The sequence below is a fragment of the Phoenix dactylifera genome, unplaced genomic scaffold, assembly GCF_009389715.1.
Source record: "Phoenix dactylifera cultivar Barhee BC4 unplaced genomic scaffold, palm_55x_up_171113_PBpolish2nd_filt_p 000630F, whole genome shotgun sequence".
In the NCBI taxonomy this organism is placed as follows: Eukaryota; Viridiplantae; Streptophyta; class Magnoliopsida; order Arecales; family Arecaceae; genus Phoenix; species Phoenix dactylifera.
Window position 1 is genome coordinate 107,639 of NW_024068023.1, and position 72,089 is coordinate 179,727.

General features: G+C 41.6%; 2 protein-coding genes across 9 annotated transcripts; one reads left to right on the forward strand and one right to left on the reverse strand.

Moving 5' to 3' along the window:
• The first annotated feature begins 13,969 nt into the window (after positions 1-13,969).
• Positions 13,970-15,262, forward strand: LOC120106773 (pyruvate decarboxylase 1-like). The gene is made up of 4 exons (XM_039119826.1): positions 13,970-14,307; positions 14,593-14,681; positions 14,789-14,906; positions 15,038-15,262. Exons 1-4 carry the CDS (start codon positions 14,155-14,157, stop codon positions 15,260-15,262), a joined length of 585 nt encoding a protein of 194 aa, XP_038975754.1. The 5' UTR covers positions 13,970-14,154.
• A 3,640-nt stretch (positions 15,263-18,902) lies between these two features.
• Positions 18,903-33,407, reverse strand: LOC120106775 (putative disease resistance protein RGA4). Of its 8 annotated transcripts, none has more exons than XR_005508808.1 (4): positions 29,893-33,407; positions 28,483-28,585; positions 21,206-21,308; positions 18,903-19,428 (listed from the first exon to the last, which is right to left on the reverse strand). XR_005508808.1 is itself a non-coding variant. In XM_039119828.1 (2 exons), exon 1 carries the CDS (start codon positions 33,339-33,341, stop codon positions 29,931-29,933), a length of 3,411 nt encoding a protein of 1,136 aa, XP_038975756.1. In that variant the 5' UTR covers positions 33,342-33,407; the 3' UTR covers positions 18,903-19,428; positions 29,893-29,930. The 8 variants fall into 8 exon arrangements, 1 of the variants encoding a protein (XP_038975756.1); XR_005508809.1 differs by lacking the exon at positions 18,903-19,428 and adding an exon at positions 20,057-20,093; XR_005508807.1 differs by lacking the exons at positions 21,206-21,308; positions 28,483-28,585 and adding an exon at positions 29,530-29,675.
• Positions 33,408-72,089: the final 38,682 nt, after the last annotated feature.

The following is a 72,089-nucleotide window of genomic DNA, read 5'->3' on the forward strand; positions in this document are numbered from 1 at the left end:
GGGCTTAAAGTGGCATAGCTCTGATACATCTGGACACTTCGGTATCAGTGAGACGAAAGTGGCCTTCTAGTCATCAGGCATCCCTGCCTGACTGAAAAAACACTGGACCGCTTCTACCACAACAATCCAGATGATACCCCAGTATCACAGAAAGAAGAAAGGTGGGAACCCATCTGGACCAAGGGCCTTATCCTCTCCCAAGGCCCAGACCGCCTCCCGCACCTCCCACTCTGTCATAAGTCACACCAATATCTCGTTCGCCGTGCCACTGATACGCGTGTCAGCCCTCAGGAGCTGGCTGACATCGTCAACCTCACTACCCTCCGTTCATCTAGACCGAAAGAAATCAAGTAGAGCCTATTTGACTGCCAGATCCCCCTCCACACGCTGACCCGTCCCATTCTGCAGTGATCGGATTATATTCCTCTGCCTTCTGATGATCGTGGAACGATGGAAAAACCTAGTGTTCTGATCACCCTCGCGGACTCACTAGATCCTGAATTTTTGTCTCCAGAATATCTCGTGCTGTCGTAAGATCAAGTGATGAGTGGCAAGCAAACCTTGAAGGCCTGCCATATCGGCCTCGGGGAGCGCACCCACTTGATCTTCTTTTCTTCGGAGGTCGGCTATTGCGGCCTCCATTTTCTCCAACTTTCTAAAAATATCGCCCACAACCTCACGATTCCAACAGCGAAGCCGTCTCTTGGTCAGCTCTAATTTATGGGATACCCTCTGCATGGCATCGCCTCACACCGGTAGGCTCCACGCTCCTTGGACAATATCCCAGGACTGAGGGTAAGATAACCAAACCTTCTCGAAGCGGAAGGGGCCATGATGACTTGAGTCGGAAGCCGTAGAGATCAGCAATGGATAATGATCCGAGGCAATCCAGGATAAGTGTCTAACCCGGAAAGAAGGGAACCAAGTAATCCAATCAGCAGATGCCACAGCCCTGTCCAACCGTTCCAAAACCCTAGCTCTACCGAACTGGTTGTTACACCAGGTAAAATGCGGTCCAAAGAAGCCCAGGTCCACTAGGCTGTTCCGCTATATGAAATCACGGAACTCCCTCCTATCCATAGTGTTAGTGAACGCCCTTCCCTCTTCTCACTCACGTCCTGGATACAGTTGAAGTCGCCTACCACTAATGTCGGGAATCCCTGGGCAACTAAATGTGTTATTTCCTCCCAAAGGACTCTCCTAGTTCTGTGATCAGTGCTCGCATACACACCACTTACACGGTGCTGAATTGGGTTTCGAAACAACCAAAATAACCTGTTGAGAGCAGTTGTGGCCCATGTCAACCGTCACCGCACCTTGCTTCCACAATGCCAAAATGCCGCCAGACAGCCCTTGGGATTCTACTGCATAGAGCTCCCAGTCTGCCTCTAAGCGTCGCTGTACTCGACAGTGCCCACTACTAGACAATGCGTTTCATAGAGGAAGTAGATCTCAGGATCGTGGACCTGAACTAGCCTCCTGAAGGACGACATGAAGGACGGCTTAGCCGCCCCCTACAATTCCAAGCTAGGATCCTTATGGAGAGAAGTCCGAGAGGTCGGCCACAGGCTCGTCAACCCCCTGGGCCTCAGGGTCCATCTCCACCTCATGGTAAGTGCTACCACCCTGATCGTCATCCGCACTAGCCCTGGAGATGACCTGCAACACAGCCGCTCTAACCCGTTGAACGACCGACGGGTGGTCCCCAACCGACCTACCATATTCCCCCTCGCATCCCATGTGGTCTCTAGCCCCAACCGTCACAGGTCCCTGCTGCGTCACCCATGGGGCAACCTACCAAAGCTGAGCCCCAGCCGAGCGGGCCTCGCCATCCGATCCAGACCTGCCCGATACTGCCTCCCCTTGTCCTGCAAGCACCCTCGTAGGACCTAGGGTGGAGAGAGACTCAGGAACTGGGTCCACAACAGGGGCACCCCCAGCGGTAGGGCTTGGGAGCCAAATTGGAAGATTGCGGTCGCTCCACCGACTGAGCCTTCTGGGGGCCCGCACCGCCATCCCGGCCCCGGCCCGCAACGCCAAGGCCCAGTTCCAGAAGTGGCCCAAGGTTCCTGCGCTGCTTATTTGATTGGCCCGTAGGCCGGCCTCGCTTGAACAGAGCTTGGGCTGGCCTGCAGCTCTGACAGGCCGTCCAGCACCCCTGCCGGCCCAGCCCCACCAACCAGGGGCTCCGAGTCCCCCAACCTGGCAAAAGAGCCGAAGGCCGGGTCGACTCGGATGCCCTCGGTTGGGGTCTTGGACACCTGGAGGCCCGCCACCGTCGCCAGCTGCTCCTTCGACGGAGATCGACGCTGGGCCACCTTTTCTGCCAACCCTCCAGATCCAGCGGGGACCCAGGAGGGCCGGCCCAAGCCATTGAGGAGGGCGGCCGAGTTGAAGATGACCCGACTGAGGGCTCGGTCGTCTTCCTCGACTGCGGTGGCCCCTGATCCCGCGGGATCCGGGTGCGAGTCGCCACCAACCACAGGTCGTAGATCGGACCGGAGTCCCCCTCTCTGGAGCCAAGCTCTGATGCTCCGAGGGCATCCCCGATGTCCACCGGGGCACCCTCCCCGGTCTGGGTCGATTCCGGGAACTGACACTCGATCGCTGAGTGCCCAATCTGACGACACTGGACATAAAAGTCTGGGATACTTTCGAAGACGAAGGGCTGCCAGAGCATCTTCATCTTCCCATACATCCAGACCTCCGGGAGGAGGGGCTCGGTGGCATCGATCGCCACCTTCACCCAGGTGAAGCCCATGGCTCGCCGCTCCTCGGTCACCCCGTCCACTGCCACCGGCCGTCCTACCCGAGCGGCAATGTCGAGGATGGTGGAGGTCGACTAATACTCCGGTGGAAGCCCTAGAAGCCGGAGCCAGACCACCACAGTCTTCACCGGGTCCTCCCGTGGTAGGAAGTCTGGAACCCAGGGCTCCATGGCGAGGAGTTGCCCCGCCACCACCCACGGCCCCTCTAACAGTGCGCGGTCCCGATCTGCGGTCGACCGGAACCATAGGGCGAAGTGGGCGAAGTGGTCTTCGGCTAGAGTCACCGCCGCCACCTCTCCTGTTTTCTTCAATCGGGCAGCCACATTCTTGTTCACCCACTCGGCCGGCACCCATCGGCCGAGGCTTCGTCCCACCACTGACAGTCCCTCCCACTCCCGATGGGCCACTGCGATGGGCTCCTCCGCGAGCTCCAGGACAGCCGAGAAGCGGCGGCCTCGGCTTCCGTGGGCCAGTGGGTCACCCAGGGCCTTGGTCTTACCCGAGCCTCGGCTTTCTCCCCTTGGTGCCCCGGGACCGTACTTATGCCTTGAGCCGCCACCTCCGCCTTCTTCCCCGCCGACGCCTCAACTGCTGGACCCGCCGCCTGCTCCATCAAGCCACCAGACCCCTAGGATAAACCACCTAGTAACACCTGGCACACACGAGAGAAGGTTAGAGTACCAAGAAAAACACAAACCGAAACACCCTTGATGGCCGAGGTGATGCTGTGGCCGCAAGCGAGCACGCGAGCCCACAGGAGCCACACCACCTCCCACGGTTCACCAAAAGCGCCCACTAGCTTCCCCGACGACCACCATGCCGGCCGGCCCACCGCCATGCCCTGCACCACCGGCGAGGAAGAAGCCATGCAGCACGAAGACCCGCGTTCCTTCTCCTCGGTTCAATCCTGCACACAGAATGTTAGAAGAGAAAACCCAAATAGAAACAGAGTGTGAATCAGAGGGAAGCCGGAGCTACGCCCACGCTTCCGCCGCACACTGCAGGCGAGGCTGGCCTCTGGTCTCTCCCCTTCTCCCCGGAGGGTACGTGTGGCTGACGATAGAAACCGTCGGAGCCAATGCCCTCCTCGGGTCGCCGTAGAACCTCCTTACCCCACACAGATACTCCACCGCGGATGGAGAAGACGCTCGCCAAGCACCGCCGGCGACGAGCTAGCTGTTAGGGCACGATCAGAGGGGAGCCGGAGATACGCCCACGCTTCCACCGCATACCGTCGGTGACGCCGGCCACCGGGCTCTCCCCTGCTCCCCGGAGGGTACGCGTGGCTGATGAACGAAACAGCCGGCGCAAATGCCCTCCTCGGGTCGCCGTAGAACCCCCTAGCCCCACACGGAAACTCCACTGCGGACGGAGAAGACGCTCACCAAGCACCGCCGCCGACGAGCTAGCCGTTAGGGCACGATCCGAACCTTCTCTCTCTTCGGAGGTTTCTCGCTCCTTGGAGCTTCTCAGTCTAGAAACTAGCTTTCTACGATCAGTTTTAACACGTCCATTTGTGAGACGTCCCTACTTGGTTGATTGCCCAAAAGAGAGCACAAAGCAACAACACCTCTCGTATAGTCGTATGTCCCAAAAAATTCTTGAAATTATCAAAATTTTAGTATGAACAATCGTCGTTGTTTATCAGTATAATGAAATAAAACTATTTTTATCCCTAAAGCCGATGTGAACATGATAGTTGATTATTATTTAATTACTTTTAAATAAAAATGCATATAATCTAATACAAGATGATATTGATAATGGCGTTAGAACTTGGGTCTCACATAGAAAACCTGGTTCCGCCCCTTACCAAGTGGTGCTTTAATAGCTCATGTTATCGACCAATCTCGTATTTTTCTGCAAGAAGAATAAGTGCCATATATTCTCAAAAGCTGAACTCTTAATTATATGATAGTGTTTGCACACTTTAAATACTTCCTCTTTGAGATTGATCAGGGCTTAGACGGATCGGAGTGCCTGGACTTCCTCGAGACGTCAAGGAGGGCCGCAGGAGAGGAGATCGACGCCACATTAATTGGGGCGACAGCACAAAAGAGGAATGGAGAGAGGAAAAGATGTGGCAGAGGACTGGTGGTGCTAGTCTTCCATGACCGGAAGGCCATATATCGATTGACCACAGCAATGTCGGCAACCAAACGATGCTCGAAAAGGAGGAAGAACAAAGACAAAATTCCAAAACAAAACTGAGAAGCGAGCGAGCGATTAGATTTAGGAATGGGCTGTTCCGGGCCATGCCCCAGCACAAGCTACAAGCCAAAGGTCAGGCCACATCCAAAACTGATGCAGGAAACCTACCAACGCAACCTACTATGATTTCAGAGATCAGTAAGCTTTCACAAAAGTAACTTAAAATTTAAATGTTGCTGATTTTTACTTCGGTTATGTTAGAGTTAAGGTATGAGATTAATCAATTTAAGAAATTAGGTTGCAATCAAGTATTACGGTTTATTCTGATCCTAAAGAAACGTCTCGTTGCTAGGGTGTGCTAATTTAATATCAAGATTTCTTTTCGGTGTGCGTTGCGAACACTTTCATTTTTAGGACGCTGATCTATGAAGAGAGGGAGTTGGACAGGCTTGGATTTGAACGTCGAACTAAGACTGTGCCATCACCTTAATAGAAGTAACTAGCCAAAAAGGAAGTACGGCGGGTCCAAGTAGGAATAAATTCACTAAGAAGTATGGGCATTTAAAAGGCGAATAGGATGGGTTTGGTAGTAGATGTCCTAGGTTCTGAATTTTTGACAGCAAAGTAAATTTTTAGGTGTCTGGCTATCATGCAAGAGAACTTAGAACACAATTAGATTAACAAGCCTAAGAGAAAGAAGAACCTATCACCTGTCGTGGATCAGAAGTTCTGATTCTTACGTTTGTGGATCTGAAAGCAACGAAGAACGCAACCCCGCAGCGCATAAATTTCAGCAAGGCTGAATGTTGAATCCTGTTGAAGGTGAAAGTCGTATGTCACGCCCCGAACCCATCAATCGGGTCCGGTACGCGACCGGCCGCATGAGCCCTAGAGCAGTGCCCTAAAGATCATGCAAGGCCTAAGATAAACAACAATTCGATAATTCCACAGTTAATCACTTAAATCAAATATATAAATCCAACTTGACCAGATAATCAAATTGGTTCATTTACAAAAGCTTTCAATATTCATTGATATCAAGATAGACTAAGCAACTAATGACTCTCATACTCGCACTCTGCGCTCATCCCATCCATGTCTATGCATCCTGCAACTCTGAAAAAAAGAAAGAAGAAGGGGTATGAGCTTTTCCAGCCCAGTAAGAATCCCAACAGCCACATACCGTAATAATAATAAAATAATCAAAACATCAAATAAATGCCATTTCATCTTTTCAAAAGCTCAACAAACAACAAGTGTATATAATCAGTACATATATACAAATCCTTTTTCACATTATATGATCCATTCCCGTATTACTCTGATACCCAAGTTTTCAGACTTTTCACTTCTGGCTTTGGACTAACCAAGATCATGACCCAGTCCAAGACTGCACAAATCCCACGCATAAGCTTGTGGCAGCTATCCCACGCGTAAGCCCGTGGAGGCTATCCTACGCATAAGCTCGTAGAGGCTATCCCACGCGTAAGCCCGTGGAGGCTATCCTACGCATAAGCTCGTAGAGGCTATCCCACGTATAAGCTCGTGGCAGCTATCCTACGCATAAGCTCGTAGAGGCTATCTCATGACAAGATTAGTCCAACCCATTTTACATGTCTAGTTTTACATGTTTAATCACATTTCAATCACGTCACATATTTTCATAAGTTCTCAAAAATATGTTATTCCTTCCCAATTTAATTATTTCAATACTTTCATAATAAACAAAATGCACACCTCATAGTGTCATACAAGTTCAAAAACAAATAGCAACATACTGATAAAATATATCCAATGATAAATCCAATATATGCATAAATAAAAGTGCTCAGATGTAGGGATTCTTACAGAAATTTGTGGACTGACTCAAATACGGATCCGGATTACAACCTACGAGCTGGGGTGCTGAGTCCCCTAATCAAAACCTCCTGGCTCCGCTGACTCCTCCCCTACAACATCAGTTACCAATCACAAACTAAATTATTTAATATTTAAATATTCTAAACCATAATTCACATCTATTATGGGGTCCATCACCAGGTCCCCAAACATCTCAATCCCTCCAAATCTAGGGCAGTCGAGGTGGCCCAATTTCCACCCTTGTACCACCGGTCTATGTCGTCGCCAGCCGTGGCCGCTGCCATGCCGGCGATGATGGCCGGTCCCGGTGAAGAGACCAAAAGAAAGGAATGATCCGTCCCTCTTCATGGTTGGGAATACATCTCCCTCCCCCAAATCCTTTTTGATCCAAGGGCAACAACCATGGTGGCTGTGCCCTCTCCTTCCCCAACCCGACAACACCACTGACTGAACCATCGTCGGCCGCCTTTGCTGCAGTCGCCGGCGATGGTGGCTGGCCAAAGAAAGAGAGGAGAGAAGATCCCTCTTCTTCTCCTTCCCTTAGAACCGAAAGGGTCCTCCCCCTTTTCCTGCATTATTGACAGAAGGCAAGCATCCTCACAGCCACCGTGATGGTGGCTCGGCTCCCACCCCACCCGACAGCAGCCACGGTGGCCCACGACCGCCGCCGCCGCCACCGTCGCCGTCGGTGGCCATCCGACGAGGGGAAGAGGAGGAGAGGATGGGATCCCGAGGAAGAGGACCTCAGATCCACCCTCCCTCATCACATACACAGCCTAGAAAACCCTCTCCGACCTTCATACGAACCCGACCAGCCCCACCGCCATGCATCTCGGCCATCCCGGCGGCCGGCGGCGGCCAAAAACTGGAAAGAAGAGGCCGAAACAGGGGTACCCTGTTTGGGGCTCTTCTCCGACGATCACCGGCCAAAAACCCCTCCCACACGACCCAAAAATGAAACGTAAGGAAGAAGCCATGCTTACCTCGGTCCGATGAGGGTGCTCCGGCGGCCTTTCCGGCGACGAAATCAGAGAGGAAGCTCGGGTTTCCACGCGCGGGTCCAAGGCTTCTTCTCCCGATTTGTGGGGGATCTTCACCGAGGGAGGGAAAAGCTTCCGGCTTCCTCCGCGGCCGGCAGGTTCTCGGCTCCGGCGCTGGATCTCCTCCGGCGATAGACCCCACGCCGCCGCCCCTGCTGCAATCCTCCTCCTCTTCCACGATCGTGCCTAGGGCACGATCATAAAAGGGAGACGGGCCCGGTCTTTTCGTGCCGGCCCGTTATCCCTTTCCCTTTTTTTTTTCTGGGTTTTTACATTCTCCCCTCCAAAAAAAAAATTTCGTCCGCGAAATTAACGTACCTGTAATACCAAAGAGTTGAGGATGTTTGGCTTTATTTCTTCCTCGAGCTCCCAAGTGGCCTCTCTTTTTGAGTGATTGCTCCATTGCACCTTTACATAAGGAATGATCCATTGTCGCAACACTAGATCCTTTCTATTCACAATCCGTACCGGGTACTCTTCATAAGTTAGGTCCTCATGCAGACTTATAGGCTCAAAATTTACATATGGTTCGGGTCCGGAATATGTTTTCTCAGCATTGAAACATGGAATACATTATGTACACCTGATAAGCTGGTGGTAGAGCCAAGCGATATGCTACTTCTCCAACTCTGTCCAAGATCTCGAATGGACCAACATACCTAGGGCTCAATTTGCCACGAACCTCGAACCTCATCACACCTTTAGTAGGAGATACTTTCAAGAAAACATAATTACCAACCTGAAACTCTAGTTCTCTTCTCATATTGTCAGTATAACTCTTTTGTCTACTCTGAGCTATAAGGAGCCGTTCTCTAATCACCTTTATCTTATCCACAGTTTGCTGTACTATCTCTGGTCCCAGTACCTTTCTTTCTCCCACATCATTCCTGAGATCTCAAATAGTCTCCCTCTCGGAGTACCTACTCACAAGATTTTGACATACAAAAATCACAGCATCTCAAAACTTGATCCTTTCCATTTACCACACATAGTAAGTTCTTTTGATCTCCTTCAAAAGAATTCCAAACTTCCAACCTTGGATTAAAATGCCATAATTATATCCCAAAGAAATTAATTTCTCTTGATTCTACACAGAGATCATAATTGGCTTGACAGAAATAGGAGAAATCTTTAGTATCAAATGCTCTTAATATTCTATAATCATTTTTCTTTTCTTTCTCCCATATCATTCCAACAAATAAGAGATCCATGTTAAAACATTCCAAGTCTAAGACCAACCAAGAAATCATCAACCGTAAATGCTAAATTTAACATACCCAAGATTCTCCCAAAAGTTGTCAACAATAGAAGAATCCACTGGTGAAAATTACATAGCTACCTTTAGATCATCTATAGAATCAACAACATTCTCCTGAAACTAACTCAAGTATTCCATCATAATGCCTTTTAGATCAAATATTAATAATCTTAACCAGTTTCAAAATAAGTCGGACCACCACACTTCAGCTGCACACTCTGATTTAATTCATTTAATTCTCTAAAGTCACAAAATGATTTCTGACTAAAGTATCACTTTGCATCGAAACTAAGAAAATTTAAATTTTAAATTTTCAAGTAGAAATAGAGCAAAATTTCTAGATCTTTTTGTCCTCGGTTTATATAGAGTATACTTACCATAACTAACCCCCAATCCTTTAGTCAAGTTTAAGGTCACTACGTGATCTCCACAACCTTCTTAGAATCCAAAAATATCTAGGTTTAATTTAAAGGGGGTAATTCTTGTATTCCCTTAGCAATTTAATAAGAAAATCTACATTAATTTTCCTTCCAACAGAATTTACTTCAAACTCAATGGGTTAGAACTGTTGAGCCAATATCACTATGAGTAGGAATTAACTCTATCAACCTCCAAATCCTTCTTCACCAAAATCCTTAATGTCTATGATCAATGCTACATATAATAACTCACAGAAGCATCTCAAAATCGAAATCTCTACTCAATATTATATTTTACAATGACAAAGATTTCTGGTTAGATCATAAACCTAGACTTGAGTTCAAGTTAACACATCCAATGGTCTCCAACAATTATAAGAAAAATTCAGGAGCCCAATCCAAATATACAAATTCAAATAATTAAAATACTCCACCAATTTGCATACTATATGGCCTTAAGAATTTAATCCACTAATAGAAATACGCCAATTTACAATATTCAAACATGTCAATTCCAAATATAATCCACATACAGATTTAACCTCGAAAAACATTCTGCACTAATACTACGAAAAATCTTTCTTAGCCCACTCCAATAATACGGAAGATGTATGTATAAATCACACTCTAATAATTAGTAGCAAAACCAAAAGTACGATCATATCACAACCCATATCAAGTTTGAACTTCCAAGTCATCTAAATAATATCTGAACATGGTATAACCGGTATGCCATTGTTAATCTTCCTACACTTATCTTAGGTCAAACCTCTCTTATCATAATCAAAAACAATTTATACTTTCCTTCCACACTCATCAAAAACCAAACCCGATGCATACATTTTATCACAATGCCCAGTGATCTTACACCTTAAGCACTGAATTTAATGGTCATATCCCAAGTGATCATAACCTTAAGCTATGATATATTTCTGTCACGATCCTTAGTGATCTTAAACATATGCTCAGATTCCAATTTGTCACAATTTCCAATAATCTTAAACCTCAAACTCTAATGCCACTAAGGTCACAGTCCCTAGTGGTCTTAAACCTTAGATTATAATATCATTCTGGTAACAATCTCAAGTGATTATAAACCAAATCTCTGATAGTTTTTCTATCATAATTCTCCACTGATACTCACCTGAACATAAACCCTAGGATACCTTAATTTTAAGCTCTGATACCACTCTGTCACGCCCCGAACCCATCAATCGGGTCCGGTACGCGACCGGCCGCATGAGCCCTAGAGTAGTGCCCTAAAGATCATGCAAGGCCTAAGATAAACAACAATTCGATAATTCCACAGTTAATCACTTAAATCAAATATATAAATCCAACTTGACCAGATAATCAAATTGGTTCATTTACAAAAGCTTTCAATATTCATTGATATCAAGATAGACTAAGCAACTAATGACTCTCATACTTGCACTCTGCGCTCATCCCATCCATGTCTATGCATCCTGCAACTCTGAAAAAAAAGAAAGAAGAAGGGGTATGAGCTTTTCCAGCCCAGTAAGAATCCCAACAGCCACACACAGTAATAATAATAAAATAATCAAAACATCAAATAAATGCCATTTCATCTTTTCAAAAGCTCAACAAACAACAAGTGTATATAATCAGTACATATACACAAATCCTTTTTCACATTATGTGATCCATTCCCGTATTACTCTGATTCCCAAGTTTTCAGACTTTTCACTTCTGGCTTTGGACTAACCAAGATCATGACCCAGTCCAAGACTGCACAAATCCCACGCATAAGCTCGTGGCAGCTATCCCACGCGTAAGCCCGTGGAGGCTATCCTACGTATAAGCTCGTAGAGGCTATCCCACGCGTAAGCCCGTGGAGGCTATCCTACGCATAAGCTCGTAGAGGCTATCCCACGCATAAGCTCGTGTCAGCTATCCTACGCATAAGCTCGTAGAGGCTATCTCATGACAAGGTTAGTCCAACCCATTTTACATGTCTAGTTTTACATGTTTAATCACATTTCAATCACGTCACATATTTTCATAATTTCTCAAAAATATGTTATTCCTTTCCAATTTAATTATTTCAATACTTTCATAATAAACAAAATGCACACCTCATAGTGTCATACAAGCTCAAAAATAAATAGCAACATACTGATAAAATATATCCAACGATAAATCCAATATATGCATAAATAAAAGTGCTCAGATGTAGGGATTCTTACAGAAATTTGTGGACTGACTCAAATACGGATCCGGATCACAACCTACGAGCTGGGGTGCTGAGTCCCCTAATCAAAACCTCCTGGCTCCGCTGACTCCTCCCCTACAACATCAGTTACCAATCACAAACTAAATTATTTAATATTTAAATATTCTAAACCATAATTCACATCTATTATGGGGTCCATCACCAGATCCCCAAACATCTCAATTCCTCTAAATCTAGGGCAGTCGGGGTGGCCCGACTCCCACCCTTGTACCACCAGTCTATGTCGTCGCCAGCCGTGGCCGCTGCCATGCCGGCGATGATGGCCGGTCCCGGTGAAGAGACCAAAAGAAAGGGATGATCCGTCCCTCTTCATGGTTGAGAATACATCTCTCTCCCCCAAATCCTTTTTGATCCAAAGGCAACAACCATGGTGGCTGTGCCCTCTCCTTCCCCAACTCGACAACACCACTGGCCGAACCATCGTCGGCCGCCTTTGCTGCAGTCGCCGGCGATGGTGGCTGGCCAAAGAAAGAGAGGAGAGAAGATCCCTCTTCTTCTCCTTCCCTTAGAACCGAAAGGGTCCTCCCCCTTTTTCTGCATTATTGACAGAAGGCAAGCATCCTCACAGCCACCATGATGGTGGCTCGGCTCCCCCCCCCCACCCCAGCAGCCACGGTGGCCCACGACCGCCGCCGCCGTCGCCACCGGTGGCCATCCGACGAGGGGAAGAGGAGGAGAGGATGGGATCCCGAGGAAGAGGACCTCGGATCCACCCTCCCTCATCACATACACAGCCTAGAAAATCCTCTCCGACCTTCATACGAACCCGACCAGCCCCACCGCCATGCATCTCGGCGGCCGGCGGCCGGCGGCGGCCAAAAACTGGAAAGAAGAGGCTGAAATAGGGGTACCCTGTTTCGGGCTCTTCTCCGACGATTCATCGGCCAAAAACCCCTCCCACACGACTCAAAAATGAAACGCAAGGAAGAAGCCACGCTTACCTCTGTCCGATGGGGGTGCTCCGGCGGCCTTTCCGGCGACAAAATCGGAGAGGAAGCTCGGGTTTCCACGTGCGGGTCCAAGGCTTCTTCTCCCGATTTGTGGGGGATCTTCACCGAGGGAGGGAAAAGCTTCCGGCTTCCTCCGCAGCCGGCCGGTTCTCGGCTCCGACGCTAGATCTCCTCCGGCGATAGACCCCACGCCGCCGCCCCTGCTGCAATCCTCCTCCTCTTCCACGATCGTGCCTAGGGCACGATCATAAAAGGGAGACGGGCCCAGTCTTTTCGGGCCGGCCCGTTATCCCTTTCTCTTTTTTTTTTTCTGGGTTTTTACACCGTAGAGGAGCGTCGGGATGGCTGTTGCAGATGGCAAACGGTGGAAAGAAGCCTCTGAGGATGGCGGATCAGATATGCAAATATGGAGAAAAACACCACAGTGGGCCACATGAAGGCACTACAGAAAAAAGAGATTTTAACGACATGTTTTTGCCGACGCTTGCTGCAAGCATCGGCAATGTTCCGCAGAGCGCCAAAAATAGCCGACGCATTTTAAAAGCGTCGGCAATATACGACGCTTGTTAGCGTCGTCGTAGAGTTGGCCTAAAACGACGCTTATTAGCGTTGTTGAAAACCAAACCCGCGTCCGCCCCCCTCCTCCATCCTCGATCGACATATCAAGCCCTCCTCTGCCTCCTCCTCCCTCCTCTGCCTCCTCCTTCTTCTGCCTCCTCCTCCCTCCCCTCCGGCCTTCTTCTGTTGCAAGAAACCGGTTCTTCCTCTCCCTCCGCCCGCACCCATCTCGCCTCCTCTCTCTCTCTCTCTCTCTCTCTCGCTCTCTCGCCCTCTCTCGTTTCTTCTTCGCCCCGATTCTTCTCCCTTCCCCCCTCCCGTCGCCTCGATTCTTCTTCATCCTCTCCCTCCGAACCCCGCATCGCCTCCCATAAAAAATGACCGACGCCGAGCCCTCCTCCCCCTCCTCCGCCGCCTCCGCCGACTTTTCATGCGCCGCCGTCTGCTCCACCTCCGCCACCGCGGCCGAGGCCAGCCCGCCGCCGTCGTCGGTGTGCTCCGCCTGTGGCGGCCCCACCGCCTCCATCTCCTCTGCCGCCAGCCGCCACTTCCTTGGCTTCGTCGCCGATCTCTCCCACTCTGTCCGCGGCCGCAAGATCTCCGACCCCGTTCCCCCCCTCCCCCAAACCGTCACCTCCCTCCTCTCCCTCCTCCAAGCCTAGAAGGGGCTAGTGCCAGAGCACCACCCCCATTTCATTGGGACCTACTGGGGTGCGGTCAGCACCAATTTCTGTGATGAGATTGTGGAGTCAGCTGATGCATATGTCTTTGTTGGCCCAATCTTCAACGATTACAGCTCTGTGGGTTATTCTTTGCTGATCAAGAAAGAGAAATCGGTGATTGTGCAGCCCAACCGGGTGACTGTTGGTAATGGCCCTTCCTTCGGTTGGGTTTTCATGGCTGATTTCTTAACTGCACTTGCACAGAAGCTCAAGAAGAATACCACAGCCTTGGACAATTATCGACGGATCTTTGTACCACCCTGCCTTCCTCTCAAACGCGAGAGCAATGAGCCTTTGAGGGTCAACATCCTTTTTAAGCATATCCAGGCAAGCCTTCGACAAGTTTTGTTATTATCTATCGTTCTCTTATTAACCAATTCTTTTCTTCAAATAATTTTCGTTAAGGTTGCCTTCTGTTCTAGACTTCCCGTTGTTATTTTGGCTGCAAATTTGTCTAAAATTTAAATTTAGTGGCACTATTTTCTTATGCATTTAGCCTATATACGGGTTTACTCCGTGAGCCTCAGTTTGCCAGAAGCTTGTGAGATTGAATTTGTTCTGCTTTTTTCTTTCGACTTTTAATCTTCTCTATCTCCCTCACTCTTTGAGCAGAACATGTTGAGTGGAGATACGGCGGTTATCTCAGAGACTGGTGACTCTTGGTTCAACTGCCAAAAGCTTAGATTGCCGGAGAATTGTGGGTAAGTAATCTTCTTGTAAGTTCTATGTCAAATTGTTGACTATGATTTGATCTTCTAATTCTAGAACCTTTAGCTGCCTCTTGTGCTCATACTATAACATTATGCATATATGAGTTCCAGATGCAGTATGGGTCTATTGGATGGTCAGTTGGTGCCACTCTTGGATATGCGCAAGCTGCCAAGGATAAACGTGCAATTGCTTGCATAGGAGATGGGAGCTTCCAGGTATACTTAATGCACCGAGTTAGTGTTTCCAGTTTGGTTAGGATGAGATGGGAGCTTCTGTTTTCTATGTTTACCCACCATTTAATAACTCTTCTGCATCATTGCTCAACTGTTCTTTCTTCTTCCTTTAGGTGACGGCGCAGGATATTTCCACAATGATCCGTTGTGGGCACCGAAGCATTATATTTCTGCATATTACAGTATCAATACATGATACATTGCGATCTTTGTGCCCTGCTGATCATCTGATTGCTGTAGCCTGGTTATTTTTGTGCAGCTATACTGCTAGAGAGAGAGATGTTAGTGCTGATAAAACATCTGAACAACGTGCTCTGCTTGTGGAATCTAGAAGGTGAGAAGTCTTTCTATTTTAATCCTTTGATGCATAATGATTATATAGTTGAGTCCGTTTGTGAAATTGCCATGCTTGGCACAAAAGACTGTAGTACTGATATTTAAACACTTCTAGATGCTGGGCCAGGTATTATCTTTTTGACAAGATTCTCTTTAAGTTAATTGTTCATATCAATCATTATATAATTCATTTTACTACATTTCGCTTCTAATTAGATGAAGAGTTAGGTCTCTCAACTACATTTAATATTTATTAAATGGATTTTAATTCTTTCTGCTGATCCTGAAAAGTTGGGTTAGGTCTTGTATGGCTATGAATGCTCCATCTTTTTGACCCCTGTTCCTACTCCCCTTTTCACTCGAACCTGAAGGAGAAACTCAAGCACAATCCCCTTGTCACTCACAGAGCGCACCAAACGAGCTGGACAAAATGGAAGAGCAGAGATTTGATAGAGCGAGCTGCTCAGGTATCTTCTGGAATAGAAGAAGTTGCCATAGAGAACACCAATGCAATTCAGAGATAAATGCTTGATTTGGCTTTTGCTTGTGAATAATCCAGTTCATAGAATCGCAATGAGAGAGATGACTGGCTATTGTTTTTTTAGTGGCTTGCCCCATTATACATCTTCTGTGCTTCAGCTATGTATATGTTATTTGCTTTCTCTTGGTATTTCAGTAGTCAGCTGCAGCCTCCAAATCTTTCAGGTAATTTGAAGGTTAGGATTGATGGTCTTGTAGTTTGTTGTAAATTATTGTATCAGGTCCATGCCTTTATTTGTTGGCAAATCATTGGATTTCTGATTACATTCAGTAATCAAACCAGCAATAGTTTCTTATCACTTAATGTAGCAAGTTTGAGTTGCCTATGATTTGCTATTTTATTTGGAGTGGGCTTATTATGGTGATGTGTTTTCCCTTACAGTTAATCTGTTTTCTTCGACTGTGATTATATATACTTCTGCATGTTTGATTCACACCTATGATCAATGGTGAATACACATGAGTAGTGTTTCTATTGATGCGGTAGATATTATGTTGCTGGAGAAATGCACTCGAAGCTGAAACGAAATTGCTATATGCTATATGCAACCTCTCTTCTAGCAGAAAAACCTATATGCAACCTCTCTTCTAGCAGTTTTATTTAGCAACCTCTCTTCAAGAATAACAGGGGCCAGGTACCAGGCGACCTCTTGTTTCTTCTGTGTCTAATGGAATAGTTCTCCTCCATCGTACCCAGTTTCGTGATCTAACGCATCCAAGGCTCGTCAGCATTTAAGGAATGTAGGCTTATTATTACTACATTTGGTATTGGCTAATTGTCAGGGGTTTATATAATGCTGTGTGTTTATAATTTACATTCGTATTTTTATTTTTTTTAAAAAAATAGCAATTCCGACGCTTTAAAGTGTTGGTAAATAAAAGTTGTGGCACGCCTACGCCGATGCTAGAAAAGCGTCGGCAAAAATACATTTACCGACGCAATAAAGCGTCGGCAAAAACAAAGATTTTCCGACGCAAATGAGAGCGTCGGCAAAAATGATATTTACCGACGCTTTAAAGCGTCGGCAAAAACACAGAATTGGGCATCCGGATGCTTTAAAGCGCCGGCGAATGTCATTTTTGCCGACGCTTTCCTTAGCGTCGGGAAAGCCTTGTTTTTGCCGACGCTTTCTCTTAGCGTCGGCAAAAACTTTTGCCACTCTAGTATCGCCAACGCTTTTGCGACGCTTCTGTTTGCGTTGCGGGAACTTTAGCCGACGCTTATAAGCGTCGGTAAAGATTATAAAAAGCGCCGGGAAAGATGAATTTTCTTGTAGTGAGGGGAGGACTCCTAGTTGGACTAGGAATCCTAGTGCGGTTTGGAAAGGGGGTGGCTGATTTGGTTGGCGTGTGTGGATTCCTAGCCGAAATAGAAATCCTATTGCGTTGGCATAAAAGCGAGAGATAAGGGGGCAAGTGGCATGGTGGATGAAGAAGTCCTTAACGGCCAAGGACTTGTTGAGGGTGGGGTTCACGCGTGGGAAGAGATGGTTGTGGTATGGCCGGTGGCTAGCACTAGGATCTCCTCGTTTGTCAAGTTTGTCAAGGAGTTCTTGCTGAAGATGGCATTCTTGGAGAAGATGAAAGCATGCCGATGACGAGGTCCCACTGATGAAGAAGATCTCTGGAAAAGGTAGGAAAGGATAGGATTGAGATGAAGGAGTTTTGGAGACACAAGAAGAAGAGATTATGGAGACGCAGGAGGAAGAAGAAGATGGCTTCACGCCAAAGGAGAAGAAAGAGGTGTCGGCCAAAGCCAAGAAGGGATTATTTCATTCAATGCTTGATGCCCTAATTCATGGGGTGTGGCCTTTAAATAGGCCTTACATCATGACTCAAACGTGGCCCTCAAGTCAAGTTAATCAATTGACCAACTCAATCAATTAACAACTAACCAAACTTGGACCCTTACATCAAATAATCCCTTACCAAAATTGATCCAATCAATTGACCCAATTACATTACTTAACAGCTAACCCAATTGACTTGTTTAATAACAAAACAATTGACCAAATTAACTTGACTAAAACAAAAGCAAATGACCAAATTGACTGGATTAAACAAAAGCAAAATGCAGCAAAATAAAAATGTAGCAGACTCAAATGGACCCAATCTGGGGGCCCTGATGTCAAACTTTGGTGCGGTGTGAGTAAATGGCTCTGATGGCTCCCTCATCTGAAGGAACGACTCTGATGTCCCTATTAAAAACCCTTCAAGTCGTCATTAGACTAGGACTATTGTTAGCTCAGAAGGCCTATGGTTGGGGCCTCAAGGGTTTCTTCTTGAATAATGACATGAAATTAGCTGCTGAGAAAATTTTTGCAAAGTGGATGGATGCATTGCAATATGGAGAACCAATAGATGGATTCTCCTTTGGGTGACGCCAAGCTATAAATTCATGCTTACAAGAAACACTAGCTCTCGTAAAAAAGGTAGTTAAGTAATTGTTCATTTTACAAAATTTCAAAGAAATAAGCATGCATTTAAAAGAAATGGCAATATGAAAGTGCATGCATAGAAACTAGTAATTCTCAAAAACAACTTCTCAGAGTCATACTGCAAGAACAAGGAACTTATCTCACAGTTCTCTCTCATGACTGGATTACTAGATTGTTTCTTCTAGAATCATTTTACCCATTGAAAGATTCCATTTTGCCAGACTTCGTGAAATCTGAACATGTTTTCACAGGAAAGATTTCCCAGAAGAATGTTCAATTCGAAATTCCAAGCAAAATGTTCAATTCAAAATACAAGTCATGGAAATGCATTCCAGCATATCATTTCTCTCTGTAGGAAACCAAGCAAGTGTTCAGTGGACCATTCTTGGGGCCAAGGTAACTTTGATATCCTGCATCCCACAAACCCTGCACCTGAATACATATCTAGAGAGGGAAAAACTGCAAAAGGTAAGGGTGGACCAAAGCCAACAGAACTTTGATCTGCTTGTTGGCATCACACTGCTCTCGGCATGCACTGGAGAGAGGTTCCAGGTTCAAAGGCAGAAAATGGCATTGCCACAGTTTTTCTCAAAATGAGTACAATCTAATTTCAACACTGAAAAACATAAATAACCAAAGTGAAAAAACAATTAGAAAAATGATATTTTTAGCAGCAGGTTCCTACTTATTCTGGATGGTAATTTGCAAATAAAACATGAACCTATTCTAGTTTGAATGCCATACTCTGGGTTTATCATCTACAAACAGATCCAGATATTTGGTTTCAACAGATTGTGAAAAAGCTCTCTCGGAAGCAACTTCAGAAATTGGCTTTCATACAACATACAAAAGGCTAAACTTCATAGCAGCAGAAATTAACAAGATAGAGGATGCTACAGCAGCTCCAAATAAACGATGCGAAATTGAATATGCTGCACTCAGCTGTGGCTTCTTCAGAGGCAGATGAGGTGATAATGGATGGTTTGAAACAACTTCGGTGGATTCAGATAAGGCTCGACTTGCATGGAGGGCTCGGCTTCCATGTGAAGAATTCATTGGCTGTGAACTTCCCAAATAGAAGAAGATCGATCCGCAAGGGGACCTAGTGAAAGTTCTGTAGACCCCAAGTTGCTCAAGGATTGGAAGTGACTGACGAAGCGAACCTGTATTACAATATCCAGATCTGGTGCCTGTGAAAGGATTTGAAAAAATTGAATGCAGCATGAAGTTAGCACCATAATGAAGCAACTATAAACACATAGTACCATCAGAACTCAAGAAATCTAGTAAATATTAATAGCATAAGCTCAGATGCAAAACATAGGCGGCTAGCTGAGATCAATAGGAATAGCTGAACTAGCTAACCACTTAATTAAAACAAGCTTGCTACAGATGCATGACCAGCAACCATAAGACTTTATTTTACGTCTGTGTGGAGGAATACAAGGTGAGTTGCTTCCTCGCAGAGATTGCACCAACAAAGATATTTCAAGGAACAATTGAAACCAGAGTTATAGACCGAAACATTAAATGCGTGCTTAAACAACATGTTAATAATTAAGTTGTCACGCCCCGAACCCAGCACCCGGGTCCGGTACGCGACCGGCCGCATGAGCCCTAGAGCAGTGCCCTAAAGATCATGCAAGGCCTATGATTAACCAAAAATTTCAATAAATCCACAATTAATCTAGTAATTCAAATAGAGCAGTCCGACATGTCCAAATAAACAAATTAGTTCAATTACAAGATCTTCAAATGTTTATCGACATCAAAGAAGGATAAACAACTAACTAACTAATGACTCTGGTGCTCGCACTCTGCGCCCATCCCATCCAAAACTATGCATCCTGCAACTCTGGTAAAGAAAAAGAAGAAAAAGGGGGGTGAGCTTTACAGCCCAGTAAGAATCCCTACACATCCATGCCAACACAATAATAATATGAATTCGAAAACCACGACAAATCGATGCACATTTCATGAAATCTTAAACAGTTTCCATAAGACTCAAATAATCAATATAATTATGAACATCAAGCATCAATAAAAGTCCATAATTATACATCAAACATCAATGAAAATCTGGCCACATAAGAATGATATAGTATATATATAGCTTATAAATCACTATGACTATTTTCAATGCTTTTTCTTCCCATTCCATGTTAACTTGATCCGGATCAATTATCTTTCCGACTTTGGGTCAAATCTTAGTCACATTTCTCAGCCTGTGGTGGGGCAACCAAAGTATCACATTTTCAGCCTGTGGCGGGGCCTGCACATTATAGTTCCACATTTCTAGCCTGTGAGGGGGCCTACCAAAGTAACACATTTTCAGCCTGTGGCGGGGCCTGCACATTATAGTTCCACATTTCTAGCCTGTGAGGGGGCCTACCAAAGTATCACATTTTCAGCCTGTGGTGGGGCCTGCACATTATAGTTCCACATTTCTAGCCTGTGAGGGGGCCTACCAAAGTACCACATTTTCAGCCTGTGGCGGGGCCTGCACATTATAGTTCCACATTTCTAGCCTGTGAGGGGGCCTACCAAAGTACCACATTTTTAGCCTGTGACGGGGCCTGCCATAATAACAAGATAAACCCAAAGTCCCTTTTCATGCAATCCAGTTTACATCCACACATCAATTTCTTTTTATTTATTTCCGGCTTTAAACTAACCACGATCACGTTTCCAGCCCATGACGAGGCAACCAATATCACATGATTAGTTTAGAGCACCACATCCATCAGTCCAATTATGTAGGTGTAGGTTATGCGCATGCATGCATCCATCATGATACCAACCACAAGCGAATACGATCATAATATCAACCACAAGCCAACACGATCAAAATATAATTTAATAAAACTATTTTTGATTTGTCTGGATCATAGCATATCATATATATCTAAGTATATATATATATAAAAAAAATTATATCATGCAGGATTGGTGTACAAGGATCCTTACCTTTGTTGAAAATTTAGACAACCAATCACCCGCCCTCACGGCGATAAAGAACCGGAATGCACAGAATCCTGCTCAACGTCCTCTCGTCCAACAGATTGTTCCCCTACAGAACCAAATCATCATTAAAATTTACTCAAGATATATGATAATCCAGGACCCCTGTTTAATCCTCTAAAGGGTCCTCTAAAATCTAGTATTCCAAGACTATTCAACAATCCATGATCTCCCTGATCCAAGAGTAAAAGGAAACCCAACAACAATAAACAGATAATATAATAAAAGGGTTATATAATAAGAGAAAGAGAGGGAAAAGACCCTTTCTCTTCCTCTCTTCTTCCTTCTTCCCGACGGAAAGGGGAGAAGGAGGTTCGGCCGCCGGTGGCCCACGGCTGGCGACGCCCCTGGTCGTCGGCCTGTGGCAGGGCCGGTGTGCCGGCGGTGTGTCCCCGACCGGTGACGACCGGCCGGAACAAGAGAGGAGAAGGCCGAACAAGGCGTCGGCTTCTCCATCAACCCGGCAGCTTTCCGGCCTCATTCCCCAAGGAGATAAGGGCCAAAGATGATGGAGGAGAGGGAGAAGATGCTCACCTTGCCTCCGGCAAGGTCCTCCCGACCGGATCGATGGCGAAAGCTCCGATCCTCCCCACGGCAAGGTAGAAACCCGATCTCTTCCTCTCTTTTTTTTTTTTTTTCTTCTGTGTGTAGAAGCCCTCGGTTGATGCCCTAGGGAAAGAGAGAGAGGAGATCTTCCTGATTCGGTAGGTTTTTATCGCCCTAAGATCCTCCTTCCCGGTGGATTCGGGAGGAGGGGAAGGCTTCCGAAAAACAGGGGAGGGAGCTTTTCGATTCGGGAGACTCCCTCCCCCATTTTCACGAGTTGGGCCGCCCTTCTCAGAGGCCGGCCCAACTCAAACGTGGGTCTCTACATTCTCCCCTCCTAAAAAAAAATTTCGTCCTCGAAATTGACATACCTGAGGTTTCAAAAAGCTGCGGATACTTGACTTTCATCTCTTCTTCGAGCTCCCAAGTAGCCTCCTTCTCCATATGATTATTCCATTGTACCTTCACAAAAGGAATGGTTCGATGTCGTAGTACCTGATCTTTTCTGTCCACAATTCGTACCGGGAACTCCTCATAGGTCAGATCCTCCTGAAGATGTAATGGCTCATATGCTACCACATGACTCGGATCTGGAACATATTTCTTCAACATTGACACATGAAAAACATTGTGCACACCGGATAAAGCCGGTGGTAAAGCCAGTCGATACGCCACCTTCCCAACCTTGTCCAAAATCTCAAACGGACCAACATATCTAGGGCTTAATTTGCCACGAACCCCAAATCTCATCACACCTTTTGTAGGTGACACTCTCAAGAAAACATGATCTCCAATTTGAAATTCCAATTCTCTCCTTCTATTATCAGCATAACTCTTCTGGCGACTCTGAGCTGTACGAAGTCGTTCTCTGATCACTTGCACCTTATCAACAGTCTGTTGTACTATCTCTGGACCTAACAATTTCCTCTCACCCACGTCATCCCAACAAATAGGAGATCGGCACTTCCGGCCGTACAACGCCTCAAAAGGAGCCATTTGTATACTTGCTTGATAGCTATTATTGTAAGCAAACTCTATTAGTGATAAGTGGCCATCCCATGCTCCTCCTAGATCCATAACACAGGATCTCAACATGTCTTCCAAGATCTGGATGGTTCTTTCTGACTGTCCATCGGTTTGGGGGTGGAAAGCTGTGCTAAAGCTCAATTTGGTTCCAAGAGCCTTATGAAGACTCTTCCAAAACTGTGATACAAATCTACTGTCTCTGTCTGACACAATGGTAACTGGGACCCCATGCAACTTCACAATATGCTCTATATATAAGCCTGCCAATCTCTCTGAGGAGAAACCAACTCTGAAAGGCAAAAAGTGTGCTGATTTGGTTAGTCGGTCAACAATTACCCACACGGCATCATTACCTCGTAGGGTTTTTGGCAAGCTAGTCACAAAGTCCATGGTGATATGCTCCCACTTCCATTGAGGAATAAGTAAAGATTGTAATGGTCCCGCAGGTCTCTGATGTTCTGCTTTTACCTGCTGACATACTAGACACTGGGCTACAAATTGAGCAATATCCTTTTTCATACCACTCCACCAAAAATGTTTCTTTAAATTCTGATACATCTTTGTGCCTCCTGGATGCATTGTATAAGCCGAGCTATGAGCCTCCTCTAAAATTTCATTCCTTAATTCTGGAACTTTAGGGACGCACAATCTGCTACCGAATCTTAAGGAACCATTCTCATGCACATGGAATTCGCTTTGAACACCAGACTCTCCTGTTCCCCTTACCCTCTGTAATTCTGAATCCTCTTTTTGAGATGACTTAATCCTTTCAATCAAGGTAGGCTGCACTATAAGATTACCAAGTCGTACTTGAGGATCATGCAGTCGTACTTCAATTTCATATCTCTCCAAGTCTAACAAAATGTTTCTTTGTATAGTGATCAGAGCCGCTAATTTACTTGAAGATTTCCTGCTTAGAGCATCGGCCACAACATTTGCTTTTCCCGGATGGTAATTGATAGTTAGATCATAATCTTTTAATAGCTCTAACCATCTTCTTTGCCTCAAATTCAGCTCCTTTTGAGTATAGATATACTTCAAACTTTTGTGGTCCGTAAAAATTTCACAATGTTCACCATATAAATAGTGCCTCCATATTTTTAAAGCAAAGATCACAGCTGCTAACTCCAAATCATGTGTAGGGTAATTCAGCTCATATGGTTTCAACTGTTTAGAAGCATAGGCTATCACCTTCTCATTCTGCATAAGAACACAACCGAGGCCCTTGCGTGATGCATCACTATAGATGCTGAAGCCTCCTGTTCCAGATGGAAGGGCCAATATCGGAGCTGTCACCAATCGTCTTTTCAACTCCTGAAAACTCTGCTCACAATCCTCCTTCCATTCAAATTTTACTTGCTTTTGGGTTAGGCGAGATAGAGGCATGGCAATACGAGAGAATCCCTCAACAAATCTCCGATAGTATCCCGCCATTCCCAAAAAACTGCGCACCTCGGACACATTAGTAGGTCTACTCTAATCAACTACTGCCTCTACTTTCTTTGGGTCGACAGAGATGCCATCCTTGGAGATCACGTGCCCGAGAAAGGTGATACTGTTTAACCAGAACTCACATTTCTGCAACTTGCCATAAAGCTTGTTTTCTCTAAGAGTTTGTAATACTATCCTCAAATGCTCCTCATGCTCTTGTGGACTTTTTGAATAGACTAGAATGTCATCAATAAATACTACCACAAATTGATCCAGATAGGGTTTGAACACCCGATTCATAAGATCCATAAAGGTTGCTGGTGCATTTGTTAACCCGAAGGGCATAACCAAAAACTCATAGTGTCCATATCTAGTTCTGAATGCTGTCTTTGGTATGTCTTCAGCCTTTATTCTCAACTGGTGATATCCGGAGCGTAGATCAAGTTTTGAGAAGATTTGTGCCCCTTGCAGTTGATCGAACAAATCATCAATTCTCGGTAAAGGGTATTTGTTCCGCACTGTCACTCCATTTATTTCTCGATAATCTATGCAAAGCCGAAAACTGCCATCTTTCTTTTTCACAAATAGTACAGGAGCACCCCAAGGAGAAACACTAGGCCTGATGAAACCCTTGTCCAACAGCTCCTGTAGTTGTTCCTTTAGCACTTTTAATTCAGCTGGAGCCATCCGGTATGGGGCCTTAGAAAATCGGTCCAGTGCCAGGAATCAAATCAATGGAGAATTCAACCTCTCTATCAGGAGGTAATCCTGGCAAATCCTCTGGAAAGACATCTGGATATTCCCTCACAATGGGAATGTCTTCTAGCTTGAGTTCTTCCAGTTGGGTGCCCATTATCACGGCTAAGAATCCTTCATCACCTTTCCGAAGGAGTCGCTTGGCCTGTATGTCTGAGATTACTTTTGGCGGAGGTAACACTCTGTTGCCACTAAAAGTAAACTCTGGCTGACCAGAGATTTAAAATTTTACTGTTTTCTCGAAGCAGTCAACAATGGCATGATATGCTGCTAACCAGTCCATCCCAAGGATCATGTCGAAATCCTTCATCCCTAGGACTAGTAAATCTGCTTTCATTTCCCTGCCTTCAATATTCAGATACAATCTTTGCAGACAGAGTTAACTAAGATTACATCTCCATTAGGGATGGAGACACACAGTTCAGTCTCTAGTGGCAAAGAAATCAATGTACTATTTCTTCCAACAAAATCAGCAGATACAAAAGAATGAGTAGCTCCAGGATCAATCAAAATATAGGCATTCATGGATGAGATTTCAATTGTACCTGTCACCACGGTGTTAGAGGCGTCGGCATCGTGTTGTGTGAGAGCATAGACTCGACCCTGAGTTCTAGGCCTCTGCTGTCCTCCTCGTTGTTGTTCATTCTGAGATACTTGATTTGCTGGAGCTCCTGGAATAGGCTGAGACATTTGTTGAGCCTGTTGCTCACTGCGATTAGGACATGTATTTGCCCTGTGGCCCTGCTGGCCACACGAAAAGCAATTCCCATTGAACCAGTTGCACTCGCTCTGATAGTGGGGTCCACCACATCTATAGCATTTCACAGTATCCTTGCGCTGAGCCTTATCATTCACAGTAGTTTGTTTCTTGGGCCTGAATTCAGTATTTTTGCCATGCTTATTTTGTAACTCAGCTTGTCTGTTTCTCTTTTTCAAAATTCTTTTCCTCTCTTCTTGAGTGTCATTCAAGCCCCTTTCAACTACCAAAGCCTTGTTAACCACATCCTTGTAGGAAGAAAGCTCGAAGGTAGACACCTGTTGTCTGATTCGGGCTCTAAGTCCACTTTCAAACTTTTCAGCTCGTTCTCTTTCATTCTCCACCTGTCCTGGGGCATACCTAGCCAGTTCCTCAAACTTTGCAGCATACTCTGCGACCGTCATATTCTCCTGCTCTAACCGGGTAAACTCTCGGAATTTCTGCCGTCTCACGCTTTGGGGAATATACTTATCACGGAAAAGCTCCTTAAATCCTTTCCAAGTCAAAGATGTAGCATTCTGTCCCATCTTTCCTCTTTCCACATTCCACCAAATATCCGCTTCTCCCAGCAGCATAAATGTAGCAAAAGTGACCCTATCCTCATCAGGGCATCTCAGGGCATTGAAAACTTTTTCCATTTCATTCAGCCAAGTCTCAGCCTCTAAAGGGTCAGAAGTGCCTTTAAAAGCTGAAGGTGCAAACTTTTTGAATTCTGCCAAACTGACATGATGCTCTTGCCGACTTGTAGCCCCCTGTAGATACTGAGGAGTCACCTGCTGCTGCTGATGTTGTAACTGTTGCTGCATGAATTGTTGCTGCTGTTCCATGAAGCGTTGTTGCATCTCCATCATTCTCATCATGTCTGAATGGGAAGTAGCTTGTTGTTGCATCATTGTTTGCATCATCTGAGAAGCACTCAGTGGTTCGTTAGGCTGAATTCCAAGCTCACCCGAGGTTCCTGTCCTTGGAGTTTCCGGGGTTCCCATTTCCAGAGCACTACCAACAGGGTTGACGTGGTGTTCCTGCGGGTGCATACTCCTGGCTGGCGAGGGTGGAGCACCTTCTTGTTGTTCGGAGGGCGTCCAAGCAGCGGAGCCATCGGCAAAGTGAGTCGGCCTCCTATTACGCCCACGTCCACTCCCTCGTGCCATATCAACCTACACAAGTTACTTTTAACATTTTAAGATTGCAAAGAAAATGTATCTATGGAGTACTTTAGTAAGTCATTTAATATTCTTCTCCCCATTCACTCTCATCTGAACCTAAACCCTAGAATACCTTAACCTGGCTCTGATACCACTCTGTCACGCCCCGAACCCAGCACCCGGGTTCGGTACGCGACCGGCCGCATGAGCCCTAGAGCAGTGCCCTAAAGATCATGCAAGGCCTATGATTAACCAAAAATTTCAATAAATCCACAATTAATCTAGTAATTCAAATAGAGCAGTCTGACATGTCCAAATAAACAAATTAGTTCAATTACAAGATCTTCAAATGTTCATCGACATCAAAGAAGGATAAACAACTAACTAACTAATGACTCTGGTGCTCGCACTCTGCGCCCATCCCATCCAAAACTATGCATCCTGCAACTCTGGTAAAGAAAAAGAAGAAAAAGGGGGGTGAGCTTTACAGCCCAGTAAGAATCCCTACACATCCATACCAACACAATAATAATATGAATTCGAAAACCACGACAACTCGATGCACATTTCATGAAATCTTAAACAGTTTCCATAAGACTCAAATAATCAATATAATTATGAACATCAAGCATCAATAAAAGTCCATAATTATACATCAAACATCAATGAAAATCTGGCCACATAAGAATGATATAGTATATATATAGCTTATAAATAACTATGACTATTTTCAATGCTTTTTCTTCCCATTCCATGTTAACTTGATCCGGATCAATTATCTTTCTGACTTTGGGTCAAATCTTAGTCACATTTCTCAGCCTGTGGTGGGGCAACCAAATTATCACATTTTCAGCCTGTGGCGGGGCCTGCACACTATAGTTCCACATTTCTAGCCTGTGATGGGGCCTATCAAAGTATCACATTTTCAGCCTGTGGCGGGGCCTGCACATTATAGTTCCACATTTCTAGCCTGTGAGGGGGCCTACCAAAGTATCACATTTTCAGCCTGTGGCGGGGCCTGCACATTATAGTTCCACATTTCTAGCCTGTGAGGGGGCCTACCAAAGTATCACATTTTCAGCCTGTGGCGGGGCCTGCATATTATAGTTCCACATTTCTAGCCTGTGAGGGGGCCTACCAAAGTACCACATTTTTAGCCTGTGACGGGGCCTGCCATAATAACAAGATAAACCCAAAGTCCCTTTTCATGCAATCCAGTTTACATCCACACATCAATTTCTTTTTATTTATTTTCGGCTTTAAACTAACCACGATCACGTTTCCAGCCCGTGACGAGGCAACCAATATCACATGATTAGTTTAGAGCACCACATCCATCAGTCCAATTATGTAGGTGTAGGTTATGCGCATGCATGCATCCATCATGATACCAACCACAAGCGAATACGATCATAATATCAACCACAAGCCAACACGATCAAAATATAATTTAATAAAACTATTTTTTGATTTGTCTGGATCATAGCATATCATATATATCTAAGTATATATATATATATAAAAAATTATATCATGCAGGATTGGTGTACAAGGATCCTTACCTTTGTTGAAAATTTAGACAACCAATCACCCGCCCTCACGGCGATAAAGAACCGGAATGCACAGAATCCTGCTCAACGTCCTCTCGTCCAACAGATTGTTCCCCTACAGAACCAAATCATCATTAAAATTTACTCAAGATATATGATAATCCAGGACCCCTGTTTAATCCTCTAAAGGGTCCTCTAAAATCTAGTATTCCAAGACTATTCAACAATCCATGATCTCCCTGATCCAAGAGTAAAAGGAAACCCAACAACAATAAACAGATAATATAATAAAAGGGTTATATAATAAGAGAAAGAGAGGGAAAAGACCCTTTCTCTTCCTCTCTTCTTCCTTCTTCCCGACGGAAAGGGGAGAAGGAGGTTCGGCCGCCGGTGGCCCACGGCTGGCGACGCCCCTGGTCGTCGGCCTGTGGCAGGGCCGGTGTGCCGGCGGTGTGTCCCCGACCGGTGACGACCGGCCGGAACGAGAGAGGAGAAGGCTGAACAAGGCGTCGGCTTCTCCATCAACCTGGCAGCTTTCCGGCCTCATTCCCCAAGGAGATAAGGGCCAAAGATGATGGAGGAGAGGGAGAAGATGCTCACCTTGCCTCCGGCAAGGTCCTCCCGACCGGATCGATGGCGAAAGCTCCGATCCTCCCCACGGCAAGGTAGAAACCCGATCTCTTCCTCTCTTTTTTTTTTTTTTTCCTTCTGTGTGTAGAAGCCCTCGGTTGATGCCCTAGGGGAAGAGAGAGAGGAGATCTTCCTGATTCGGTAGGTTTTTATCGCCCTAAGATCCTCCTTCCCGGTGGATTCGGGAGGAGGGGAAGGCTTCCGAAAAACAGGGGAGGGAGCTTTTCGATTCGGGAGACTCCCTCCCCCATTTTCACGAGTTGGGCCGCCCTTCTCAGAGGCCGGCCCAACTCAAACGTGGGTCTCTACATAAGTAACAGGTGGTATAGATGACATGAAGATCCCTTGATTGCATCATCCAGTGCTGTAAAAGGAAATTACATCTTCATGTTTTACTCAGCCGAATTTCAGAGGCTGGTATACTTTTACCTTGCAAGAGCATTTTCAGATCCTCTGTTTTGTTATTCTGATCCTAGTGTTTCCAGATCCTGCAAACCTCTAATCTTCCACCTCCCCCCTCTTCCTATAACTTCCCTGTATTTTTACTTTCTTAATAAATCTGGGTGGCTGTTTCGCTGCTCGATCAAAAAAAGATAATGAGGATATTTCTTAAAGCCGTGGAAATATGAACCGACTAAACAAAACGAAGAAAAAATCTAGAAAATAAGGACTTTGTGAAGCTATTATCCTTGTATATAGTCGTAATCTGGAGTCACTAATACATAAAGAATGCAAAAATGTAACTAGGATATATACGTGCACATGTATCTATATACTGAACTTGAAGGTTACCTGAAGAATGGATGTAGGAGCGGCATCGAATTCTCTTTTCACAGCATTTGTATGGTTTCGGAATCAATACGTATTAAAGGTATGCGAGCAATCTTTGGCCAATCAGCTCCTCCTCTTTGGCATCGATCCTTCAACAAAGGGCATCCATCGATGTGTAATTCTTTGAGCGAAGTAGACAGGCCATTCCCTGGGAGTGAGCTAACCTTAGGGCAGCTGGATATATCTAACTTCCTGATAGAGGGAAAATTTGCCAAAGAAGTAGGTAGGCTTTCAAGGTTCTCGCAGTATTGAATATTCAGCTCTTGAAGGGATGTCAGTTGCTGGAACCATAGCTCCTGTTCCCTTGTAAAGTTGGCCATAACATTACACAAAGTAATAGACATCCGCTGCAGTGAGGGAACGCTTCCCAACAGAATCCACAGATTTTGACCAAGGTTCGTGTCGTCTATGTTGAGAGAATTGAGAGTTCGCAGTCCCTGCTCCTCGTGGAGCTGCACAGGTTCTGATGACTCGATGAGCTTAGGACATGCTGAGAGTTCTAGGCTTTCAAGAGTAGTAAGGAACCGTAACCCACCCCCAACTAACCTCATCTCCCGGCAATTCCAAAGTTCCATATGTTTGAGAGCACTCAAATGTGATAAACAAAGAGATACTTGGGCGTGGTAATCCTTAATCCGTAGGTTGGTGAGAGAGGTGAGACTCTGCAAACATCCGGGCAGTGCATTGCCGAAGTCACCACAGGATTCGATTCGGAGCTCTACAAGCGATGAGGACAGGAAGAGGAGGGGAACTTTCCTTAGCTTGTAGCAACCTTGGAGGTGGAATATACGGAGGCGGGGTAAAAATTGTGCGCCATCTGCTTCCAACCACTCCTCCCATTCCTTCAAGTTATCAAATGTCAGTACCTCGAGGGATGGAAATGCCACGCCAGTGTCACCATAAATTTCACGACCAATTCGTTTTACGGCAGGCATGTTATTAATAGAAAGATCCTTGAGGAAAGGCAGCTGCCCTAGTGGCGGCAGACTCTCCAACCTGCCACAAGAATCTAGAGAAATAAATTCTAGATTGGTGAGAAACTTGCTTTCCACCAACCAAGTTGGAAATCTGGTACCTACATAGCCCCTGATCCTCAGCTCTTTAAGACTGGGATGTGGTTGGAGGCCTTCAAATATCTCCTTCTCCGCATCAGGAAGTCTTCTTGGATCTAAATTCTTTACTAAATGCAATGCAGTTAGGTGTTCTTTGTCTTTCAACATCGCCTCCATGGCCTCCTCCTTACTATTGACATTCTCAAGATTCTTGATCGCAAGCCGTCTCCGAAGATTTCTCAAGCCCTTCAACTCTCCAATCTCATGTCGCCTCTTCTTTGTGACTTGGAATTCCTCTAATTCTTGAAGGTTGATAAGATCTCCAATCCCAGTAATTAGAGAAATTGTGTCCGCTTCTCCATATAAATGCCGCAAGTTGATTAATTTGTTCATGTCTTCGGGCAACCTTTTAAGGTGGCAGGATCGCATCCTCAGAACTTGAAGATGGCAAAGCCTACCAAATGATTTGGGCAGCTGTTTGATCTTAGTGTAGGAGACATCTAAGTACCTTAGATGTGATAACCCACTGATAGCATCCGGTAGCTTCTTCAGCTTTACCTGACTGTAAGATAAATCCAAGACACGCAGGCTTTTTGATTGTTTTAACATGCCGTCAAGAAAAATGGAAAATCTTTTAGAATCACAATCACCAAAGAATAAAATGGACCGTAGATTTTGAAGTCTACATGTGTCCATAATTGCATCCATTTTTTTATCAATCCTCAGAGCCAGGTGGCGAATTGTCTCCGGAATTTCTCCTTTCTCATCACTGATGACCAAACACTCATCCAACGAAACATAAACTGCCAATTCTCTTATCAGACCATGCATCACATACTTGTCTGTCGGAGTTGGTAGAAAAAAGTACCTGCGAGTTAATTCGTCAAATATCTGACCCCCGATGTCTTCCATTCTCATTCTTACCCGACTCCTGTTCTGGATAAAACCTTGAGCCATCCACATCTGGACTAACCGGTCTTTTTCGAAAACATAGCTCCTGGGAAATATGGAACAGTAAGCGAAGCATTGCTTTAGATTTGCATTCAAGTGTTCGTAACTTAAAGCCAGAGATGGAAGGATATTGTCTAAAACATATTCATGTTCCCACCACTCACTTTCTAAGATCATCTTCCAGTAATCCTCATCCAGTTTCGAGTTCAATAAACTTCCCAGTACCTTTCCAGCTAGAGGTAAACCATGTAGTTTTTCAGATATTTTCCTTCCTATTGTTTGCAATTTTTCCCTTCGCTCTTCCTCAAGAATTTTTTCACCGAACGCGCAATGTTCGAAAAGTATCCAGTAGTCATCTTCCGGTAGGCTCTTCAATTCTATCGGGTCCATCGTGCCCATAACTTCTGCTACTACTGGACTCTGTGTTGTCACCAGAACCATGCTTCCTTTCGCTCCAGATGTTAAGACACCTCGGAGTTCTCTCCACTTGCTACCTATCTCATCCCACACATCATCAAGGACAAACAAAAACCTCTTGTTCCTTGTAGCATCTCCAACTTTCCCTAGAATGCCATCCAAACTAATATCGTCCGGGATTCGGTCGTGCACCGAGTCATATGTCAGCTCTTTAGAAATTCGCTTGACATCAAAATTGTCAGACACATAGACCCACTTCCTCAGCTCAAAATGCCTTGCTACTCTTTCATCATTATAAATAAGTTGAGCCAGAGCAGTCTTGCCAACACCCCCAATGCCTACTATAGGAAGAACACCAAGACTCGGGTAGCTACTACTCCCAGCCCCACTTTTGATGCTAGAATCCGGTTCATCAGCTAAATGCAACAACACATCTAATATCATGTCTCTCTCTCTGTCTCTCCCAACCACAATGTCCTGGATAATCGAGCTGGTCTCTCTGGTCACACTCCTCTGCTGTGAGTTGTAGTCCTTTAATTGTTCTTCCATACAATTGATATCAAGATAAATCTTTTCAAGATTTCCCGCAAGATTCTTCAAGTTTTTCAGGTCATCATCGGACATTATAAAATGCTTGAGAAGCTTAACAGCGGGGGATACGAAGTCGCTCACCTTGCTCTTGCCGTGCAGCTTATCATGAAGCTCCTTGAATTCAAGCTCATCCAGCACGTCGTCAGCCTCGTAGGCAGCATCTTTGAGTTGCCTCAGCCATGTGGCCAGAGCTGGGTCCCTGATCGGCCTCCCCTCCGCTGCCTGGATCACGGCTCGGATACGAGGAAGCCTGGCCTTTACATCCTCCGCCATAGCCTTCGCACCCGTGAGCAGATCATATTGGTCGTCTAAATGCAGCGAAACCTTCTCAGCCAGTTTATTTACGACGCAGGTTGCAAACCATCCTCCGACTATCATTCCGATCATCCCCATATCCATATTGGAGGACACTCCGGGTGCACAGTGGTAGTCTTGCTCTCCGTGACCTGAAGACGGGAAGCTTGCAATTTTAGGCGGTGTGATTAAACCTACCGACAAGGTGCATCAATTGAAGACCGCGTGCTCGTCTACCAATGCATCAATTGAATAAAATATAGCATTTTTAGCAAAATGAAATACAATAAAATAAAATACAGCATGTTAGGTACGTACAATATTGCAACTGGACAAATGCAGATTTTGAAAATGACGCTAGACTCCAAGTCGCAAGTTTATAATGTGAATCTAATGACGGTGCGAGCAATTATTTCACATTGCTTGTCCTTGATGTTGACCACGTAGAAATTAAAAGGGCTAGTTTTCTTCAGAACAACACTATTACCAAGAAAGGCTACCATGAGAGGAATCAGTTATGCTATGGACGGCACAAAGCAGCGGATCCGAACTCACCATCATCATGGGTTAGTGATTTATAAATAGAGGTTGTACCTTATGTGGAGAAAGAATTCATTTTTCTTTACGCAAATCCACCGATAGATCATGCACTAGCTGCTTTGGACCCATACAAACATATGAATAAAAGAATTTGGAGTGCTTTGAGAACTATAGAGAGTGCAAAGTTACTGCAAGTATTGGCTTTCATACATCATACACAAGGCTAAACTTAATAGCGAGAGCTAAGAGAATTAGAGATGCCATAAACGCTCTAAAAATACGATAGGAAATAGAATATGCCGCTAAGGCTGCAAATGGGTCGACGGGTCGACCCGACCCGATCCGATCCGACTTAAATTTTAGAACCCGCGGTCCCCCGACTAAGATCGGGATGCCCCGCTGAGTCGACAGCGAGCCCAAGCTCCCTCGACCTCGGAAAGCATCGCGGGGTCGGCAGTGAGCCCTCGGCCTCGTGCACGATCCTCCGACTAAGGTCGGGATGCTCCGCTGAGTCGACAGCGAGCCCAAACTCCCTCGACCTTGGAAAGCGTCGCGGGGTCGACAGCGAGCCCAAGCTCCCTCGGCCTCGTGCACGATCCCCCGACTAAGGTCGGGATACCCCGCTGAGTCGACAGCGAGCCCAAGCTCCCTCAACCTCGGGAAGCGTCACGGGGTCGACAGCGAGCCCAAGCTCCCTCGGCCTCGTGCACGATCCTCCGTGTTGCCCAGTAGATACGACCCAAGAGGGGGGGTGAATTGGGTCTTTTAAATACTTTTATACTACTTCTGAAACTTTTTAATTAAATATGCTAAGTTGTATAGATGCACAGTGAAATTTAAACTTAGCAACAGTTTGATGTATTGAATGAGAATTGATTAAGTAAATTGAATATGCTTGCAACTAAAGGATGCGCGGATAAGAGTTAAGCAAGCAATTTATCTAAGTAAGTAAGTGAGTAAGTTAGACAATGACAAGAAGCATCACAAACACAACAAACATATAGTGGTTCGGTGCACCCCAGCACCTACATCCACTCCCCAAAATCTCTTGGAAATTTCACTATAATCCTACAGATTACAGCCGGTTGTTTTACAAGCTCACAACCCAACTTGTTGTTTTGCGAGATTACAACGAACTCGGTCGGTTTTCACTGGCTCACCGACTAGAACCAACCGATTGTTTTTCCGGGTTCACAATCAAACCCAGTTGGTTTTCCCAAAGGCTCACCAACCACAACCTTACAACGATTGTTTTCCGGGTTCACAATCAACCCAGTTGGTTTTCCCAAATGCTCACTAACCACAACCTTACAACGTTGGTTTTTCCTTCGGCTCACCAACAAACCTTAACCCCTTGATTCAATCCCTTGATTGAATCAAGTTACAAGATATTAGAACAAAAGTTTAAAACAAATCAAAGCTTCTTAAACAAGCAAATATAACAATATAAATAAATAGAGTAAAGAGAAGCCCTCAAACAAGTTGTGTAGATGAGGAAACTCGGCTTCTTCTTTACTTGACCCTCTTCTGATTTCGCACGAGGTAGAGGATCACTAAGGCAGCACACAGTTGGAGAGGAAGCTTTGGGATTCACTCGGATGCTCTTCTTCTCTCTATTTTGCTTTGAATGGCCCTTTTGTGCTCTTGGGAGATTTTTCTTTGAGATCTCTTTCCTAAGTGTTCTCTCCCACTTCCATTCCTTCTCCCCTAGCTCTCCTCTTGATTTTATAGCTTTAGATGTCGTGGAAACAAAAATCTAGCCGTTAGAGACAAAAATAGAGCCGTTGTGCACAGTCTGCAACTCCTGACAATGTTTCCGTTGGGATCGGAGTCGACTCGCGCGATCTGGAGTCGACTCGCCTGTTGCAGGAGTCGACTCATGCTTTTCTGGAGACGGCTCGGCAACTATTCCGGATTTGAATTAAAGTGTTGTCTCGACTTGGAGTCGACTCGACTCAACCTGGAGTCGACTCCCCAATGTCCGGAGCTGACCTGGCATTTTTGGAGACGACTCGTTCCAAGGAATCCTGAGATGTATTTTTCAAGTTTGCTCACTCGAGTCGACTCGGAAATTCTGGGAGTCGACTCGGCGCTCAGACCTAGAAATTCTGATCTTCTGTCTGTTGACTTGTGCCGTCTCGGAGTCGACTCAAACTGTCTCGGAGTCGACTTGGCTCTCAGTATCCGAAAAAACAGTCTTCTGTCTTTTGGGGTCGCGCTGCCTTGGAGTGGACTCGAACTGTCTTGGAGTCGACTCGCCTCTCAGAGACGAAAATACCGTCTTCTGTCTTTGGGGTTGCGCTGTCTTGGAGACGACTCGGACTTTGCGGGAGTCGACTCGGCTCACAGTGTCCGAAATTTGCTCTCTGACTTTTGCCTTGTTTTCCTCTGGGAGTCGACTCTCGCTTCCTTAGGAGTTGACTTGCCAGCCATCGGAGTCGACTCGAGTTTTTCAGGAGTCGACTCGGCTCTCAGGGTCCAAAATAGCTTCTCTGTCTTTCTGTCTGTTACTCCCTGGAGTCGACTCGTACTACCCTAGAGTCAACTCGGCAAGCATTGGAGTCGACTCGAATTCTTCAGGAGTCGACTCGAGGACTATTCTTTTGAATTTTCCTTTGATTTGCTCCTCCAACTTGAATCCTTTGAACTTGAAACTTGGGCTAATGAAGTGTAGCTTTCTTCCAACTCTTCTTGAGAGCTTTTGAGGTCTTCTTGTATTTTTCCAACTTGCTATGTTCCTTGCAAAACAAATTATCTTTCTTCTTGCAACACAAACATTAGTATTTATACTTCAAGATTTTGTGATCATCAAAATCAATCTTTAAATCAATCTTTGGGTCATCAGTCTCCCCCTTTTTGATGATGACAAAATTTGGAGTATATGCAATATAAAATATATTGTGTTCTAGAAGTAATGCATAGCTAAGTTGTTTGAAGTAGAAAATATATATCTTTAAAATATACTTCATGATAATGCTTTAGATTTAATCAACTTAACATAATCAACACATAAAGCATTATGAGCATATACCTAGATATTTCTCCCCCTTTTTGACAACATCAAAAAGATAGTGAAACATTAAGCACAAAGATAAGAATACTCAAATATTTCTTTTTCTTATTGTACTCTGATTTGCATGTCAAATTATTGCAAGAATATGAATCATATAACTCAAGGCAATAATATTAGAATAAGATTAATGAGCATAGATCAGAGCCAATTAAGATAATTTCAGAACACATCGAATGTGATTCCAAAGATAGTTTTCAAATCAAGTTTAGGTGGAATCTTTCTTAAGTTAATTCAAGAAGTACCACGAATGATAATCAAAGAAAGCATGAATGGAAATCTAACCTCTCTTCAATAATAAGTATGAAAGCTTGTTCATTTAAGATCTTTTGCCCAATATATTAAGTATTTTATCAACATGAGAGCAATTTAATTAATTTTCAGAGTATAAGATCAAAACTTATATACTTTAAAAACATATCATCATGTTGGATCATTAATTCTTAATGACTTCAAAGTTCTTTTATGATAATAAGAGCATTGGGGCACAAATACCAAAATATGGATTCATGCAATTTTTGATACATCTCAGAGCTCTTTTAAAGACTTTCTTTTATTCCTTTAGAAAATAAGCACAATTTGATCCATAAAAAATATGAATTGGTACAAAATTGAAGTTCTAAAGAGCAAGCCAATTAGGACTCATTAGTGAATTTCAAAATAGATTTTCTAAGAGATACTCAAGAAAATTCAACACATTATTCTCCCCCTTTTTCATTAAATTAGAGGCTCTTAAGATCAACTATTTGAATTGCAATTTGGTTCATGATTGATGCATAAGATATACTAACCAAATAACAAGCCTCAAGGTGTATCGTAAAGATTTTCAGATTAAATTTCAGATGATACATATTGGAGAGTATTAGGATCACTTTTCATTTTAGTATTCTTTCTCTCTCCTTTAGTTATGGATTTATGCGATTAAGTTTCATATGATCTTTCTTTCTGAAATTTTCTTTCTCCCCCTTAATTGATCGTTCCTATTCAAGAGTTTAGAATATGAAGATAATGTTCAATAAAATTGTCAATCTCGAAAATATATTTTCTATAAGTTTCAGCATATTTTCATAAGACTCAAGGTTTGAGATAAGACAACCTTTATAGAACTCAACTCAAGGCAAGCAATGGCAACACAAGGAGGTTTATCAAAATCAATCCATAAAACATTCAAGATATTCATCAAATGGATGTAACCTTTTGCATTTAGATTGAATATCTAAAGCTCCCCTTCAGAAGATGCATTCTTCTTTAATCATTCTTTTCTTTGTTGAATTTCATATTTTGATGATAAGCGTGAATAGAACTGAAATTCTATGATATCGAGAATGTAGAGTGATCTATAATTATTTAAAATTTGTAGCAATTACTCTTTCTAATCCTTCAAGAACAAGTTATGCTTTCTCTTAATCTTAAAAAAAATGTATAGAAATATTAGTCAGAAAATAATTCATTTGAAGCTCAATTTCTTTCAAAAGCATTTACATTTTCTTTCTTTTAAGAATCATTTGAGTGAGCTGAAATATTTCTAGCTTTAAGATCATTCACTCTATATATAAATTTTGATGGAAGTCTTTAAGAATGTAGGAGAGAAAAACATATAGATGATCATTGAGGTATATATATTTATAGAACTCAATTTCTTAATCATAGTTTTTCAGTAATGTATACATGAAGCACAATAAATCTCTTCAATATCAAAATAAAATAATATATTTAAAAATATTTGTTTGCAATCAAGATCATCGAAAGACACATCATTTAGACCAATATTAGTACACTTTAAAGATAAAAAATGATATGTTTCAGATGCGTATCGGGGCAAACAATCAAGGCATCAGAATTATTCTATTTTTCTTAAACTGTAGTTTTTATCTAAAAATCATATTGAGTTTCAAAATCATAATTTGAGATATGTATCTTCCACATTGTAGCTCATCTTAAATCATTACGATTGAAAACACATATTTCAAACATATAAGAGCATATTCAGAATATTTATATTTATATTGAGTTTTGGTATGAATTAGAACATTATATACCAAAGTTAGGCAAGTTGAAAGATAAAACAAAATCAATTCATTTTGCCTAAATAGAGATATACTTCTCTTCTCCTTTTTATAAATTTATTCAACTTTCAGATTTCAAAGATGATTGTGAACGACAAATCTAAAATTTCTTTTCAATAATACCATAAAATAACTTCATATAGTATTTCAAACATTCAATCAAATTATCCAAGCATGGAGCATTACAAAATATTGAGAACCCATAATTCAAGACATCATGCCACATGCAAAATATATTATGTGTTAAGTCATGCATTAAAATATTAAGAACAAGCATGTTAATGATCAAAATCAATTCTTTTCAAATAAACTCCCCCTATTTAAAATTAATCTTGCACTGATTTCATCCTTAAAGTGTGTTTTTAAGTGATTAAAAATTTGACTTGATTCTTCTTATATACTGTCATTTACTTTGTCTTTCATTTTTACTTTCTTATGCCTTATACTCTATTTGCTCCCTATCCGGTGAAGTTGGAAGGGGCACGAGGTACTACCACTAGCCTCCCTCTTGTGCCGTCCCTAATATACCCTACACCGAATAGTTGGGTCAAATAGTGCCGGGTACTACCACTAGCCTCCCCATTGGCACCATCCCTATGATGAGCAATATAGAAAGGTTAACATGTTCACTTCAAATTTTCTCTGTTTAAGTGTAATTAATTACGAATTTTATCTCTTCCAAAGGAATGCTCACACAGGTCTCACAAATGTGCAGAATATATTATGCTTGTTTTGCTTTTCCTTAAGATTGGAGTATTTGCCTTTACTTAGATTTTACTTCTCTTGAATAATATCTATTTTATTTTCTTTATCTCTCTCTCTTTTTGTTATTCTCAAGTAATTTACATGAAAGAGCAGAATAAAGAAATAATCTTATGTATCATATAGATGTATATCATGCAAACAATATTTTTATTATGCTCAAGGATTCATAGCTTCTCACAAGTTATTTTAAATCAAAATTTTAAGCATAAACTTGTGTAGTTCATGGTTATGATATAGGCAAAGATATATTTTAGTTTGGGCAAACCATGAAACAATTTCTAAAAGCATAAGTCAATCAATACATATATAGACATGATATCAAGAAATTAATAATTAAAGACTTTAATCATGCCATAGTAAGATTTAAGTTAATAACTTTGCTCAGCTAATTTATGAGAGAGGTATCTAAAATTACCGAATCATTCTGCATTCTTCAAGTCAAATACCTACTAGATTTCTTATGTGTAACCTTTTGGCTGAAGAAAGTCCTCTCTCTTGTTTGCATGTGAATGTTTATTATACCTTTCATGGAGGTGTCCTTCAAGTTGAAATCTCTCATTTTCTTGCTCAAGGATCCTGCATTATTAACAAACTCCTTTTCTTTCTTGAAAGAAAGTCATTAGTTTCTTCAAGATACAAAACATTCATCCACCATATTTTTAACTAGATGACTCAATATAAGATATGACAATAGTTGAATGTTGAATCACTTTACTCAAAAGATTGCCTAAGTGTAAGCAAGCATATATCACTTGAACTAAAGAGATAGTTTCATTAACCAAGATGGTTCAAGGACAAGCATGTGAGGCAATGGAAAGATTCATCAAGGTCAAATCAATTTCTTATTTTCAAAATCAATTTAGTTTAGATTCTATTTGCTTAAGATAATCATCAATGAGGCATGCTAGCTAAGTTTTGATCAAATTGCCTTAAACAATTATTTCTATCAAAATTCAGATTATGATTCATTTGTCATCAATAAAATATGATTCATTAGAGTTAGATTGAAGTCTAGCACAAGGGCACATAATGAGCATACAATCTGGTCTACTAGCTGTATGATAAAATAATTATTCTATCATGCTTCAATACAGCTTTAAAACAATAGATCTACTTTGCTTATTCTTTTCAAATTCTACAAGATGGGGTCATAGACATACCCTCTTCATGCCAATATTCTATAAGAGTAACTTTGGTCAATGAAGATCCCCTTCCTTGTTTATCTTAATTTGGAGTTCAAGAAAAAATATTAATTCGTTCATTATACATATTTCAAACTCACTTTGCATGAGCTTAGTAAAATTTCCATATAAATCTTCATTAGTAGAACCAAAAGGATGCCATCAATGTATGCTTTGAGCAAGCAAGATATCACTAATGTATAGATTTATTACTTTTTATCAAAAAGTTACTCAAGCTTTTATATCATGCTTTTGATGCTTGTTCCAAATCATATATTGCTTTATCATATTTGTAATGAGTGTTTTCAAATAAGGTGGTTATTCTACATAGATCCCTTTTTTTAATGAAATAACCACGTAGGAGTGCATTCTACACATTCATTTGACAAAATATAAAGGTCATAAAGCAAGCAAAAGATCTGTTTCATCTTTTTTTGATTTAGTCTTTTAGTAGTCATCAATCTTTCTTCATTAAGTACATTTCTGAAAGACTCAATTTGGTTCTAATTATTAACAAGTTTTCAGATTGTTATATGTAAAAGATTAACCATATACATATATAGTTTGATTTTAGTATCTTGATAATAAATCATTAGTCTCATAAAGAATAAAATAAATTGATATTTCTACAACTAGAATCTTTTCATTGCTTGATGAATGATATCCAAAGATAGAACTATCTTTATCAGATTTGGCATTATTTTCAAAAGACCATATCAAGCATAACATATACTACTGAAAAAATATGAAAGATATGCAATAGATCATTTTCTATTTTTCAGAAGATCAAATGGAGTTTTCATCAAAAATAGATCTAATAGAAACCATATATATGACAAGCAATGATGATAGCTTTTAACAAAAAATCATTTAAGTAGATAACTATCATACAACATTGCCTTCTTCATTTCTTCAAGGATTCTATTGATCCTATTTTACTTATGGTGTTCTTGGTGCAGAAACAATTGCATTCAATATTATTTTCTGTGCACAACTTAATACAAAATTGGTTTTCAACACTATGCCATGATACTTCTTTATTTTCATAGTTTGCAAACCTTTTTTATTTGATCCCTTTTTGTGAGTTTGTGCCAATGCAGAAAATATTTCAATTTAAGTGCCAAGAACAAAACCAATGTAAGCTTTTGAAAACTTAGTGTTGGAAACAACATTTTTAGATTTAGAAATTAGTTTTTGTTTGTTTCCTTAGTTAATATGCATAGCAAACTTTGATCTTGTAGAAGATAATCTAAGTAAACCAATGACAAAGTCTTTTGAAATTAAATCCATACTCGCATGAGTTGATATTATATGCCAAAGATGGTTTCTTTAATCTTGGTATTTATAGTGCATATATTCAAAGGCAGACCAAGTACACATTTTCATATCTATGATCAATAAACAATAATGCCATGGATAAAAACTCTCAATCAAGCATATAGAGAATTCATAGAGTTATTCTTAATAAATTGATTAATCATCTAGCAACTTATCCAACAATAAGTAAAGTATAATATAGAAGGATGGAGAAATTTGAAGTTATTTCTTCTATTTTAATTATTTTTCTTGATTACATTTAAGTTCCATTCTTTAACATGTGTCTAGAATACCCATTGTTCAGATAATATCTTTTATTAGAACCTTGGAGAGCTAGACACACCTGCTGAAAAATAATCAGATTTTCAACTTAGGAACCCAAACTCTTTTGGGTCCTTGCAGGTTAGCTATTATTGTTCCTTTTGGAACCCATATTTTCTTAATAGCTATTTTGTCCATAGGCTTGTAGATTTTAGGATTACAAGATGTGTATTTCTGCATATTCTTGTTAAATTTAACAGTCATAGATTTAACATAAGTAGATGATGAATTTTTAATTTTCTGATTTTGTTCATTAGGTTCATTGAATTTATGAAAAACTATTTTAGGATGAGCAAAAGGGATTTTAATTAACTTTTGTTCATCATATTTATAAAAATCTGTTTTAGGATAGGCAACGGAGGATTTAACAACTGTATTCTTGAAAGATTTTTGGATGTACCATGGTTGATATCCCAATCCAACTTTGTCAAATTCAGCTCTTTGATTATTTATCATTAGGTTCAATTTTTCAAAGCTGAAAGTAAATCTTTCAACAACAGGTTTTAATTTGTCAACTTCTTTAGTTAATCTTCTATTATCTTCTGAAAGTAATTCATTATTTTTCTTAAGTTTATCATGGCTTTCGGTGAGAAGTTGATTTCTTTGATTTAGTTCTTTATTTTTTTTAATTAAGATTTCAGTTTTATTAGTTAGTTTCAGTTGTTCATCTATTAGGATTTAATTTTCATTCTTTAAGTTCTTGTTCTTACAAATAAGTTTCTTATATTCTAAATATAAATCAGAAAAGGCATCGTGAAGTTCATCAAATGTAAATTTGCTTTCAGTTTCAGCATGTACCTCATGTGCCATGAAGCATGAATTTGCAATATGATACTGCTCTTCTTCTACACATGATGTTTCAGATTTGTTAGTGCATTCATATTTGACTTCAAGCATATTCCATATGTCTTTAGCAGTTATGCAAGAAGATATGTAATTAAACTCATTCCTATTTAATGCACAATATAATAGATTCATGGCTTTTGAATTTTGTTGATCCATTTTCTCATTATGATTAGTGTTTGTGTGTGTTCCATTGACTATAATGCTCCATAAATTATAATCAAGTGATTGTATGAAAACGCGCATGCGTGCTTTCCAATGTGTATAGTTTATGCCATTAAATAGTGGAGGTCTATCAATTAATTGTCCCTCTCCTAGAAAACTATCTATTTGAGTTGTCATGATCTTTGGCTCTTTGACGGTTAGGTCAAAAACACAAGGCAAGAAATTATAGAGCACCTGCTCTGATACCACTTGTTGCCCAGTAGATACAACCCAAGAGGGGGGTGAATTGGGTCTTTTAAATACTTTTATACTACTTCTGAAACTTTTTAATTAATTATGCTAAGTTGTATAGATGCACAGTGAAATTTAAACTTAGCAACAGTTTGATGTATTGAATGAGACTTGATTAAGTAAATTGAATATGCTTGCAACTAAAGAATGCGCGGATAAGAGTTAAGCAAGCAATTTATCTAAGAAAGTAAGTGAGTAAATTAGACAATGACAAGAAGCATCACAAACATAACAAACATATAGTGGTTCGGTGCACCCCAGCACCTACATACACTCCCCAAGACCTCTTGGGAATTTCACTATAATCCAACAGATTACAGCCGGTTGTTTTACAAGCTCACAACCCAACTTGTTGTTTTGCGAGATTACAACGAACTCAATCGGTTTTCACTCGCTCACCGACTAGAACCAACCGATTATTTTCTCGGGTTCACAATCAAACCCAGTTGGTTTTCCCAAAGGCTCACCAACCACAACCTTACAACGATTGTTTTCCGGGTTCACAATCAACCTAGTTGGTTTTCCCAAAGGCTCACCAACCACAACCTTACAACGTTGATTTTTCCTTCGGCTCACCAACAAACCTTAACCCCTTGATACAATCCCTTGATTGAATCAAGTTACAAGATATTAGAACAAAAGTTTAAAACAAATCAAAGCTTCTTAAACAAGCAAATATAACAATATAAATAAATAGAGTAAAGAGAAGCCCTCAAACAAGTTGTGTAGATGAGGAAACTCGGCTTCTTCTTTACTTGACCCTCTTCTGATTTCGCACGAGGTAGAGGATCACTGAGGCAGCACACAGTTGGAGAGGAAGTTTTGAGATTCACTCGGATGCTCTTCTTCTCTCTATTTTGCTTTGAATGGCCCTTTTGTGCTCTTGGGAGATTTTTCTTTGAGATCTCTTTCCTAAGTGTTCTCTCCCACTTCCATTCCTTCTCCCCTAGCTCTCCTCTTGATTTTATAGCTTTAGATGTCGTGGAAACAAAAATCTAGCCGTTAGAGACAAAAATAGAGCCGTTGTGCACAGTCTGCAACTCCTGACAATATTTCCGTTGGGATCGGAGTCGACTCGCGCAATCTGGAGTCGACTCGCCTGTTGCAGGAGTCGACTCATGCTTTTCTGGAGACGGCTCGGCAACTGTTCCGGATTTGAATTAAAGTGCCGTCTCGACTTGGAGTCGACTCGACTCAACCTGGAGTCGACTCCCCAATGTCCGGAGCTGACCTGGCATTTTTGGAGACGACTCGTTCCAAGGAATCCTGAGATGTATTTTTCAAGTTTGCTCACTCGAGTCGACTCGGAAATTCTGGGAGTCGACTCGGCGCTCAGACCCAGAAATCCCGATCTTCTGTCTGTTGACTTGTGCCGTCTCGGAGTCGACTCGATCTGTCTCGGAGTCGACTCGGCTCTCAGTATCCGAAAAAACAGTCTTCTGTCTTTTGGGGTCGCGCTGCCTTGGAGTCGACTCGAACTGTCTTGGAGTCGACTCGCCTCTCAGAGACGAAAATACCGTCTTCTGTCTTTGGGGTTGCGCTGTCTTGGAGTCGACTCGGACTTTGCGGGAGTTGACTCGGCTCACAGTGTCCGAAATTTGCTCTCTGACTTTTGCCTTGTTTTCCTCTGGGAGTCGACTCTCGCTTCCTTAGGAGTTGACTTGCCAGCCATCGGAGTCGACTCGAGTTCTTCAGGAGTCGACTCGGCTCTCAGGGTCCAAAATAGCTTCTCTGTCTTTCTGTCTGTTACTCCTTGGAGTCGACTCGTACTACCTTGGAGTCGACTCGAGAAGCATTGGAGTCGACTCGAATTCTTCAGGAGTCGACTCGAGGACTATTCTTTTGAATTTTCCTTTGAATTTGCTCCTCCAATTTGAATCCTTTGAACTTGAAACTTGGGCTAATGAAGTGTAGGTTTCTTCCAACTCTTCTTGAGAGCTTTTGAGGTCTTCTTGTATTTTTCCAACTTGCTATGTTCCTTGCAAAACAAATTATCTTTCTTCTTGCAACACAAACATTAGTATTTATACTTCAAGGTTTTGTGATCATCAAAATCAATCTTTAAATCAATCTTTGGGTCATCACTCCGACTAAGGTCGAGATGCCCCACTGAGTCGACAGTGAGCCCAAGCTCCCTCGACCTCGGGAAGCACCGCCGAACAACGTTGGGTCGACCGCGAGCCAAGTCTCCCTCGACCTCGCAACGACATCCCCACGACACTTCGACGACATTCGGCGCCGCTCAACGCCCCTTACGGCAATACGCCCCGATCTGAACGAGGACACCCTGCTGGGTCGACTACAAGCCAAAGAACGCCACTGAAAGTCGACCTCGGAGCGGAGTCGCTTACCTCAACCTGAGAAGCCCGACTCCGATGGTGCGAGAGGTATATCCTACCCGGCACCTACGTTATTACGCTTACTTGCTTATATTACAGAACGGTTAACAAAGCCCCGACCAAGCTCGAGACCCCCCCGACCAAGGCCGGGATGCTCTCCTGAATCGATCACGAGCCGAGGTTCCCTCGACCTCACGCATAATCTTTCGACCAAGCACAGGAAGCTCCTTATCACCAATCTCCAGCTCAATCTTCACTTGCTCCAGACCCCTCCGGACGAGGGCCCGGCCAAGTCCGAACGTCAACTCAAGCCAAGACAGCATGTAACGACGACCTCGAGCTCTGCTCGATGATGCCCTGGCCGAGCTCGGAAGTGCCAAGTCACTCGCCATGAGCTCAAATTCTGCCTGATGACACTTCGACCAAGTTCGAGATCAAAGAGCATGAAAGCTCCAACGATAGCCCGGCCTCGGCCTATGTTATCATTAAGCCCGAGCTCAAAGCTTCGACAAGCTTCTTCTAGAAGCCGAGCCTAAGGACTTGGCAAAATTTTTCCAGAGGATAAGCCTAAAGGCCTAGCAGGATTTCTTCGGAGCCCGAGCTCAAGGACTTGGCAAGTTCTTCTAAAGTCTAGGCCTAGAGCCTCAACATGATCCCTCTTGGAGCTAAGCCTAATGACTTAGCGAATTCTACCGGAACCTAGGTCTAAAGACTTAGCCGAGCTAAAAAACTTGAAGAAATTCACCAAATAGAAACTCAACTCAGGCGATCAATGATAATAGTTGATCGGTTGCACAAGTGGAAACACATAATGGAAGAAGAAAAAGAAAATTTCTCATTGATAAAGGCCCGAAGGCCAAAGTACAAAATTAAGGTTCGGCCGTACAATGATTTCGAAGGCCAACCTCACTTACAAAAAAGAACAAAGAGAAAGAAAGAAAAAAGGAGGCTAAGTCCTAAGGGGCGGCAGCCGCTTCGGCATCAACCTCGGGATCGTCCACAATGATCACTTGGGGGTCCTCGGCAAAAACTGTCTCGGGACCACCCGCAGCGGCCTCAGACGAGGCTTCGCCAGTGGCCTCGGGAGCGCCCCCGGTGGCTTCCCCAGAGGGGGCGTCCTGCGATGCTTGCTCGGCCGCATCAGCCTCGGCCTCAGCAGCCTCCTGCTCAGCCTCGAGAATCGTGGGAACATCGAAGGTCCCGTTGTCGGAGCTTCCGAGCTCGCTCTCTACACCGACTCCCATTCTTGGCCGAATACCTTTGAGGTCGAGCTGGGGGCAAAACCGTTGCATCTGCCTCTGAAAGTTCTGAAGCCGCGGAGGAACCCATCTGCGGCCTCCTCCTCCATCAGATCGTGGAACTCTTTCGACTCCTTGAAGAGTACCACCGCATCTCGGGCTTGCTCCAGCGCCCTTCTTTCTCGAGCTTCGAGCTGCTCGACCTTCAGGCGAAGAACCCCGCCCTCATATTTGTAGCCGGCGGCCTCGGAGCGGGCCTCGGCTAGACGCGCCTCGGAGGCGCGCAACTCCGACCTCGCCAGAGTGTGCGAGGCTTTCTCGTCTTCGAGCTGGTCGACTGCCGATCGCCGCTCGGCTTCGGCAGCGTCCATCCGCGTGGCCTCGGAGTCGGCAAGTTTCTTCTCGGCCATCTCCAGCTGCCTTCGGCTCCTCCGAGCCTCACTCTCGCACTCCGACGCGATGAGCACCAACATGTCGAGCTGATGAAGGTGCCGCAAAAAAAAGGAGGAGAAAGAAAGAAAATGAAAGTCAGTAAAGGTCAAGGAGATGTCAACGATCAAGACAAAAAGCTAAAGTGAGGGGATGACTTACTCGGACGGCAGTGCAGTAAGTCTCATCGACGAGACTCCCGGGATTGATGGCCTCGAACTCGGCCTGATCAGCTGGGAGCAATGCACGGCGAAATACCTCGCGCGCGACATTGCGATCACGGAGGGCCGAATCGCCCTCATGGATCGGAGACTCCAGGTCGTCAGACCCCCTCTCGGAGCGATATTCGACCCCAGACGAGCTCGGAACATTGACCCCCGACGAACTTGACCTGCTCGGGCTCGGAACGGCAGGGCGAGATGCGCTCGGGACCCCAGGGCCCCTGCTCAGCTCGGGGCCCGAGCGCCGCAGGCGGACGACTTGCCGACCTGGCCACTGAGAAATGGGGGTGGGGCAGGTTGGGGGCACCGAATCCATTGTGTTGCCTAAGGTGACAACCCAAGAGGGGGGGTGAATTGGGTATTTTAAAACTTTTCAACTATTTCTAATCTTTTAGAGTTAATTAAGCTAAGTTGTATGGATGCATAGTGGAATTTAAACTTAGCAAGAGTATGATTCTAATTTAATCAACTATTAAGCAGCGGACTCAATAAAAGATTAGTCTAAGTTTGCCCAAGTATGCAATTCAATACAATGAGTCTTAATGCAGTTATATTGAATGAGACTTGATTAAGTAAATTGAATATGCTTGCAACTAAAGGATGCGCGGAGAAGAGTTAAGCAAGCAATTTATCTAAGTAAGTAAGTGAGTGAGGAAGTTAGATAACAAAGAGCATCACAGATGCAAAAAAATATAGTGGTTCGGTGCATCCCAGCACCTACATCCACTCCCCAAGACCTCTTGGGAATTTCACTATAATCCCTCAGATTATAACCGGTTGTTTTACAAGTTTACAACCCAACTTGTTGTTTTCATGAGATCACAACGAACTCGGTCGGTTTTCACAGGCTCACCGACTAGAACCAACCGATTGTTTTCACGGGCTCACAATCCAACCTAGTTGGTTTTTCTCGGTTCACCAACCACAACCTTACACCGTTGGTTTTTCCTTTGGCTCACCAACAAACCTTAACACCGTTGGTTTTTCCTTTGGCTCACCAACAAACCTTAACACCGTTGGTTTTTCCTTTGGCTCACCAACAAACCTTAACCTCTTGATTCAATCCCTTGATTGAATCAAGTTACAAGATATTAGACTAAGAATTTAAAGCAAATACAAGCTTCTTAAATAAGCAAATATAGCAAATATAAACAAGTAGAGTAAAGAGAAGAAGCCCTCAAACAAATTTGTAGATGAAGGAACTCAGCTTCTTCTTTACTTGACCCTCTTCTGATTTGGCATGAGGTAGAGGATCACTGAGGCAGCACACAGTTGGAGAGGAAGCTTTGGGATTCACTTGGATGCTCTTCTTCTCCCTATTTCGTTTTGAATGGCCCTTTTGTGCTTTTGGGAGGTTTTTCTTGAAATCTCTTTAAAATTTCTTCCCTAAGTGTTCTCTCCTACTTTCATAACTTCTTCCCTAGCTCTCCTCTTGATTTTATAGCTTTAGAGAGAGTGGAAACAAAAATCTAGCCGTTAAAGACAAAAATAGAGCCGTTGGAGTTGAGAAAAAACTAGCCGTTATGCCTCCCAGCGTGTTAGAGTCGACTCGGCTAAAGTAGGAGTCGACTCGAGCACTGTAGCACTGAAAATCAACTCTCTATTTTTTGTCTGTTTGCAGTCCTGGAATCGACCTGCAGTCTCGGAGTCGATCTCGGAGTCGACTCGAGCACTGTAGCACTGAAAATCAACTCTCTATTTTTTTTGTCTGTTCTCAGTCGGAGTCGACTCGTAAAGTTCCGGAGTCGACTCGAGCACTGTTCCTTGAAACTCTAGAGTGCCAGAGTCGACTCTGAACTTCTAGGAGTCGACTCGAGGACTATTCTTTTGAATCTTTCTTGGAATTTGCTCCTCCAACTTGAATCCTTTGAACTTGAAACTTGAGCCAATGAAGTGTAGCTTTCTTCCAACTCTTCTTGAGAGCTTTTGAGGCCTTCTTGTATTTATCCAACTTGCTATGTTCCTTGTAAAATAAATTATCTTTCTTCTTGCAACACACACATTAGTATTTATACTTCAAGGTTTTGTGATCATCAAAATCAATCTTTAAATCAATCTTTGGGTCATCAGTCTTCCCCTTTTTGATGATGACAAAACTTGGAGTATATGCAATATAAAATATATTGTGTTCTAGAAGTAATGCATAGCTAAGTTGCATGAAGTAGAAAATATATATCTTTAAAATATACTTCATGATAATGCTTTAGATTTAATCAACTTAACATAATTAACACATAAAACATTATGAGCATATACTCAGATATTTCTCCCCCTTTTTGACAACATCAAAAAGGTTGCAAGATAGTGTAACATAAAGCACAAAGATAATAATACTCAATTATGTCTTTTCCTTATTGTACTCTGATTTTCAGTTAATGCATGTCAAATTATTGCAAGAATATGAATCATATAACTTAAGACAATAATGTTAGAATAAGACTAATGAGCATAGATCAGAGCCAATTAAGATAATTTCAGAGCAGAACACATCGAATGTGATTCCAAAGATAGTTTTCAAATCAAGTGTAGGTGGAATCTTTCTTAAGTTAATTCAAGAAGTACCACGAATGATATTCAAAGAAAGCACGAATGGAAATCTAACCTCTCTTCAATAATAAGTATGAAAGCTTGTTCATTCAAGATCTTTTGCTCAATATATTAAGTATTTTAGCAACATGAGAGCAATTTAACTAATTTTTAGAGTATAAGAGCAATATATTATTAAGTATGATTGCAAAGTTCTTTTATGATGTAAAAATATTGTGGCATAAATACCAAAACATGAATTCATGCAATTTATGATATATCTTAGAGCATACATAAAATTCAAAGCTTTGAAGGTTCTTTTAAAGCTCTTTTAAAGACTTTATTCCTTTAAAAAGAAGCACATTTTGGTACATATAATAATGAATTAGCACAAAATTGAAGTTCTAAAGAACAAGCCAATAAGAACTCATTAGTGAATTCCAAAAATAGGTTTTCTAAGAGATACTCAAGAAAATTCAACATATTATTCTCCCCCTTTTTTATTAAATTAGAGGCTCTTAAGATCAACTATTTGAATTGCAATTTGGTTCATGATTGATGCATAAGATATACTAACCAAATAACAAGCCTCAAGGTGTATCGTAAAGATTTTCAGATTAAATTTCAGATGATACATATTGGAGAGTATTAGGATCACTTTTCATTAGTATTCTTTCTCTCTCCTTTAGTTATGGATTTATGCGATTAAGTTCCATATGATCCTTCCTTCTGAAATTTTCTTTCTCCCCCTTAATTGATCGTTCCATTTAAGAGTTTAGAATTTGAAGATAATGTTCAATAAAATTGTCAATCTCGAAAATATATTTTCTATAAGTTTCAGCATATTTTCATAAGACTCAAGGTTTGAGATAAGACAACCTTTATAGAACTCATCTCAAGGTATAAGCCTATTATATAACTAAAGTAAGTTATGCAATATAAGGAGGTTCATCAAAAATCAATCCATAAAATATAAAAGATATGCATCATATGATGGTGGCTTTTGAATAAGATGTAAAATCTTGATATGTCTAAGCTCCCCCTCAAAAGATGCATTCTTCTTTAATCATTCTTATTTTTTTGTTGAATTTTAGATGTTCATGATAAGCGTGAATAAAACTGAAATTCTATGATATTAAGAATGTAAAGTGATCTAGAGTTTTTCAAAATTTATAACAATCACTCTTTTTCATCTTTCAAGAATAAGTTATGTTTTCTCTTAATCTTTGAGAAAATGTACTAAAATATTAATCAAAAAATAATTCATTTGAAGCTCAATTTCTTTCAAAAGCAATTACATTTTCTTTTTTTTAAGAGTCATTTGAGTGAGTTAAAATATTTCTAGCTTTAGGAGCATTCACTTTCTTTTAAAAATAGCTTTTTCTTTTAGTGATGGAAGCAACAATCATGCAGAAAGGGATATAGAAGATCATTCAAGTGAATGTTTATAGGATTTAATTTCTTACTCATAGATTCACAGCAATGTATACATGAAACATAATAAATCTTTTTAATATCAAAATAAAATCATATATTTAGAAACATTTGTTCGCAATCAAGATCATTGAAAAATACATCATTTAGACCAATTTTAGTATACTTTAAAGATAAGAAACGATATGTTTCAGATGCGTATCGGAGCAATCAACCAAGACATCAAAATTAATTCTATTTTTTCTAAGTTAAAATTTTCATTTAGGAATCATATTGAGTTATTCTCCTGAATGATGCGATCATTGAAGCATATAATTAAGGTTACAAAGATGTAACGATATAAGTATTTTTAAATTAAGTTGAAACTTTTATATAAAATCGGATTCTGAACTTCATAAAAATTTTCAAGGAGGCTTTCAAAGTTATAATTTGAGATATGTATCTTCTACATTGTAGCTTATTTTAAATCATTACGATGGAAAATACATATTTCAAACATATAAGAGCATATTCAGAATATTTGTATTTAATGTTGAGTTTTGGTACGAATTAGAACATTATGTACCAAAGTTAGGCAAGTTGAAAGATAAAACAAAATCAATTCATTTTGCCTAAATAGAGATATCCTTCTCTTCTCCTTTTTACAGATTTATTCAACTTTCAGATTCTAAAGATGATTGTGAACGACAAATCTGAAATTTCTTTTCAATAATACCATAAAATAATTTTATGTAGTATTTCAAACATTCAATCAAATTATCCAAGCATTGAGTATTATAAAATATTGAGAACCCATAATTCAAAACATCATGCCACATGCAAAATATATTATGTGTTAAGTCATGCATTAAAATATTAAGAATAAGCATGTCAAGGATCAAAATCAATTCTTTTCAAATAAACTCTCCCTATTTAAATATAATCTTCCACTGATTTCATCCTTAAGGTGTGTTTCCAAGTGATTAAAACTTGACTTGATTTTTCTTATATACTTTCATTTACTTTGTCATTCATTTCCTCATTTCTTTTTGAATTTCTTTTCTTAACCAATTAACGAACATTTTGATATTATTTTTCGTTTTTACTTTTTCTTATGCTCTATACTCTATTTGCTCCCTATCCGGTGGAGTTGGAAGGGGCACGAGGTACTACCACTAGCCTCCCTCTTGTGCCGTCCCTAATATACCCTACACCGAATAGTTGGGTCAAATAGTGCCGGGTACTACCACTAGCCTCCCCATCGGCACCATCCCTATGATGAGCAATATAGAAAGGTTAAAATGTTCACTTCAAACTCTTCCTATTTAAGTATAATTAATTACGAATTTTACACCTTCCAAAAGAATGCTCACACAAGTCTCACAAATGTGCCGAATATATTATGCTTGTTTTGCTTTTCCTTAAGATTGGAGTATTTGCCTTTACTTAGATTTTACTTCTCTTGAATAATGTTCATTTTCTTTTCTTTATCTCTCTCTCTTTTTATTATTCTCAAGTAATTTACATGAAAGAGCAGAATAAAGAAATAATCTTATGTATCATATAGATGTATATCAGCAAACAACATTTTCATTATGCTCAAGGATTCATAGCTTCTCACAAGTTATTTTAAATCAAAATTTTAAGCATAAACTTGTGTATTTCATGGTTATGACATAGGCAAAGAGATATTTTAGTTTGGGCAAACCATGAAACAATTTCTAAAAGCATAAGTCAATCAATACATATATAGACATGATATCAAGAAATTAATAATTAAAGACTATAATCATGCCATAATAAGATTTAAATTATTGACTTTGCTCAGCTAATTTATGAGAGAGGTATCTAAAACTACCGATTCATTCTGCATTCTTCAAGTCAAATACCTACTAGATTTCTTATGTGCAAACTTTTGGCTGAAGAAAGTTTCCTTTCTTGTTTGCATGTGAATGTTTATTATATCTTATGTGGAGGTGTCCTTCAAGTTGAAAATCTCTCATTTTCTTGCTTAAGGATCGTGCATTATTAACAAAATCTTTTTCTTTCTCGAAGGAAAGTTATTAGTTTCTTCAAGATACAAAATATTCATACAACACATTTCTTAACTAGATGACTCAACATAAGATATGACAATAATTGAATGTTGAGTCACTTTACTCAAGATATTGCCTAAATATAAGCAAGCACATGTCACTTGAACTAAAGAGATAGTTTCATTAACCAAGATGGTTCAAGGACAAGCATGTGAGGCAATAGGAAGATTCATCAAGGTCAAACAATTTCTTGTTTTCAGAATCAATTTAGCTTAGATTCATTTGCTTAAGATAATTATCAATAAGACATGCTAGCTAAGTTTAATCAAATTATCTTAAACAGTTGTTTCTATCAAAATTCAGATTATGATTTATTTGTTATCAATAAAATATAATTCATTAGAGTTAGATTGAAGTCTTGCACAAGGGCATATAATGAGCATATAATCTGATCTACTAGCTGTATGATAAAATAATTATTCTATCATGCTTCAATACAGCTTTAAAAATAATAGATCTACCTTGCTCATCCTTTTCAAATTTTACAAGATAGGGTCATAGACATACCTTCTTCATGCCAATCTTCTATAGGAGTTTTCTTATGGACTAACTTTGGTCAATGAAGATCCCCTTTCTTGTTTGTCTTAATTTGGAGTTCGAAAGAAAATGTTAATTCATTCATTATACATATTTCAAACTCATTTTGCATGAGCTTAGTAAAATCTCCATATAAATCTTCATTAGTAGAACGAAAAATGATGCCATCAATGTGTGCTTTGAGCAAGCAAGATATTACAAATTCTTCTTTTTAATGTATAGATTTATCATTATTACTTTTTATCAAAAAGTTACTCAAGATTTTATATCATGCTTTTGATGCTTGTTCCAAATCATATATTGCTTTATCATATTTGTAATGAGTATTTTCAAATAAGGTGGTTATTTTACATAGATCTTTTTTAATGAAATAACCACATAGGAGTGTATTCTACACATTCATTTGACAGAATATAAAGCTCATAAAACAAGCAAATGATAATGGTGATCTTTACTTCTAATCATGCAAGAATTTCATCAAGATCTAATTCATCTTTTCTTCATTTAGTCTTTTAGTAGTCATCAATTTTTTTTTTATTAAGTGCATTTCTGAAAAACTCAATTTGGTTCTAATTATTAACAAGTTTTCAGATTGTTATATGTAAAAGATTAACCATATACATATATAATTTGATTTTAGTATCTTGATAATAAATCATTAGTCTCATAAGAATAAAATGAATTAATATTTCTACAACTCGAATCTTTTTATTGAATGTTCTATATGCATTGCTTGATGAATGATATCCAAAGATAGAAATATCTTTATCAGATTTGGCATTATTTTCAAAAGACCATATCAGGCATAACATATACTACTGAAAAATATGAAAGATATGCAATAGATCATTTTCTATTTTTCAGAAGATCAAATGGAGTTTTCATCAAAAATAGATCTAATAGAAACCATATATATGACAAGCAATGATGATAACTTTTAACAAAAAATAATTTAAGTAGATGACTATCATACAACATTGCCTTTTTCATTTCTTCAAGGATTCTATTAATCCTATTTTACTTATAGTGTTCTTGGTGCAGAAACAATTATATTCAATATTATTTTCTGTGCACAACTTAATATAAAATTGGTTTTCAAAACTATACCATGATACTTCTTTATTTTCATAGTTTGCATACCTTTTTCATTTGAACCCTTTTTGTGAGTTTGTGCCAATGTAGAAAATATTTCAATTTGAGTGCCAAGAACAAAACTAATGTAAGCTTTTGAAAACTTAGTGATGGAAACAATATCTTTAGATTTAGAAATTGATTTTTGTTTGTTTTCTTAGTTAACATGCATAGCAAACTTTGATCTTTCAGAAGATAATCTAAGTAAGCCAATGGCAAGATCTTTTGAGATTAAGTACATACTAGCATGAGTTGATTTTATATGCCAAAGATGGTTTCTTTAATCTTGGTATTCATAGTGCATATATTCAAAGGCATACCAAGTACACATTTTCATATCTATGATCAATAAACAATAATGCCATGGATAAAAACTCTCAATCAAGCATATAGAGAATTCATAGAGTTATTCTTAATAAATTGATTAATCATTTAGCAACTTATCCAATAGTGAGTAAAGCATACTATAAAATGAAGTGATTTGATTATATTTCCAAAAGTATTTTCTATATCCCAAAATTGATCAATACTTGCAATTCATATTTTAATCAAATACTAAAGCAAAAATAATGATGAGATGCAAGGGTTACTGATTTCATTATTATTATTTTTTTAATTACTTTTTATAAGTATATTTTAAGTTTCATTTTTTGACGTGTGTCTAGAACACCCATTTGTATGAAAGTTCTATTTGTTCCATGGGTATCTTGGCACACCTACATCTACACCTCATATTTTTATTTTGGGTACCCAAGCTTGCTTGGAACCTTGAGAGTTAGGACATATAGTTTCTTTTGGACCCAAATTTGTTTAATTGTAATAACTTTACCACTTGATTTAATTATGTTAGAACGATAGGTAAAGTTGTTATGCCCATTCTTTTCATGTTTGAAATAAGTTATCTTATTTAATGGTTTGCTTGGTGAATTGATAACCTTTTTCTCTAGAGATTTATTGTTAAGTAAAGGAGTGAAGCCAAGTTTTGATTTATCATAAGCAACATATTGGCTTTCAAACATCATTTTTAATCTTTCTGAACTTACAGTGAATATGTTAATAAAAGATTTTAATTGGTTAATTTCCTTACTTAAGTTTTGATTTTCTTTAATTAAACTCTGATTTTTTTGAATCAATTGTTCTAAATTTAACCTTAAGCTTTCATTTTCAGAATTTAGTTTATCTTGTATTTCGTCACTAGAATTTCTTTCTTTTAAAATTTTCAAATTTTGTTTCTTAAGATTTTTATTCTTCATAGCTAATTTTCTACATTCACCATATAAATCATGAAAAGCATTTAATAATTCATCATAAGGAAATTCTTCTTGAAAATCATTTGATGTAAAAGTAGATTCAGATTTTATCTTATCTTCTTGTGTCATAAAGCACAAGTTAGTTACCTCTTGTAGTTCTTTGGAGCTAATATCATCATTGTTGCTCCTAGCTTTCATTTTCTTGCTTGACTCTTCCTTGGTCAAGGCTTTCTTCCTTTTTATCTCTTTCTTTCTTTCTTCTTGCTTCCTCTTCTTCTTTGTCTTTAGGAAGCTTTTGAATTTTTTTGTTGTTCTTTCTTTCTCGAGTCGACTCGGATTTACTTGGAGTCGACTCGACTGACTTGAGAGTCGACTCGAGTTCTTCGGGAGACGTCTCGTTCTCAGAGGCCTAAAAGATGATTCTCTGTCTTTTGAACTATTCTGCCTCGGAGTCGACTCGGGCCTTGTTGGAGTCGACTCGGCTAACTTGGGGGTCGACTCTAAAATACTTGGAGTCGACTCGTTCACAGGATCTCCAAGACTGAGTCTTTGCCTTTCAGACTGTTTTTCTCTAGGAGTCGACTCGGACAAACTGGGAGTCGACTCGGCTAATGTGGAAGATTCTGCAGTCTCATTGTTAGTATGCAATTGAAGCACATGTGAGCTAATCTGAGATTTATCATAAATATTTCTTAAAGTATCCCAGATTTCTTTAGCAGATAAGCATGCAGAAATCTTATGAAATATAAATTCATGGATAGCACAATATAGAATGTTCATAGCATTAGCATTCAATTGTGCTCAGTCTTTTTCATTGACAGCTTGAGAGTGTGTGTGAAGATCATTTATTGTGATATTCCATAAATCATAGTTTTGTGATTGAATAAAAATGCGTATGCGTGCTTTTCAATGTGTGTAGTTTATGCCATTAAATAGTAGAGGTCTATCAATTAATTGTCCCTCTCCTAGAAAACTATCTATTTGAGTTGTCATGATCTTTGGCTCTTGATCGTAAGATCAACAATTAATTTTAGAGCACCTGCTCTGATACCACTTGTTGCCCAAGGTGACAACCCAAGAGGGGGGGTGAATTGGGTCTTTTAAAACTTTTCAACTATTTCTAATCTTTTAGAGTTAATTAAGCTAAGTTGTATGGATGCATAGTGGAATTTAAACTTAGCAAGAGTATGATTCTAATTTAATCAACTATTAAGCAGCGGACTCAATAAAAGATTAGTCTAAGTTTGCCCAAGTATGCAATTCAATACAATGAGTCTTAATGCAGTTATATTGAATGAGACTTAATTAAGTAAATTGAATATGCTTGCAACTAAAGGATGCGCGGAGAAGAGTTAAGTAAGCAATTTATCTAAGTAAGTGAGTGAGTGAGGAAGTTAGATAACAAAGAGCATCACAGATGCAACAAAAGTATAGTGGTTCGGTGCATCCCAGCACCTACATCCACTCCCCAAGACCTCTTGAAAATTTTACTATAATCCCTCAGATTACAGCCGGTTGTTTTACAAGTTTACAACCCAACTTGTTGTTTTCACGAGATCACAACGAACTCGGTCTATTTTCACAGGCTCACCGACTAGAACCAACCGATTGTTTTCACGGGCTCACAATCCAACCTAGTTGGTTTTTTCCACTTCACCAACCACAACTTTACACCGTTGGTTTTTTCTTTGGCTCACCAACAAACCTTAACACCGTTGGTTTTTCCTTTGGCTCACCAACAAACCTTAACACCGTTGGTTTTTTCCTTTGGCTCACCAACAAACCTTAACCTCTTGATTCAATTCCTTGATTGAATCAAGTTACAAGATATTAGACTAAGAATTTAAAGCAAATACAAGCTTCTTAAATAAGCAAATATAGCAAATATAAACAAGTAGAGTAAAGAGAAGAAGCCCTCAAACAAATTTGTAGATGAAGGAACTCGGCTTCTTCTTTACTTGACCCTCTTCTGATTTGGCATGAGGTAGAGGATCACTGAGGCAGCACACAGTTGGAGAGGAAGCTTTGGGATTCACTTGGATGCTCTTCTTCTCTCTATTTCGCTTTGCATGGCCCTTTTGTGCTTTTGGAAGGTTTTTCTTGAAATCTCTTTAAAATCTCTTCCCTAAGTATTCTCTCCTACTTCCATAACTTCTTCCCTAGCTCTCCTCTTGATTTTATAGCTTTAGAGGGAGTGGAAACAAAAATCTAGCCATTAAAGATAAAAATAGAGCCGTTGGAGTTGAGAAAAAACTAGCCGTTATGCCTCCCAGCGTGTTAGAGTCGACTCGGCTAAAGTAGGAGTCGACTCGAGCACTGTAGCACTGAAAATCAACTCTCTGTTTTTTGTCTGTTTGCAGTCCTGGAGTCGACCTGCAGTCTCGAAGTCGATCTCGGAGTCGACTCGAGCACTGTAGCACTAAAAATCAACTCTCTATTTTTTTTGTCTGTTCTCAGTTGGAGTCGACTCGTAAAGTTCCAGAGTCGACTCGAGCACTATTCCTTGAAACTCCAGAGTGCCAGAGTCGACTCTGAACTTTCCGAAGTTGACTCGAGGACTATTCTTTTGAATCTTTCTTTGAATTTGCTCCTCCAACTTGAATCTTTTGAACTTGAAACTTGAGCCAATGAAGTGTAGCTTTCTTCCAACTCTTCTTGAGAGCTTTTGAGGCCTTCTTGTGTTTATCCAACTTGCTATGTTCCTTGCAAAACAAATTATCTTTCTTATTGCAACACACACATTATTATTTATACTTCAAGGTTTTGTGATCATCAAAATCAATCTTTAAATCAATCTTTGGGTCATCACATTGCCCTCCTGGAACCCGAGCTTGCGTGCTCGGCAGCCGGAGTCTCTTTCCGGACGGATCCGGAAGTCCCCTACGAGAGCTCGGAGAAAATAAAGAAAAATTTCCCCTTCCACTCATGAATGGAGGAAGGGGCACCTCGGAAGAGTGGCCTACCACCCCGAAAAGCGAGGTAGAGCCACTCTCCGTCCGCCGGGTTTGACTTCAACATGAAGCACCGGCGGAAGACGTTCATCGAGGTCGGTATCCCATGCGCAAGGCAAAGGGACAGGAACCCAATGATGGTCCTTCACGAGTTCGGAGCGAGTTGTGCTGGGACGAGCTGGTATGCCACCAGCAACTCATTCACAAACTCGTGTAGGGGGAACCTAACGTCGGCCCAGAGTGTCTCAATGTACACCCCGATCCAACCTAGAGGAGGTCTCGTTACCCGGTCCTCCGACCCTGCAAGCTCGAGCCGAAACCCGGGCCGGAAGAAAAATCGGGAACGGACCAGCTCCAGTTCGTCCTCGATCAGGCTAGACCCGACCTAACCTGGACCACGACCCATTCCAGAAAGAAAGACGAAGAAGGAAATAAGGGATGAAGGAGGAAGAAAAAAGAAGAAGAAAAAGAAAAATCCCCCGAGCCAATGTAGGAAAATGACCTACTGTGGAGCCGCCGGAAATCGCCTCAGGGCGCCGCCGGGAAAAATCAGTCGCGACTAGGAAAGGAAGAAAAGAGACGAAGGAAGGAGAGGGGAGCAGCAACTGCGGTGGCCAAATGAGAATTTTTAGGGCCAGGTCTGGGGTTTATATAGAGCCTCCCGACGGCCCAGATCGGCAGGTTCAGATCCTGCCCTCCGTCCAGATTCCGCCATGTGTCAGCCCCAAAAATTGAAGCAGCATATTAATCTGGATCGACACTTTGAATACAGAATCAAGGCGGCGTCCCGTCGGATCCCGGAGCCCCATTATAAGCCCACGACGCGAAGTGTTGCCCAGATAGACAACCCAAGAGGGGGGGGGGGGTGAATTGGGTTTTAAAATAATCTTACAATTTAAAATGATGTGGATGACTAATTAAAGCTATTGCAAGTTGTTCGATTAATTGCTATGTGCTGTGAGTGATATGAGAGTAAGAGAAAGAGAGACAATCAATCACAAACACCAAGTTTTATAGTGGTTCGGAGCTAACCCTTGCTCCTACGTCCACTCCCCAAGTCTCACTTGGGAATTCACTATAACCCCTTGGATTACAGCCGGTTGTTTTCCAAGCTCACAACCAAACTTGTTGTTTTACGAGCTCACAACGAACACGGTCGGTTTTCCCAGGCTCACCGACTAGAACCAACCCCGATTGTTTTCCCGGGATCACAATCGAACCCTTACATGTTGGTTTTACACTCGGCTCACCAACCAACCTCTATACCCTTGATTCAATCCCCCGATTGAACCAAGCAAAGACAATGTGTAGATGAAAAGAACAAACAGAAAAATACAGCTTCTCAAAAGCAGATAAATGGCAATATGAACAATAACGAAGTTAAGAGCCCTCAAACGCTTTTAAGTTGGAGAAGAGGAAGGGCTTCTTGAACTTCGGGTCTCCTCTTGAATGTGTAGTCGACTTGAATGCAGGAGGAGGCTCTTTCACTGTTGGGAAGAAGTAGGTGGATGCAGTTAATGCTGTTCTTCCCTCTTTTTCGTTGAAGAACAAGTTGCAGAGATTGAAAGCTTGATTACTTGGAGTGGAATGGTTGTTCTCTGCTTTGCTACAGTCCTCTGTGGCTATTTAAACCAACCCCCACGGAAACTAGCCGTTAGAGAGCTTTTTCTGCCCGTTCTGCACACTCTGTACACCCTGACAATGTGTCCGTTGGTGGGTTGGAGTCGACTCGCGCGATCAGGAGTCGACTCGGCTGTAGCGGGAGTCGACTCATGCTTTTCTGGAGTCGACTCGGCAACTATTTCGGATTTGAATTAAAGTAGCCTCTTAGGCTGGGACTCGACTCGTCTTGACCTGGAGTCGACTCGCCAACTTCTGGAGCTGACCTGGCTTTCTCGGAGTCGGCTCATCCCATGGAGTCCGTGGATCTATTTTTGAATTTGGTCCACTCGAGTCGGCTCGACAATCCTGGGAGTCGACTCGGCGCTCAGAGCCCGAACTCCCTATCTTCTGTCTTTTGCCTCGTCCAGTCTTGGAGTCGACTCGAACTTCCCCGGAGTCGACTCGGCTCTCAGTTTCCGAAACACTGTCTTCTGTCTTTTTGATGTAGAGCTGCCTTGGAGTCGACTCTAGCTGTCTGGGAGTCGACTCGAATCTCAGAGACAGTAAATTGGTCTTCTGTCTTCTTTGTGGTTGCGGAGTCTCGAAGTCGACTCGCGTATTGCGGGAGTCGACTCGAATCTCAGAGTTCGAAAAACGTTCTCTGACTTTTTCCTTGTGTTCCTCTAAGAGTCGACTCTCACTTTCTTTGAAGTCGACTTGCCAACCATCGGAGTCGACTCGCGTTCCACGGGAGTCGACTTGAATCTCAGACCCGAAAACTGCTCTCTGACTTTTCTGCCTGTGGCTCCTTAGAGTCGACTCTTGCTACCCTGGAGTCGACTCGGTGAACATCGGAGTCGACTCGCGCACTTCAGGAGTCGACTCGCTGACAGGTTTTGAGTTGATGCTTTCTGTTCGTCTGTCTGTTCTAAGTCGGAGTCGACTCGTACTTATCCGGAGTCGACTCGAGCCCGTGCCAGTGAACTTGATACGCTTGGAGTCGACTCGTGATACTCTGGAGTCGACACGAGTCTCAGACTTTGGTTCAGGCTGACTTCTTAACTTATCCAAAATATTATGAACCAAGTCTAGAGACACTTAGACAAGATTTTCACTGAAACACTTAATTGAATTCATTAGTAAGCAAGAGATATACTCAAATGCTTTGAGCTCATCAAAATCAAATAGGGTTTTAATCAATCACTCCACAATCTCCCCCTTTTTGATGATGACAAAACATTGAGTATATGTAAAGTGAATTGCTCAATAAATAATGAAATAAAATCCATAATTGAATTCAAATGTCTGGTAATTCAATTTATCCAAGCTTGAAAGGAGTGAAACAATAAATTTCGGAGTTAAAGCTCCCCCTTTCATTTGGAATTATATAAGCCTTCATATTATACAATCAATTGTTTGGCTTATATATCTTTAATGATTTAGCTTGATTAATATTCAGATTCTCCCCCTCAACATATGCATTCTACTATGTTTTGATTCTCTGAATTTCCTTTTAATGCTTTGAAGTTTTTGAACTGAATTTTTTGTTTTTAGAGAGAAAATCTGTCAATTTGTTCTTGAGTAGGATTCAGCTAATCTCTGAATATTCCTTGAATAGATTCTGGAGATTACTCCATTAGGAGCCCCAAAAGAGAGATAATGAGCCTCGAGGTACCAAATCCACTTAGAACAAATTTTGTGTGTTTTAACAGTTTTTTTGATTTTCATTGATTCCTTTTACATATTTTATACATATTTCTCCCCCTTTTTGTCATCGTATCAAAAAGAAGGTAAGCACACACAATCAATGGCACAACCAATCAATCATCAAGTGGCACAGAATTGAAGAAAATATGGCTACTCATTGTATTGATTTGCATGTAAATACATTTGAGAGTACAAAAAAAATAAGGCAAAACAATACAGTCAAAACAAAACACAAAAAGTAGCTATGGTCTCCTCGAGGATGTAGCTCCTCCTCTCGAAGATGTATCTCCTCCTCTCGAGGACGTATCTCCTCCTCTCGAGGACGTGGCTCCTTCTCTCGAGGATGTAGCTCCTCCTCTCAATCTGCTCTGCTCCATGAGGAGGGTGACTGCATCTGTAACATGCCCGAGCTGAGTGATAATGGACGAAGTGGCTCTGCTATGTGTAGTAGAGAGCTCAGTCACCGACGTCTGAAGTGCGTCCAGCTTGTCGATGAGCACATTCGACAAGCGCTCGGCCCCCTCGGTAGTGGTGTGCATGTCACGACCGATGTCCTCCCTCATCTGTCGAGTGGTGCTCGTGACCTCACTCATGCTATGAAACTGGGCCTGGAGCAAAGTCCTCATGTTGTAGATCTCTTCCCGCACATGAGCCGTCATGTCAGTCACGGCCGTCAGGGAACGGACCAACGCTGAAGATGGAGCGGGAGAGGGAGCAGGCACCGAACCTCGGAGCTCCCGAAGCAACTCATCCCTCAGATCTCGGACTATCTCCTGCCGCAGCTCCCGGAGCTGCTCAGGAGCGATGCGGACCTCCATGGATGGTGGAGCCGAGGAGGAGGGTTCGGCGGAGGTGGTAGGAGCAGAAGTGGATGGAAAGTCTGGTAAGTCGGGAAGGTCAGAGTCTGGCTCAGGACTGGGGGAAGGTCTGGTGGTCTGTGTGGTGATGGAAGACTTCCTAACCCATGTCCCCTCTCTCTTCTGAAACCCCATCCTGTGTAGGGTCCCTGCACGCGTGCGATCAGTCCATCGCAATGCGCGAAAGGGTTCCCCCTCAGGGATAGGAATCTCGTACTCCCTAAATAACAAAGTGAAGACCATACCGTAGGGCAAAGTGAGCCTAGGTCTGTCTAGTGGCTCACACATGTATCGATATATGAGTTTGGGGAAGTTGATTGGGGTGTCATGAAGCATGTAGAACATGAGAGCTAGGTCTCTCTCAGATACAAAGTCAAATCTCCCGATCTTAGGGAAGATGGACCTAGACAATATACTTAGGAGGATCCGCATCTCAATCGGAAGTGAGCTAGCGGATACCTCGTCTAAGGGTGACTGGGGTGGATGCCCTAGAACGGCCGTAAGGGCCTCAACCCTGTCCTCGAGATGTGTGGGAGCCACCCCTACTAGTGGAAGGTGGAGGATGTGGGCAATAAGATCCTCCGTAATGAACAGAGGGACACCGGCTACCGTGCCCTCGATACCCCCATCTCCCCGATGGACGGTACCGTAAAACTCTCTAATGAGCCCTGGATATGTGGGGAGATCTAAGGTGAGGAAGTACTCTAAGCCCTGGGCCCTAAGTCTATCACTTATAGTGAACCCTTCCCGGGAGAGATAGTCGAAGTCGACATATCTCCCGGTGGTGACGGCCTTCCCGGCTAATGGCCTCGCGGGAACCGCCCTTGGCGGGGAACGAGCCGGAGGTTGTGGCCTCGCGGGATCGTGCCGAGCCTTGGAGCGCCTCTCGGGACCGGCCTCGGGTCGGGACCTCTTCCGGAATACGGTTTTACGCGGCATAATGACCTAGAACGGGATGAAAACCTAAAGGATGGTGAAAGGTCGACGGAGAAGGCTTGGGAACGACCGGGGACGACCTAGGAAGGGAGGAAAACCCTAAGGGACGGTGAAAAATCGACGGAAAAAGGCCTTTGGGACGACCGGGGACGACCTAGGAGTCGGCTCTAGGGCTTGTGAACAGTGGCGGCTGAGAAAGAAGTGTTTTCGAAACGACAAAGTTAGGGTTAAAAAGTCGGATCCGACTGCGAGTCGACTCCACTGAGTCGCGAGTCGACTCGACCTCGAGTCGACTCCAGAATATGCGCGAGTCGACTCTCCTTATGCGCCTGTAGACCTCGAGTCGACTCCCCCTCTGCTGCCATCTTTGGGAGTCGACTCCCGCAAATGCGCGAGTCGACTCCCGCAAATGCGCGAGTCGACTCCCGCAAATGCGCGAGTCGACTCCCCCTTAGGAGCCGACTCTGAAACTTACTCGAGTCGTCTCTAACTTTGGCACGCACCTAAAAATCATGTTATGTTCGTGCCGAATGAGGGAAAATCACTAAATTATGATCTGATTTGATGATCATTGAAAAGAAACTCTATTTTAACCACAATCTAATCATCAAAATCAACGAATCTAGTGGAAACTACCACTAGGATGGATCAATCACTCCTAATCCCCTCCTAAGCACACTAAACCTCTCTTCACTTAGGGGTTTTGTAAAAATGTCTGCTAATTGATCATCAGTACAAACAAATTGTAGTGTCACATCACCATTCAGTATATGATCTCTTATGAAGTGATGTCTTATCTCAATGTGTTTAGTTCTTGAATGCTGAATTGGATTTTTAGTTAGATTAATGGCACTTGTATTATCACAGTTAATAGGTATTTTATCTTGTTTAATGCCATAATCTTCTAATTGTTGTTTGATCCACAAGATTTGAGCACAACAACTCCCGGCTGCAACATATTCAGCTTCAGCAGTAGATAATGCAACCGAGTTTTGTTTCTTGCTAAACCATGAGATTAGGTTTTCTCCTAGAAATTGACAAGACCCGCTGGTACTTTTTCTATCAAGCTTACATCCAGCGAAGTCTGAATCTGTGTATCCTATTAAGTTTAGGCTAGATTCTTTAGAGTACCATAACCCTATATTCTTAGTTCCTATTAAGTATTTAAAAATTCTCTTAACTGCAACTAGATGTGATTCCTTAGGATTAGCCTGATATCTAGCACACATGCAGACACTAAACATAATATCAGGTCTACTTGCAGTAAGATACAATAAAGATCCTATCATACCTCTATATAGTTTCTGATCTACAGATTTACCTGATTCATCTTGGTCTAATTTGCATGATGAGCTCATGGGGGTGCTGATTGACTTGTTTCCCTCCATATCAAACTTCTTGAGAATCTCCTTGATATATTTGGCTTGATTGATGAAGATGCCTCCTTCAGACTGTTTGATTTGAAGCCCGAGGAAGTAGTTCAGCTCTCCCATCATGCTCATCTCAAATTCACTCGGCATCAAATCAGCAAATTCTTCGCAGAGGCGATTGTTAGTAGCACCGAAAATGATATCATCAACATAAATCTGTACTAGTAGCATATCTTGGTTTTTCTTTTTCAGAAATAGTGTTGTATCTACATTACCCCTAGAGAACTCATGTTCTAGTAGGAATTTGCTAAGCCTCTCATACCATGCTCTAGGTGCTTGTTTTAAACCATAAAGTGCTTTGTTCAGTTTATATACATGATTAGGGTATTGATGATTTTCAAAACCAGGAGGTTGTTCTACATATACCTCCTCATTTATATACCCATTTAAAAATGCACTTTTTACATCCATTTGAAATAGTTTGAAGTCCTTAGAGCATGCATATGCTAATAATAATCTAATAGCCTCAAGTCTAGCTACAGGAGCAAAGGTTTCATCAAAATCTATACCTTCTTCTTGATTATAACCCTTTGCTACTAGTCTAGCCTTATTCCTTATAACAATTCCATTTTCATCAAGTTTATTTTTATAAATCCATTTAGTACCTATAATCGGATATTCAGAAGGTCTCTCTACTAGATTCCATACCTTGTTTCTAGTAAATTGGTTTAATTCTTCTTGCATTGCATTTATCCAATTTACATCATTTTCGGCTTCTTCTATATGTTTGGGCTCAAAGTGTGAGACGAAAGCTAGATGGTTATTTAAATTCCTAAGAGATGCTCTAGTCCTAACCGGTTGAGATGGATCATCTAGAATTAGTTCCTTAGGATGCCCGTGAGCATACCTCCAAGCTTTAGTTAGCCCATGATTCACAATAGCCTCTTGGCTTGATGATGCTCCTTCAATCAATTTTTGATTATCATCTTGTAATGTCATCTCATCTATCTTTTCTTCAAGAATTTCAGCATCATCATCAAAGTTAACTTTCTTACTAGAGGAGATGTCACTAGAATCATCAAATACAACATGTATAGATTCTTCTATAACTAAGGTTCTTTTATTAAAGACTCTATAGGCTTTACTAGTTGTAGAGTAACCTAAGAATATTCCCTCATCAGATTTAGAGTCAAATTTACCTAGATTATCTTTCCCATTATTATGAACAAAACACCTACATCCAAAAACATGAAAGTAATTAACTTTTGGTTTTCTGTTTTTCCAAAGTTCATAAGGTGTTTTCTTTATGATGGGTCTCAATAGAACTCTATTTAATATATGACAAGAAGTATTAATGGCTTCTCCCCAAAAGTACTTAGGGAGGTTACTTTCACATAACATAGTTCTAGCCATTTCCTCTAGAGTTCTATTTTTCGTCTCCACAACTCCATTTTGTTGTGGTGTCCTAGGTGCAGAAAAATTATGGATTATCCCCTTTTTACTACAAAACTCATCAAATGATTGATTTTCGAATTTGGTACCATGGTCACTTCTAATGGCTATTACTGAAGTATCTCTAGCATTGGTTACTTCCTTATGAAACTTTTTAAATACTGAAAAAGCTTGATCTTTATGTGCTAAGAACATAACCCAAGTGTATCTAGAATAGTCATCTACAATAACTAGACCATATTTATTTCCACCTAGGCTAGTGGTTCCAGTTGGTCCGAATAAGTCCATGTGTAATAATTCTAGAGGTCTAGATGTAGAGACACATTTTATGGATTTAAATGAGTTCCTAGATTGTTTGCCAAATTGACATGCTTCACATATTTTGTTCTTCTCAAATTTTAATTTTGGCAAACCTATCACGGAATCTCTTTTAACTAGTTTAGTTATTGTGTCCATGCTTGCATGACCTAACTTACGGTGCCATAACCAGCTAGCATCATTATCCTTAGTTTCATTAACAACTAGACATTGGTTATGTTTGGCAAGATCTTCAAGGTCTACAACATACACATTCCCACGTCTAATTTCTTTAAAAACTAAACTATTGTCATTAGGGTTTGTTATAATGCATAGTGATGGTTTAAACATAATATCATACCCTTTATCACATAATTGACTAATGCTTAATAAGTTATGCTTAAGACCATCAACATATCTAACATTATCAATAAAAGTAGAAGGGATAATTTGAACTTTACCAATACCAATGATGTGACCTTGGTTGTTGTCTCCAAAAGTCACAGCACCTCCCTTCTTAGCTTCAAGGGTGAAAAATTGATCCTTGTCACCCGTCATGTATCTTGAGCAGCCACTATCCAAATACCAGCAGTTTTTGTTGACCTTGGCTGCAAGACACTCCTACACAAGCAAATCATATCATCTTAGGTACCCAAGTTTTCTTGGGTCTTTCATGGTTAGTCAAGTTGGTTCCTTTTGGAACCCATACCCTTTTAATTTTCCTTTTTGTTTTACCTTTCCTAAAATTATACACATTTGCTTTATGACCTATAGTTCCACAACAAAAGCAGGTTATTTTCTTAGTTTTACTTTCTCCAGCTTTAACAAAGAAGTTACTAAGAAGTTTTTGTTTATTTCTTGGTTTATATCCTAAACCCGCTTTATTAAATACTGCTCGTTGACTATTTAGTATCATATTTAACTTTTCAGAACTATATGTAAATTTTTCAACCAAAGGTTTGTATTTGTTAAGTTCTTTAGTTAGTATTTGATTTTCTGCTTTTAGATCATTTAGTTCTTTTGTGAGATCCTTGTTTAAGATTTGTTTATGGTTTTTAAGTTCTGAAAATTCCTTAGTTAGTTCTTCGTTATCTTTACTTAAGGTGTTAGTTTTCTTAATTAAGAGTTGGTTGCTTGTCTTAAGTTCTAGATTTTCTTTGGTGATACAGTCCTTATCCTTAACTAGTTTATCGCATTTAAGTATGTATGATTGATTAGCTATTTTTAGTTCTTTATTCTTAAGATTTATGGCCTTATATTCTATCATTAATTCATTAAATGCATCATAAAGTTTATCAAAAGAAAAATCGAGATGTGATTCAAATGTTACCTCATTTTCATTGGCCATGAAGCACAAATTGGCCTTTTCTTCTTGTTCTTCATCCGATGATGAAGATGATGCGTCGGAGTCCGATAAGGTGGTGACGAGGGCTTTCTTCTTCTTGTACTTGTTGCCCTTCTTTAGTAAGGGACACTCAGCTCTGATGTGTCCCGGTTTTTTACACTCATAGCAGCCAATCCCCTCATTTTCCCTTTCCTTACCTTTGTCCTTGCGGTAGGAATTTGAGGGGCCTCTCCTTTGATGATAGGACTTCTTGTGGTTGATGAATTTTTTGAATTTGCGCACAAGAAGAGCCTCACCATCATCTTCCTCATGTTCTTCTTCTTCACTGCTGCTACTGCAAGACAAGTCCTTGTTAGATGAAGTAGATTTAAGAACTATTACCTTTTTCTTATGGGAGGACTCTTCCTCGTTGTGTTGCTTCATGGTTAGCTCGTGCGTCATTAGGGATCCAAGAAGCTCCTCAAGTGGTAACTTGTTCAAGTCCTTGGCTTCTTGGATTGCTGTCACTTTAGCTTCCCATGACCTTGGTAGACAACGAAGGATTTTCCTGACAAGCTCACTGTTAGTATAGTTCTTGCCAAGGCTTTTTAGGCCATTGACAATGTCAGTAAACCTAGTGAACATGCATGTGATTGTTTCATTAGAATCCATTTTAAATAGTTCATACTTATGAACCAAAATATTTATTTTGGATTCTTTGACTTGATTCGTGCCCTCATGGGTCACTTCAAGTCTGTCCCAAATCTCTTTTGCAGAATTGCAAGTTGAGACCCTATTGAATTCATTTCTATCTAAGGCACAATAAAGCACATTCATAGCTTTAGAGTTTAGTTGTGCCTTTCTCATGTCATGTTCATCCCAATCTTTTTCTAGTTTGGGTACCGTGACACCCTCTACATATATGGATGGGATGTATGGCCCATTTACTACAATGGTCCACATCTCATAGTCTTGGGCTTGGATGAATATTCTCATCCTAGCCTTCCAATATAAGTAGTCGGATCCATTAAAGAATGGGGGTCTTTGGGTGGACTGACCCTCAATGTGGGAAGATCCAAATGGGGTTGTCATTTCGATCTTTTACTCTTGGGTGGAAGAGTTTAGGCTCTGATACCACTTGTTGCCCAGATAGACAACCCAAGAGGGGGGGGGGGGTGAATTGGGTTTTAAAATAATTTTACAATTCAAAACGATGTGGATGACTAATTAAAGCTATTGCAAGTTGTTCGATTAATTGCTATGTGCTGTGAGTGATATGAGAGTAAGAGAAAGAGGGACAATCAATCACAAACACCAAGTTTTATAGTGGTTCGGAGCTAACCCTTGCTCCTACGTCCACTCCCCAAGTCTCACTTGGGAATTCACTATAACCCCTTGGATTACAGCCGGTTGTTTTCCAAGCTCACAACCAAACTTGTTGTTTTACGAGCTCACAACGAACTCGGTCGGTTTTCCCAGGCTCACCGACTAGAACCAACCCCGATTGTTTTCCCGGGATCACAATCGAACCCTTACACGTTGGTTTTACACTCGGCTCACCAACCAACCTCTATACCCTTGATTCAATCCCCCGATTGAACCAAGCAAAGACAATGTGTAGATGAAAAGAACAAACATAAAAATACAGCTTCTCAAAAGCAGATAAATGGCAATATGAACAATAACGAAGTTAAGAGCCCTCAAACGCTTTTAAGTTGGAGAAGAGGAAGGGCTTCTTGAACTTCGGGTCTTCTCTTGAATGTGTAGTCGACTTGAATGCAGGAGGAGGCTCTTTCACTGTTGGGAAGAAGTAGGTGGATGCAGTTAATGCTGCTCTTCCCTCTTTTTCGTTGAAGAACAAGTTGCAGAGATTGAAAGCTTGATTACTTGGAGTGGAATGGTTGTTCTCTGCTTTGCTACAGTCCTCTGTGGCTATTTAAACCAACCCCCACGGAAACTAGTCGTTAGAGAGCTTTTTCTGCCCGTTCTGCACACTCTGTACACCCTGACAATGTGTCCGTTGGTGGGTTGGAGTCGACTCGCGCGATCAGGAGTCGACTCGGCTGTAGCGGGAGTCGACTCATGCTTTTCTGGAGTCGACTCGGCAACTGTTTCGGATTTGAATTAAAGTAGCCTCTTAGGCTGGGAGTCGACTCGTCTTGACCTGGAGTCGACTCGCCAACTTCTGGAGCTGACCTGGCTTTCTCGGAGTCGGCTCATCCCATGGAGTCCGTGGATCTATTTTTGAATTTGGTCCACTCGAGTCGACTCGACAATCCTGGGAGTCGACTCGACGCTCAGAGCCCGAACTCCCTATCTTCTGTCTTTTGCCTCGTCTAGTCTTGGAGTCGACTCGAACTTCCCCGGAGTCGACTCGGCTCTCAGTTTCCGAAACACTGTCTTCTGTCTTTTTGATGTAGAGCTGCCTTGGAGTCGACTCTAGCTGTCTGGGAGTCGACTCGAATCTCAGAGACAGTAAATTGGTCTTCTGTCTTCTTTGTGGTTGCGGAGTCTCGGAGTCGACTCGCGTATTGCGGGAGTCGACTCGAATCTCAGAGTTCGAAAAACGTTCTCTGACTTTTTCCTTGTGTTCCTCTGAGAGTCGACTCTCACTTTCT

Excerpts from the sequence above, each read along its gene's own strand:
- LOC120106773 (XM_039119826.1), top strand. The coding sequence starts at position 14,155 with ATGGCTGATTTCTTAACTGCACTTGCACAGAAGCTCAAGAAGAATACC. Across the intron at positions 14,308-14,592 it reads TCCTTTTTAAGCATATCCAG|AACATGTTGAGTGGAGATAC; the intron begins GCAAGCCTTCGA and ends CTCTTTGAGCAG. Across the intron at positions 14,907-15,037 it reads TAGGAGATGGGAGCTTCCAG|GTGACGGCGCAGGATATTTC; the intron begins GTATACTTAATG and ends TTCTTCCTTTAG.
- LOC120106775 (XM_039119828.1), bottom strand. The coding sequence starts at position 33,341 with ATGGATATGGGGATGATCGGAATGATAGTCGGAGGATGGTTTGCAACC.